General features: G+C 39.7%; 3 protein-coding genes across 3 annotated transcripts in view; all 3 read right to left on the bottom strand.

Annotated features, from left to right (window-relative positions):
* Positions 1–15,086: 15,086 nt before the first annotated feature.
* Positions 15,087–20,052, bottom strand: SLC35D3 (solute carrier family 35 member D3). Its single transcript, XM_015620379.2, has 2 exons — positions 19,617–20,052; positions 15,087–18,393 (listed from the first exon to the last, which is right to left on the bottom strand). The coding sequence occupies exons 1-2, from the start codon at positions 20,050–20,052 to the stop codon at positions 17,564–17,566; spliced, it is 1,266 nt and encodes a 421-aa protein (XP_015475865.1). The 3' UTR covers positions 15,087–17,563.
* Positions 20,053–23,276: 3,224 nt separating this feature from the next.
* On the bottom strand, positions 23,277–66,635 carry PEX7 (peroxisomal biogenesis factor 7). Its single transcript, XM_015623094.1, has 10 exons — positions 66,487–66,635; positions 65,061–65,118; positions 63,310–63,460; positions 58,813–58,890; positions 58,406–58,514; positions 47,317–47,423; positions 46,802–46,915; positions 43,472–43,527; positions 37,156–37,255; positions 23,277–25,978 (listed from the first exon to the last, which is right to left on the bottom strand). Exons 1-10 carry the CDS (start codon positions 66,608–66,610, stop codon positions 25,910–25,912), a joined length of 966 nt encoding a protein of 321 aa, XP_015478580.1. The 5' UTR covers positions 66,611–66,635; the 3' UTR covers positions 23,277–25,909.
* Positions 66,636–70,322: 3,687 nt separating this feature from the next.
* The window catches only part of LOC107201554, a 3,332-nt gene continuing 1,565 nt past the window's right edge, over positions 70,323–72,089 (bottom strand). The window contains exon 2 of the mRNA XM_015620955.3: positions 70,323–71,777. Coding sequence (XP_015476441.1) covers positions 71,652–71,777 — 126 coding nt within the window. The 3' untranslated portion in view covers positions 70,323–71,651. The remainder of the gene's footprint in view (positions 71,778–72,089) is intronic.

Below are 72,089 nucleotides of genomic sequence, written 5' to 3'. Positions count from 1 at the left end.
AGAGCCCAGACTTGGACCTTCATAAATTAGTGAAGGGGACTAAGGACTGGACAGAAACAGCCCTAGATATCCTTAGAAGTTCCAGGTTCATCTTTTTAAACCAGGGAACAGAGAGTCAACAAAATCCCTCAGAGGCTAATCACAATGACCCTTCTGTGGAACCAAAAATACTGTTAGAATGCAAAAAATTTTCAGCCAGATCAAATAATAAGGCAGACAAAGCCAAGTTTTGCTTCCAGTTCTTCAGATTTCACATCACAAATGGGTGAAGTTCCCAGTCTTGGGTGTAGTCTATAATTAATAGATCAATAATCAAGCAAATTCTGGACCATCTCCTTATTTCCTGCATGGTCACGTAGAGGCACAAGTCCTCAAAATGAGTGGGAACATTTTGTTACATCTTACTCAAAAATGGGTGCTGACAGCAATTCTCCATGTCCTGTCCTGCCACTCTTACAACAAGAAGCCCATAGTGCCAGACCATGAGGCTGCAAAGCCAGGGAAGCAGTAAAGTTTCACATGCAGGGATGAGAAGGATGCCTTTTCTGCAATGAGTGCTTCATCCTTCTGCTGCAGCAATGTCACAAAAATACATTTTAAACATAATTTTCCTTGCACTAACACTAGGGCACATAGCCAAAATGTGATTCTCTTACTTTCTGTTCTGGTGCATCAGGAAAAGCAAATTATGATGCTTTAATCTTTTTTTTTTTTTTTTTTTTTTTTTTTTTTTTTTTTTTTCCCTATAGAGCTGTAGAAAATGGAGGCCTTGCTCCTGAAAGGGCAAGTGTTCTGAAAGATAGAGCTGGTACTGCCCAAGCTCCCAGGAACACTTTCAGGTCACTGTAAACAACTTGATCTTATTTTGAAACAATGATTCAAGATAAATAAAATTTCACCAGGTAGGAACACCATAGGTAGAATGACCATGTGAACCTAGCAGCAATCTTGCAGGGATAATAATACCAGAAATTTGTATTTTGCTTTGAGTTTATTTTCTTTTTAAAAAATATTTTAATAAAAGAAAACCCTTTTGCAGGGAAACCAAAATAATCAAGATATCTGTCAAGGCTTCTTGATTTTCTCTTTGAAGATAAATAGGGTGCTTTTATGGTCATATAGAGTGTCTTCTGTGAGGTAACTTCAGCCCATTGGAGACACTGATTATCTCTGAAAACACCCAAAGGGACAGGAGGCCAGCTTTAATCATTTGCAGGTAATACATTGTGAAATGTGGAGAGACTGGGGAGAATAATTCTACATAAGAAGGAAAATGTACTGTATTCCTTACAATTACCCATCTTCAAAGGAAATAAAGGCTTTGGTGGTATAAAAAAAAAAATGAGTGGTGCTGTAGTTTTGCCATATTTGCTGTATCCTGTGTGAATTAATTTCATTCAAGTATGAACTGTGCTTGTGGCTTTCTAATTTACATTGTGCCGCTGAACAATTTTCTATAGCGCCTTTTGAGAAGAACTTGGGGTTTTGGACAAATTGAATATTGTTCTGTCTTTCATGGAGATCATCCAGAGCCAGTCAATAAGGCAGTTTTTTATAGCCCTTTTAAAATTTCATCTTATTTTTAGAATGTAGAACATTTCTTTTTTAGTTGGAGCCTATTCTTTTGTAGAGACACATTGTTTGAGAAATCACAAGTGGCTTCACATAAACACTCAGGAAGGATCAGAGACTGGGAAAGCTGTAGAGACTGTAGGAAAATCTGAGGCTGGAGCATAGCACCGTACTGCGATGCAATAGATTACAGCACATATCAGATTAAGTGGAAGAGCTACTTGCTGTTCAGTATACCACACGCCTTTGCCATGCCCGTGGCTTTGGGAAGGGAAGGAGAGAGCTGGGAGCTGTGTTTGTGGCAGAACACGGCAACAACAGCAGGACACATAGAAACAAATTTACTGTGCTCAGCCGTGGTGGAGCAATACTGCTGCTTCCCTGGGCAGAGGACAACCATCTGCTGCCTCTCACAGAATGCAAGCCCTCCCATGTGGGCTCCAGCTCCAGTCTTTAAATTCCCAAACCCTCTGACACTAAGGACTGGGAAATAGAAGCCTTAAGCCTGACCCCACTGAAGGCTTTTTCCTCTCTCATGGATATCCCCAGACTGAAGACCACACAGAGAGTCTCTGGAGATGGCAAACTTGGATTGCTTGTTGCAGCTTTCTGATGGTCACTATCCCATCACTCTCCATCTACAAGATACAGTTCTCACATCCATTTTCGCTTCTGCTTCTGGAGACGACATTGTTCCCTGATGTAGAAGCAATTGTCTGTGACCAGAATACCAAGTATGCTGTCATAGGTGTCTGGGCAGCTACTTCTGTAGGTCTCATAGCATGCTTTCTGGTATCAGGAATAGTGGATTCATGGTACATTATTTTAATTAATTAATTAATTAATTAAAAATGGAGGCACAGAAATCTGGGGCTTTTGAGGCCAGGCATATGAGCTGGGAAGCTCAGGAGAAGTGCAGCTCTGTTCATATGGTGTTACACCCATGTAAATCAATCCAAGTAATCCAATGGTGTCACACAGATCTGCCTCAGATGTCTCTGCACCTAAGGCAATGTGCCTTTGATAATCTTCCCAAAAACAATAAGGAGCTATTGAGAGTAGCTCGTACACTAATCCCCAAAGCAGACCAGCCCAGAAGTGTCACAACCCAGTTTGTGGAGGAGAAACAAGGACTTCAAAGCTCTGCAGAGGCTTTGGGCAAGGCAGTACTTGCTTTCAAGGCTCCCTGTTGTGACAGCCCGGGCCTGGATTAGACAACTGGGTGCTACCTCAGGATGTCAGGGTGAAGATCCCTTGGGCAGCGAGATAAAGTGAGGAGTGGGCACAATCTAGTGACTCAAAACAAGAGTGCTTTAATAAGGGGAAAATAAACTGTGACAAGGACTGAGAACACAAACAAGGTATGGGGTGCACTAGAAAAGCCAGAGCCAGGGGGTTACAGTAATTTATATAAAGTAAGGTAGGGGTGGAGTCTGAGGGAAGGGTCCAACCAGGAGTGAAGATTAGGAATATGCAAATAACTGCAACAAATGTAAACCAGTAACAACAGAGGAAACAAAGAACTTTCTAGTAACATTAACATAATAACTCCCAGGGGGCAATGTGGGTAATATGTTACTCTTCATAATTACGGGAGTTTCTCTGTGGCTTAAGGCTGAAGCCTTCATCAACCTCAACACCCTGTTGCCTGGTCCTCTGCCCTGAGGAGGGATGCAGGCCTGTAGGTGGTTTGGGAGAGCAATGGGTGCCAAAGTGCAGGAGCTGAAGAGTCAGGCTGCCACTACTCCAGCTCTTTTGTTCATTTGGTGCCCTTGGTAATTTGTCTGAAGTCTGAAGTTTGCCATTTGGTAATTTTTGTAAGAGAATTTTCAGGGTGTGAGCGGTCTGGGACACGGTAAAGACCAGTCTATAGTCAAGTTAGATGTTAGTAGTTTATTTCAGGGCATGGGTGACAGAGCCCTGCTGAGAGCCAACAGATGAAGCTCAAAGCAGGCTCAGAGGTAACAATACAAAAGGGGGTAGAAGATGAATACATGAGTTCAGGACTTAAGATAGCTAAGAGAGTAACAGAACATAAGTGAGAGAGCCAGAAAAAGAGACCAAGCTCTCCTTTACAATTACTTATATAATCTATACATTTGAATATTCTATTCCACCACTAACCAATCTTTATAAGTATACTAATACAGTAACATTTGTGTGCAACCTATAGAAATCGCCGCTTTTGCATATTTTTAGCTATCTCAGGGTCCTTCAGACCTTTCCTTGTAAGGCTGGGGAGAGGGGTCTCAGCTTAGTTTTATTGGGAGGAAGAATGTGTTCTGACATACCAGACCGGTTTCTTTGAATTATTCAAACCGTGCTTTCATTTGTATTTCTTCCTTTGCCGCTCTGGCTAAGGAGTCATATCTATAATTCCTTTCTGATTCTACCTTTCCAACAAATTTTTGCATAGCTAATGAAAACAAACCTAAGTTCTCTGCATCCTGTAGCTCTCTTTTGGTGTTTGACTATTCCAGAAACTCTATCTTCCGAATGTAGTTACTAGAGAACCTCCAGAACACAAGAGATTTACAGTATGTAGGTACAGCATAGACTAATACTTACTAGTGAAATGAGTTAAACATTTTTTATCAGATTATGAAATTCACCAGATTTCTTCAAGTAACCACTCACTGTTGGTCTGCTTTGTCCATAGAGTAATCTATGAAACTCCCATTAACTAAACAAGAAGCACATTTAAAAAAAAAAACCTGTTTACCACTCACACTCCACTTATCTTCTGAAGTAAGTGATGCCCATACATGCTCAAGTCTATCTGATCAGTAACTTCAAAATCAGGAGTCTTTCTCTGAAGCGAGTGTGTTAAAAAAAACCCCACGCTTTATTCTCTCTTACTTGGTTCACAGTCAGAGGCAGGTAATTTTTTTTCCTCTATCAAGGAGTATAAAGAGCTGTCAGAAGTACCAGCACCATTTTCCATCTGCAATATATATGCTCATTTCATTGCTGCAGAACCCCAGACAGTATGAACCTAAGCTATAGCTTGGCTGAGCCTTTTGCTGCAAACAATGCACCACAGGCTGGACAGACTTTTCTGCACAGAGTAAAAGAACATCTGGTAGCTGCTTCACAGGAGGACTCGCTGCACCTTCTTTATCACACTTCCACACCTGTGATCTCTCTTCATTACTTCATCTTCCTCTCTTCAGATACAAGTTATTATGAATTGTTAAGGAATATTGCATAAGGTCTTCTACTAAAAAGAATTTACCCACAGACAGAACCTGGTCTTAGATGAGGCAATGCTATCTATCTGCCCTGACAGGTTTGTGAAGTGTGAGCAATTCTATTATGCACTCAATGCAGTTTTATCTTCTAGTAGCACATACAATTGCAGAGGATCACTCAATATTGTATTTTGATTGCCAAGCCTTTGGCCTGAGACCGTCTCTTGTATAAGCAGAGCCTAATGCACTAGGAACCTCTTTTTGTCTGTGTCCTCCAGATACTTCTGGGATGGAAATTCTAAATATTATCAGTCCACAAGACTGAATTATTCCCGAGCCCATAAAATATAATCCACTTGGTGTTGTGCCAGTTGCTTTACAAAGTTAAATCTTTGTACTTTTGCTACAAAAGCACAAGGGAAAAGTTAAAACTTCATGCCCAAGGAGAAACACACAAACATGGTGCTTACAGAAACATTGAGCTGTGAAAACTCAGCTGCTTCTCATCTCTAAAGTCCACAGTCACTGAATCTTCTGTCATCAGACCACAGTCACCCACCTACAGCACTCCAGCCCTACTACCAGCTTCCATCAGTGCATCCAACCATTGCCAGCAGGGTGCTGGCCAGCTTCCCCCCTCACCTCGCTCTTTGGTGAGCACTGCAGTGGCAGACAAAGAGAGATGAAGGCATGAATCAGTGAGGTACTCAGCTCCAGGAAAGGAACCAGAATGAAGAGTCACAGTAGCTGCTGAAACAACCTATAATCCTGCACCAAAGGAGCACGTGTTGGCATGTTCTCATGTGGGCTCTGGTCTTCTTACTGCAGCAGTTAGAAATTTACCATGATGACTGTCAGCTCTCTTCAAGGCACAGGAGACAAGTGTTGAGCTCTGAGCTGGCCGGCATAGCCAGAGTGGGGAGGATTCAGCTCCTAAGACCAAGCCACGGGTGCAACACATCACTGCCCTCATCCTGCTTTTCACAGCCCTGCTGTCTACACACAGCTCAGGAAAATCTGCACCTCAGCTAGTCAGCATAGATACTCCTTTGGCTCCTGGGAGGGGCTGGTCACCTTAATATAGGGGTGAAGAGCTCTGCAACTGGAGGAATGACTAAAACCAGGTTTTGTACCACTGGGTTTTTTATGCCTTTGGAGAATTCAGCCCTGCCTCTGTTCAGCTCTTAGTGCTTTAAACAGATCTTCCAGCCATGTGAATCAAATTGTCACTGAATCTAGTAATTTCGAATCAGATCAAGTGTGAGTCTTGAAATTAAAATATATACAATCAATAGAAGTATTTTACTATTGTACTCTTGGGATTATTTCAGAGATGTATTACAGATTTCCATTAGATGTGGCTGAACTGATTTACTAAAGAATTTTGCTGTTTAAATCTGTCCTCTGTTGCCACACATAAGATCTAGATATACAATCCACCAGATCCTAATTTTTATCAACCTCAGAGTATTTTTTGTGCCACACCCTGAAACACATCTACGATTTGGCAATGCAAAGAGCTGGTGCTGGCAAAGGATGTGGAAGCAAAAAGCAAATGGTGGATACAACAAAGGGGAAGCATGTAAGAGCATTACCTCCTATAGCTGCAAGCATCTCCTAGTGTTGCACAGCAAGACACCAGCCCAATTCCATTCAAGTTTTGTAGAAATGATGGATGGAAGAAGTAAAATGTAGGTTTTGATGGCTATTTATTGACACAGCTTTGTGTTGTGCTTGTAAACTGGGGATTAACTAGTAGCTCCTTGGGAGGACCAGGTACATCATTCACTTATAGGCAATATTTGCTCGCTCTTAAGAACACGGTGTAAGTGGGCATTGCCTATAATGGTGACAGATATGTGTCCCTTTGTGATTTCTGTGGTGTTTTTATGCAGCAACTCATACACTAGAAAGCAGTCAGTACTGGTAAACTTTTTCAGCAGAACTGGATGGCCGTTGCAAGGACCTTTCTTTACTTCTAACTATGCTGAGTCACTATTTTGGTGCAGCAGAGGGAAAAACCAAGCCAGAAAATGCAACAAAGAAAATAACAGCAGGTAAGCACAGTTTTCAAAATAATGATTGGTGGCAGAGTAGGAAAGAGTAAGTAAATTGCTGAAGGACAGGATTTATCGAACTTTTGAAGATGAAGTGTATCTAGAAACTTTTACAGATATTCCTCCTAGAGAATGCATTAGAGAAAACATACAAATGACCATACTTGGTCAAACCAAAGGTTTATTTTTCCTGGTATCCCATTCTCAGCAGCATGAGCAGGTTCTCAGGATGAGAGCAGGAGGCTGTGCATCCTCTACACTCTCCCAGGTTCAGCATATTTCAATCTCAAAGAACTTCCTGATTTATATGAGGTCTTCTATATTTATTAACCCTCAGGTACCAGATCCTAATTTTTATCAACTTCAGAGTATTTTTTGTGCAGGTACAAGGAGTACTTGGTCTTGGTGTACATGTTTATATGGAGTTCTCTTCCATGTGCCCATGACATAAAGGAAAGGTTCAGCTTCCACTGCATCCTTCGGCAGCAAGTGACACCAGTCTAATGCTTCCTATGTCAAGGACATTTCTATTTGCTTTGAACCCAGAGCTACAGCACAATCCTCCTGTTATATCAGATAATTCTACTTGGGAAATATACATACATACATACATACATACATACATACATACATATATATATATATATATATATATATATATATATATATATAATGAGAATGATAGCTATACATGAGACCCAAAGAAAAATAAAGACAAACTGGAAGAGGCCAGTCTTCCCTAGATGGCACTGAGTAGTAATGATGATTCTGCACCACTTGCAGTGTAAATATGGCTGGAAGGGTCAGCACTGCAAGACCAGCCTGAGATTTGACAGTGTGAGAGATGCAGTAGAACAGTGAAGAATAAAAGAATGTACTTTTAGCTAAACTGAAGATTAATAATTTTAGATGCTGCTACAAGGAAGCTGGTGAAGGAGATGAGGAGCCTATCAATGGGCAGTCAGAAGGGCAGTTATTACCTCAAGTGGATCTGGCACTGACTGAGGAAGTTCTTAGCTCTGAGTTCATCCAATCCCCATTCCCTGCATTGGACATTCCTGCCCCTGAATTTTGCCAAGTAGCAGATTCATGACTTGCAGACTGCATTTGAACTCAAGAGGCAGGTATCTCCCAGCATAGTGTTTGTGGACACAGGGAGTGGGGTGAAAACTAATGACAACAAACCATGTAGCACCAAGAGATAAAACAGTCAGTTAAATCTCTCCATTTTTGATAACTCTAAATGCAGGTAGACAGCAATTCCCACGAGGAACTGTTCCACATGGGAAATTGCAACACACAGGGCAAAAATCCTGAGCTGCACCTCAGCAGCCCCTGTGACAGGCTATAAAATCACACTTCCCTCACAGGAGCATTTTTATGATTCTCTCTGCTGCCACAGCAGAGAACTCTGCAGTTTTATGCCCATCATTTCCTGATCGGGAGAGACGGTTATAGATCATGAGGGACCTATTTGTCCTGAAACAGCTTTTTGCCAATCGATCTCATTGGCATTATGGGACCATGTCAGAGTAGCAGAAGCTAGCCAGCTCTTTGCTTGTTTTGAAGCACATTGATCTCACCAAATATACAGAATTAACCCACAGTCCAAAATCAATGGATGAAACCCCCAAATGCTCATGAGTCCTCTTACAAAACCGAGTGACAGCAAAATTTTGGAGGGAGTGCAAGTCTATTTACAGTTGAAAAGATCCCAGCAATGAAAGACCTGACTATAGTCCAAGTCTACTGGACTTTGTTTAAATACATACACCAGCCCTGGAACACAGCAGCTCCCGTCAAAACTGGTGTAACAAAAATGCCAACTATGGCAGATTGTCTAAGTGAATGGACTGGTTCATCTAAATCTTCACCTTTAAGAAAGCAAGTTAGCAGAAAATAAAAGATTACTAAATTAACCTGGAGGCTGTGGTAAAAAATAAAAAAATAAATTGACACTTCTGGCTTTTTTTTTTTTTTTCTGGCAATACTGTACTGTGAATGCCAGTTGAGGCATCTTCATCACAAAAAAAAAATAAATATGGGTGAGGAGACATTTGTTCCTGAAGAAGAACAGGAAGCAAATTAAATGGTTGTGAAGTTTTAAATTTCATCTGGGTACTCAAAGACAAAACAAGGCAGCAGATCTATTTACTTCCAACCTCACAGATCCCTGCATGTGGTGGATTTCTCTATCCTTGAAGTACTGTGATGCACTGGGATGTCCATGGCTCAGACCCTGGAGTCTTCTGCTTACACCTGCATTTGGGTCAGATAGTGGCACTGGATTTAAAATAATCCAAATTATTTGTGTCCTTCTTGTTATTACTCAAACAATTATTCATTATTCTGATTGAAAAGTGCAGAGTAGCAGCACTGTAAGTCTTTGGAAATGGGTTTGTGGCACTCTAGTTTTTTGCTTCCTTTGGCTTTCCTTCTTCCCAGATAGCTTATAATACTTTTATATTACTATTCAAGCTTAGAATTTTAGTTAAAATGAGAGCAGTTTTTTGCATGAATCTGCAAAACTGATCCTGTGTGTCCCTACTGGCAGCCACTCACAGTCAGACTTTCTGCACCCTAATGCTGGAAATGCACTTACCTAAATTAGATATCCCATTGCAGCAGAGCTCACCGATAGTGGGGCAGATCAGCACTGCCTGCACCCTGGCAATCAGCTGGCTACTCCTTATCTTGTCAGAGATTGAATTTGTGACATTTTTTATTCTAAGGCTCAGCTGTCAAGATGCCAGAATTGTTTGTCAAGTCAGCTTCAAGAATAATGGCAAATCCCTGACATTCTCAAATGGGTTTGAAGGTTCTGTGTTGCAAAGCCACTTTACAGAGCTTGTTCTTTATTACAGTCCTTACCTTTACATCTTTGTTCTCACAGCCACTTCAGAGGCAGTGAAAGTAAGGCAGCCACCAACCTAATCCATTCCATACACTGAACAATTTTGCAAGCTCAGCAGGCGTTGTATTGCCTGCAGGAGCTCTCTTCTGAAATAAATCTTTTCTTTTATAAGAACTGTTCGTGCATCTGCATATTTCCTTTCACAAGCATAGGAGGAACTATGCCTGGGGAAAAAAAGTAATGAAGGGAGAATTTTGCTCCGGTTAATAGCCTATCTGGACCTCACAGGTAAAATTTGTGCTGTTTCTTTCCCTTGCCATGATACCACTTTGCAGTTGAGCTGACCAATTACCCTGCATGGGAAGGGACTGAGTTGTCATCTGCCAGCTCCCTCTAAGGAGCTTTGGAAAAGAGGCAAACCCCTGGCCCCACAGGAGAACACTCACCCACGCAGCTTCAGTGTCCAGAGCGACTCTCCAAGAGCCTCTGCAGTCACAGCTCTGTGTGTTTGAGGGTGCCAGCATGGCCCTGGCAGCTTGTGGCCCTTCCCTGGTGTCATGGTGTGACACAGTGCCATGGAACATGCCAAAGTAACAGAAACTCCTTTCTCTCCAGCAGCTGCTTTTGCCATGGCAGCTGTACTGCCACAGCAATGTCACTAAATAAATTTGGGGCAGAGGTGCTGTTTCTTTGGCTTTGCATTGCTGGAATTCTGAGCATTAGCTTCTCTAGCACAGATGGTGGGATAGAAAATAATCTTAAAACCCACTTCTAACACTCTCCATGGCTTGGGGAAGTGGAACACCGGGCCCTAGTGAGCCCCTAATGTAGCAAAATGTTTCCATTTAGGTTCGTGTCTTCCTGAATTAAGGCTCGGTGAAGGCAGAAAATGTTTTAGTGCAACGCCTGAGAGCATTCCTGATGGCAGCCGGGAAGGGTGGTGGTGACTGCTCTATATTGCCACCTAGGAATCTGTGTTCACATCGCAGCCTGAGTCTTCAAAGTTTGCCAGTTCATGTGCCAACACGTCCGATCTATACAAGACACAAAGAGGAACCCCACTCAAAAATAATCTCTGCTTTCACACCATACTTTAGATGCAGAGATGTAGCAAAGCTTTCTTGGCTGTGAAGGTCTTCCTCACTGTGCTTTTCATTATGAGTATGAATCTGCCTGAATCTGTAATGAAACTCAAGTACAGAACAACTTGTCCTTATTTCTGACCCTGAAAGTGGCATCTGACGTTTTTTGGCTGCTGGCTGCTGGTGTGTGCCAGACACAGGACTCTGGGTGTTGTGCCCTACCTGACCAGCAGCAGGGAGACAGGCAGGGGTGAAGTTTCCAGAAAGAAAAGAATGGTTCCAGATCAATACTACAGCTCTGTCAAGACCAAAATTTTCATATTTTGAGGAAAAGTATTGAAGTAGATAAAGACGGCGAAAGCCTAAAACTTGAGTAACAAATAACCTAAACTCCTTCTGCAAAATCTTCCATTGAAAAGGCAGCTCTAGTGATCATTTTCATCCTCTCCATCAGTTAGCTACTGCTTAGCTTCTTTCCTGAACTGTGGCATTGAATATCAGCTATAAAATATGAGTATACAAGCATACTTAATCACTGTTAAGTAGATTCCCCAGAAAGAAAAATAAAGTGTGCTGCTTGTGTTGGATGACAGAGCTGGATGCAGCACAAATCAAATTGTAATAGTTTCATCAAGCCACTGCAACATCCAGGTGACCAAGAGTTCAGCTCTCAGAAGATACCCCAGGACATAACTAGATATACAGATGATTCTGCTCATTCATAACATCTACTAATTAAAAAAAAACAAAAACCCAAAACAAAAACAACACCACACCCCCCCCCCCCCCCCCAAATATGTTAAGCAATTTTGAAAGTCCAACCCTATCTCAGGAATCCTGGAAATGGGCTGCTGACTTGGCAGTGATCCTTCTTTGAAGAGAAGCTCTTCACAGAGACCTGCATCCCAGATTCTCTAAGTCAAGCAATTTCTTCCAGGGTGCCATGCAAATGCCCCTCCATCTCTTTTCTTTTGGAAAATATTGTAAATCCCAGGGCCAAAACCATGTAGCTGTGCATTCTCTTGTGGTGTGTTTTGTGTACATCAAAATACATGATTCTGATATTCAATGAAGAATCAGACTCATATGCTTGAGGAAACATAACTTTTTTTCCAGTAAAATTGTGATATGGATATATTTAGCTGGTTTTCATATTTTTGTAATAACATGTGTTGTTGGACATTCTATCTGTGCTCCTGAATGTTCATTCACTCACTAAGATGCACTGACAAAGGGAACCTCTCTGTCCTTCAGATCCTGGGTTAACTTGTGCTTTGAGAAACAGAAGGGAAAATCCATATTCTACCTTTTAACCAGGTGTACATGGTTTGGAATTAGACTAACCATAAGGATAAATTTGCAGAGATATTCTGAAGACAAAAAAAATGTACTTAACAGAATTAAGACAATTCAAGTCATGAGGAGTTAATGGTGATATATGCCGCAGCCTTTAGCTGCTTTTATCTACTGATGAAACTGATCATTATTTACAGCAGCTGGTAAACCTGACTGGTTTACTATTATGGCCAGTTCCAACTCATTATTCTCTCTTATTTGACTCCCATGTCAGGCAAGAAATGGTCTGTGACTTTAGAAGTTATTGCTCTTTATCAGAGAAATCCTGAATTCTGTTAAATAATTGTTGGAATCTTCTTGCTTTGTCAGGAACAAAATCAATAGCTCCTAATTAAAAAAAAAAATAAAAAAATCTGTAATTTTGAGAACAGAGCTGGTGTTTCTTTTACTTGATAAAAGACAAATTTATTAAGAAGATTAATGTGCCCAGAGCAAAATTTCTTAAAACTGTCCAGTAAAAAAAAAAGATATCACAGAATCACAAAAAATAGATCCAGCCATTTCTCCTGCAGCCAGCTCGTTCTCTCTGCCTCTCTCCTTCATGTGCACTGCTCTCTTCCAGAGCCCAAATTCAAGTGCATTCACTGCAGATTCACCTCACTCTTTGGCCATTGGTTTCCAATGTTGTCACTTTTATTTTTCATGCAACGTTTTTCTTTTCTGCAAACTATCACATGTTCCCCATGCACCCTAATTTGTAGCTCACATATTTTCCCCATCCATCTTTATCCCATCCCATATACCTCTTTGAGCATTGTTTTCATGCTCTCTACCTGGGTTTTCATCTCAGGCTGCCTCTCTTCTATTCAAACACAATGTCCAGCACTGAAGTGTGACTGGCTTTCTTAAGTCTCAACCTATAAAAAAACTGAACCTGGCTCAACAGCAGGTTTATAGCCTTATTACTGAAAATGTTGTTACAATGAAAAGATCTCCTGGTTCTGTGTGTGTAATAAATCTCCAGAGGGGCAGGCACAGGCGGGTTTCAGTGCTGGCTGTCTGGCAGTGAGGGCCCTCACTCTGGTGCCTGTTCCGTGCTCAGCCCAGCTCCACAGGACACTGGGACACAGCCCAGGCACAGCTCCACGAGAAGCTGGGACACAGCCAGGCCTGAGCTATATAGAGATCTGGGATGCAGGGAGCTGGTGGGCAGAAACATGCACGAAGGTAGAAAGAAGCAATCTGGACATAGAAGATCCTGCTGGTCCATCCCTTCCCTGCTCTTCTGAAAAAAAAAGAAAAAAGCAGAAGCCTCTGTAGCAAGTCGTCAATCATTTGCAGAGATTTTAAGGATGGACACTGGAAAAAAGATTTGGAAGATACAGCAGCAGTAAAGGATGAGAAAAGAGGGCATGTGCATGTTCATCAATTCCTGACAGAAACGGGGTGGAAGTGAAAACCCTCCTGATGACCTCCAACAAGCAACTGAAGCATGAATATGGCAGCTAATTGAGAGCAGAGTTGATTGCCTCCACTGCACTTAGAGACTCCAGTTAGAAAAACACAGAAGAAACCTCAAAGAAATACGTGAAATTACACAGGACACAGGCACAGAGGGTTAGATGTTAACCTTTCACCATGAAAAGCAGCAAAATGCTCAAATGTTAATTTAGAGACCAGAGCTGAAGGGCTTGCACCTTTTTGCCTATTAAAGCCTTTAGAGCAAATAAGCATTTTTGCAGCAAAAAGAATTACAAGAGGCTATTAAACACTGGCAATAATCTATCCCTGGTTGTATGCAGAGGTCTGGATTGTTTTTAGTGAACTGCAAAATTTCGTTCGTTGTCAGATGGTTCTTTGTAGGTTGCTGCATATTTTCCCAGTGGAAGTGATGGCAAATACAAGATTAGTAATGTATGCAAATTTTTAATCTATCCTTAGAAATTTTAACTGTACCTGCCTCAAAATAAATTGTCCTCTCTTTAGTTTCTTAGAGAGAAGAATGCAAAAAGATAGTCTGGCTTTTGTTGTCCTGTTGCATGTGTACTTGTGTGCGTGCATGCGCGCGTACGTGCACGTCTAGGAGTGCTGCAGCAGGTGCTACTCAAGGATGTGCTGACACTGAAATTCCTGTTTATTCTCAAAGCCGTCATTGTGCATCAGGTTCATTTATTATCTGACAACAAGGATGGTTTCCTTCTCTAAATCAACCTGCAGGCACATTTGTGTGGAGCTCTAAGATGAATTCGGCAATAACCACCGACCACAGCCTGGTCTGGCACAACCCAGTTTCAGCCACGGGCGTATTGTGTACCTTTCATACAAAGCAAACAGGTAAAAATTAATGCTTAAGTCATCTCCTAGTGCTGCCATGAGACATAGATGGCAGTACAAATACTTAACATTGTAAAATGAAATTAATATTACGTCCTTTAATAATGCAGCCATTTTATAATAGAACTATTAATAATGAGCATCATCTTATTTTATTAATTCTAGAGTTATAACACTTACACCAGTGACATTAAACCATCTTAAAAATGTAACCAAAAAAATCACCGCTGAGAACCACAGAAATTTTGAGCTGTACCGAGGTCCCAGCACTAGAGAATCCTGTGTTCTTGTCTGTCCTCATGTCCTGTCTCCCTGTCCATGACAGTATTTATAGTGTGTGGTCACATGTTGAGGAAACTTGGATGGTATAAAGGCATAAGAATAACTATAAATGAAGCAAAAATGAGCACCCTGGAGTAGCAACAATAAGAAAACCAGAAGGCTTTTGGAAAGCAGTGCATTTTATTCCCACATCTCATTCTGCAGTCTTCCGCTGATGCTATTAAAATACCTCAGGACGAGGCAGTATTTTTATTTTATTGTGCGACAGTGTCTGTTACTGAAAAACTGGATTGCATTTGCCAAATTCCCATTTTAATTTAGGGAATTTACAGGTAAAAACAGAACACAATATAATCACATTTCGACTATACATGCAAATGTACAACATTGTAACAGCAGCTTTTTTAATAGTCAGAACTGTTTGAATTTCCACAGATTTCTACTAATAATTTAACAACAATAAGTGGCAAAACGTTAAACCGCCCCCAGGAAAACATCCCAAACAAGAGTCCAGTGGGAGAGCTTCCTACAGCACGTGTCAAACACAGTGTTTGGCATCCAGGTGGTAAGAAGATCCACATTTTTTGCGGACAGAAAACACTGAGCACAGTGAGGACAGATCAGAACTGTGGGTTTCTCTCCAGCCATCTGTATGATTACAATGCAGTTCAATATAGCAATGAGTTCAGTAACACAGCAACTATAAGTCATAGGCACAAACTTCTTTAGTCTAGGATACATTTGAAAAACTAACAAAAGCCCTATTATATTAGCCTAGAAACAATAAATAGTACTTTTATTGAAAAGAGCCCATATGGAGCTTGAACAGAAGGTAAACGTATTTTGGCATACAGCCAGTACCTCTTAAACACAAGCTATACATAAGATGTGATGTACAGAGCTCCGTGCCCTGTCCCCCAGCTCAGCAGCTACAGGCTTTCAGCATAAATGCCCTTTTAGCCATCTCTTTCAAAATTCATGGGTGATGCCAGGTCAGCCAACATCTGCAATCGTTCTGAAAACACACTGCCACAGCACCTGATGTTTCTGCCTGCATTAATTGACAAGAACCTAAAGCTCCCCCAGAGAGCAGTTTTGCAAATATTCCCTGCTGGGCAAATTGCTCACTTCAGACTGAATGCGCTGGGAGGCTAATGCTGCCTGCTCAGCTGGAGAGAGCACTGGGCTAGGCACTGGTTAATTAGGGCTCTGGGAATAATTGATTTTCAGTTCAGTGGCTTAATAGATAATAATAAATAATTATTAATAATTATTAATAACAACAATAACAATATTAAAAACAACAGCAACAACAACAACAAACTTGGTTCATTTTTTCAGAAAATGATAACAGATTTCAGTCTGTTGTCAAGGTGGCCCCAATGGCTGCAGCACCCTTTTGGGCTGAGAAATGCTCACAGGCAAATCTTCTCTCTGTCTAGTCTGAGCAAAGGTTCCACCCAAGTACTCCCACCTACCAAATGAAATTTGGTACATCTTCAGGCGAAGAAACAGTCAAACATTTGTTTCCACAGTCCTTTCAGTTTAACAGATGTGGGACAAAATACTAGCAGAGGTCTCGCTGGAGTGCCTGCCTCCCGCTTCCCACACGAGTGTTTGAGTGTCCAAGGGAAAAAGCAGCTCTGCCCCTTGCAGCCCATGGGGACAGGGACAGTCTGGACAGCGCTGGGGAGATGCTTCTACCAAAGCCATGGATATCCTCGTGCCAAACACACTGAGCTCCCCAGGCACACGGGATCTGCTGGAGCACCGGGCAGCTCCTGCTGCCTGCCCTTTGTTCCAGTGGGCAGCACAGGACAAGGACAGCACGGGCAGATACGCACAGAAGAGCCACATACCAGCACGTGGCCAGCACGTAGCAGAACTGTCCTGCTAAAGCATCCCTGGGAACTTCAGAGTTGGCGTCCCCAGCCCTGCTCTCAGCCTCTGCTTATGAGAGAATGTATGGAGAGGACACCTGGGTTTCAATCCAGGCTCTGATTCATCCAACTTTAGGGTACAAGGAGGGATAACACAAGGCACACACTTTCTCCCTAAATTTTTATAGCCCTCCCAAATCAAATCAATACATACCAACATTTCAAAACTCTTCTATTTGAGTCAAGCTAGTATTCCAAATGCTACGTGTAGTTAAAGCTCATAGATAAACATCCTTCTTTTGCCAATCAAAGCTTCTCAGAAGCTGAGATCTGGTTCTGCTTTCATGTACACCACCACAATACTAAAGCATTTCTACTGAAGACACAAAGCACCCAATGTAAACCAGGTCCAAGGCTCAGCCTGGAGGGATTCAATTTGTCAGATAAGAGAGTGATTTTACATCAATATAACTGAAGTGGCACAACCTTTAGCTCTGTTGCAATTGTATTGACACAGAGGAGCACAAAAAAGTACAGTTAATATGAGTTTATATATAGTGGGAATTAGTTATGCAGAGTACCTATAATTGTGTGGTTACAGATACAGAAGCACATTGACAGAGCCCCCAGACGTGTTAAAATCACCAGGCTCCAGTCACAATCTAAGGTATAGGCCACTGCTGTGTCACTGCCAAGTATCTCAATGGCATTGATGTCCCTTATACTCCTGGCTGCTGGGCAAGCACCCCTTGACTTCCCATTACCCAGCTCTCTCTGTGTCTGCAGCAGAGTGTCAGCACCTTAGCTGAGGTGGGTCTAAAGTGACATACTGAAAGCAGCTGAAAGCAAGCCCAAAGCATGAGCAAACTATGACCTTTTGCTTTTTGACAATGAGGTAAAGTCATCCTGAATGATTTGGATTTATAAGCAATGATGTGGAAATGTATGCTCTGCCTTCCCCCTGTACAGAAAACCAGGTGTCTGTCCTCAAGCCATAGGTTTTCAAATCTACTTTTTAAGGGTTTGGTAGCTCTTCATTTTCTATCAAATAATCCTTCTTTGTATAATTAGCACCCCTCACCAACCTCCATACTCCAAGATAGGCTTCTTTCAGAGAGCTTCTGTTCACTTCTTGTGTGATGGTGGATTTTCCCGGAACCGCAAGTGCCTTGGCTGATTTCTCAGTGACATCCTTCTCTTCCTCTCCACTCTTTCTCTGCCCTGTGGATGATCCTTCCGCCGCTGCTTCCTCAGCCCCCTTCCCCTGGGAAATAGTTTCCATGGCAAACAGAGCTTGGTCTCCAGCCTGCCTTTTCCCTTCCTCTTCTCTAGCTTCTTTCTCCAAGTCCTCATAGTTGCTCTGCCGCCTGGTCTCAACGTACTTGGCCACGCAGTAAATGACAGAGCCCAAGGTGTTGACCACAACACCAGCTATAAATAACTTTGTGGGCTCCACATCATTGAATGCCACCATGCCTACCGTGATGGTGGCTATGCTCTTCACCACCCCTACAAAGCTGGTGGTCACAGCCGAGTTAATGTAAGTGCAGTGAAGGGTGGTAAAGTTCATGGCACAGCTAATCAGGACACAAGCAATAAAGATGCATACCATGGCAGGGTCCTTCCACCCCGGGAAGGACCAGACGTTGATGGAATCCATGCTGGCAAAGGAGCAGATGATGAGGAAAGGGGTGGCTGAAACAGCGATGGCGTACTGAGCTGTCAGGGGTCCATATTCACTATCTACACTGGTTTTCTGAATGAGCACCAGGTAGGCAGCGTGTATCAGCACGGCCAGCACGCCTGTCACATAGCCCATAGCATCCCCAGTCAGGTCACCAGCTCCTGTCACAAGAGTCACAGAGAGAAATAAGCATAGGTCTTGTACATGACACAGAAAGAGAGCTCTCTTTTGGACTAGAGGGATATTTAGGAAATAGACATCATTGCACTTTCCATAACACCCAGGATTTGTCATGCCTCCCAGGTCTTGCCTCCCAACAAATCTCTTATCCATTTTTTCAGGTTACAAATATATTGAGTGTTTTTCATACCCCCTCCAATAGCCCCTCCAAATCGCACAGCCAAAACCAGATTGACTTCTCCCTTTTGTGAAGACACTGTGGAAGATTTGCAGCTGAAAACACACACACACACACACACACACACACACACACACACACACACACACACACACACACTCACAGTGACCCTGAGCATCCTGTGCCATCACAGACACATGCCAGCTCTGGCTGGCTGGCTGGGCTACCTGCCCTCCAGCTCACTGGCCACTCTGCCCCCTCTTACAACGGAGCTCTATGGGATCCCTGAAGCAACAGTCCTCCCGAGCCACCTGTCAGCCTCTTTGCAGATTAACTTACACACTGTGCATGTGCTCTGTTGTCTGAGGCAGCCCCCAACCCAGGAGTGCTGTCAGGCCACAAAGTGCTAGCTTTGTTTCCCACCCCTCAAAAGCAACGCGGTTCCTCCTGGCCCCAGAGGCTGTAGCTGACCCCTAAGCTTGCACCTGCCCTTATAAGATCGCACTTGCCCCAGCAGGGCTGTAGTTGTGCCATGGGCTTGCAGCTGCTCCCAGAACATTACACCAACCCCTGTAGATGCACCCACTCGCTGTAAGAATGCACTTCCCTCCATAAGGTTGCACCTTCCCTAGTAGGGTTGCAGTAAGGCTGCACCTACTCCCACAGGTTTACACCGACCCCCATAAAGATGCACCTATATCCAAAAGGTTGTACTGAGCCCTGCAAGGATGTACCGATCAGAGCGGGGCTGCATCCCCACTTGCAAGGCTGCACCTGCCAGCCCGTGAGGCTGCACCTGCCTCCGTGGGGCCGCAGCTGGTCCCCAGGACTGCAGGTCCCCCGTATCCTCGCGTCTTTCTCCCCGGGCTGGAGCTGCCCTCCCCCTCCCGCGCCCAAAGCCCAGATGGAGCGGCTATCGCTGCGACCGCCCGTCCCGTCCCGTCCCGTCCCGTCCCGTCCCGTCCCGTCCCGTCCCGTCCCGTCCCGTCCCGTCCCGTCCCGTCCCGTCGGTGCGGTCGCGCTCACCGGCCAGCGCGGCACCGCAGGTGGTGATGAGGACGGCGACGAGGACGCCGGGCGAGGGCATGCCGTCGCGGAGCACCAGGGCGCCGGTGACAAGGGTGACGAGGGGCAGGCAGCGCTTGAAGACGACGTACATGGGGAGGCTGAGGCCGCGCAGCGACCAGAGGGTGAGGGTGGACTGCAGGGTGGCCAGGGCGGCCACGGCGGCGAAGGGGCGCGCCAGGCGGGGCCCGAAGGGCGGCAGCGCCGCCAGCCCCCGCCGCCGCAGCGCCTCCAGCCCCAGCGCCGCCGCCGCGCTGCTGAGGCACTGCAGCAGCGTCAGGAAGGCGAAGTGGTAGCGGGCCAGCAGGAACTTCAGCAGGATGTTCAGCGAGCCCGAGCACAGCCCGTGCGCCACCGCCACCGCGACGCCCCGCGCCCGGCCCCGCCACCGGAGCATCCTGGCCGCGCACGGCCCCGCCGCCGGGGCCCCCGGCTCTGCCGCCCGCCCGGCCACCCGCCGCGGCGGCGGCGGCGCGGGGGGACGGGGACGAGCGGAGGCAGGGGGCGGGAGGAGGCAGGACGCGCTCCCGGCAGGGCAGCCACCGCCCCCGACGTGTCCCCCCCGCGCCGCCCCCAGCGTGTCTCCCCTCCTACCCGCGTCCCCTCCCCTCCCCCGGTGTGTCCCCACGCCATCCCCAGTGTGTCTGCGTCGCCGCTGTCGGTGTCCCCCATCCCGCCCCCCGCGTTTCCAGGTTCGCCGTGCGGTGTCCCCCGGAGCACGCCCGGCTCAGCGGGGATGGGAAGCCCCCCGCTGTCCTCAAGCCCTCCCGACTCCGTTCGGGTGCAGGAGGACGGGCAGTGGAGCGGGCTCCGAGGCGCTTTCCCCGCGGGGGAAAGCCGCGGGGCGCCCGGAGCTCCGCAGCCGAGTGCCGCCGGCCCGAAAATAACGTGAAAGAGCCGTGGGAAACCCCACGTCTCTTGGAGAAGGGAGATCAGTGCGGGCCCGCGCGTTCCCAAGCAGAGAGTACCGCTTCTATTCCCCAAAAGTATACGGCCTCCCGGGGAAAAGCATCTATCGAGCCTGTCGGCAGCATCCCTCCCACTACCCCCCTGCTCCCTCGGCTTATCCGGGAGAGCGCCTTCTGGGGCTGCGAGCGGCAAAGAGACGGGAACCGCTGCTAAGAAAAACAGGGAGAACCGCGTTCTAGCAGAGGGAATTGCTTTGAGAAGTTACCAAAAATTGGTAGCCACACGGCTTTCAAAAGTGATGTTTTAAAGCCTGGTAAAGCTTAAATAAACTGATCGCTTCTCTCGGCTTTCCAGATGAAAGTTTTAACAGGAGATGGCAATAAACCGTATTGACTCAAAAGAAAAAGCAAAGCAAAAGCAGTTCTCTCGGGCAGTCAGTCCTCTCTATCAGTCTCCTGCAGTGTCAGGCAACACAAAGGAAGGAAAAACTATACTTTTATTCAGAGCTGCCTTATAATCTTGAGCCTTCTTTTAACACCATCCAGCGATTTCTCTCATCAGGACAGGCAGGGTAAAGGAGACAGGGCAAGGTTTATAAAATGAAATGAGGTACGTGTTAAGAATGAGTGTCTGAAGATGAAAACTGGTAATGCAGGAAAATAAACCACAGGCACTGGAGACCAAGTCTGGTTTCAGAATCCACTGGAGAAATGTGCCAACACATTTTCATCAGCCTCTATTTGGACTCACCCCAAGCCCACATACAACACAATTTAAAGGAAAGCGTGGGTCACCTCAACAGTGTTTGCACATGGGAGAAAAACTCCTGCCAAATAAGTGCAGATGGAAAAAAAATCAGACTGTGCTTTCTGGAAATACTGTAGTCATTTGGACTATGCCTGAGTGTATCCTCTGGCAGAAACAATTTTGTCACCTCACCACTGAAATTATCACTAGAGAAGTGAATCTCTGGCATTACAGAGTATCAGGCTGCAAAACTGCTTTGGGTGCTAAATATTTCCTTGACTGAAACAGAAAAACAAATGTATCAGAAACAAAAATTTTAATAGACTATTTCTCTTGCAAGGAATGTAGAATGATCATACTAGTTCAACTGCCTGACCAATGCAGGGCAGACCAGAAATTAAATCATGTTGTTAAGGGTATTTTCCAAATGCCTCTTAAACACTGACAAGCTTGGGACATCGACCACCTCTCTAGGAAGCCTGCTCCAAAGTTTGAATGCCTGCTTAGTAAAGAAATGCTCCCAAATGTCTAGTCTAAACCTCCTCTGGTGCATCTTCTTCGAACCATTCCCATGCATCTTAACACTTAAATTCTATGGGGGAGAGGTCAGCACTTCCCTATCCACTTGCACTCCTTGGGAAGTATCAAAGTGATGACATTTCCTCTCAGCCTCCTTTGCTCTGAACTAGACAAGCCCAAAGCCCTCAGCCTCTCCTCACAGGACATGCCTTCCACCCTTTCACCAGCTTTGTGCTACGCTTCTGGATGCATTCAAGGATCTTCAGATCCTCCTTAAATTGTGGAGCCCAGAACTGAATGCAGAGCTCAGGGAAAGGCAGCACCAATACTATTTGGAAAGTCAATTGTTCAAGTACCAAATCCTATCTTTTGGAACTCACCTGTGCTGAAAGGGCAGCTTCTCTTGCACCATCTCTCATGGTACTCCTAATTTTGTCTATAGCCAGCCAAAGGGAGGTGGAGAGGAAGCTGTTGTCCATTGCCAAGTCACCCCTTTTTCAACATGGATTGAGGCCAGGTCAGTACTCCCACTGCCTCTCCACCACTTCACAGTCACACAAAGTGTTCTGCTCTTCATTGGGGAGGACTTGAATAAAGCAACAGGGAGATATCATCACAGGTGACACTGCAGTGAAGGTACTTCTCCACACCAGCTGTTTCTGTGTCCAGAGGGAACAGTGGCTGCTCAGTTCATACATTGACTCTGTTAAAGAGTTTTGGCCTGGCAGTGGGGCAGATGATAGCAATGAATGGCTCTGTGGTTCCTTACCCTAATAAGAAGATTATGATACCTTAACTCTCATCCTTTAAAGGAAATTATGCTCACTTCTGCATTTCACCTAGCTACAATGACACAGGTGAGAGGAAAACAAAACTGCAGCAAATTGGTGTCTTCCTAAGGGCATAGATTTTTTATAATGGCTTCTTGGATCAAAATGGTAAAGATCTCTATAAAATGTTTAATGGAAAATTTGCTTTAATTGCTTTTATTAGAGTCTAATGCAACCATGAGGTCTATCAGGGAAGAGCTGCGTAGAGCTGTATCCATTCCCCATCCCATGACCCTGAGCACAGCTGAACAGTTCTACTGAAAGACACAGTACACCCTGCTTATGCAGCAAATTGTGAGGCCAGCACTTGACTTGGCTAGAAGAAAGAGATCACTTCATCACTGACACATACTCTGCACAAGCAGACACAAAGAATAATTTAAAATAGCTTTCCTTTATGAAAATGAAGATCTGCTGGGACACACAGCTAGGAAAAGTTGCATAAATATGGTCTCTACCAGTACAGGGGAAAAATGTGACCATCACCCAGTATTCATAAATGAAATAAACCGTGATTACGATACTTTTCTTGGAAGATACCCTCAGTATCTTTCACTGCATTTTCTTTCTGAACATTTCTTAATTGGGGAAGTGAACACAAGAGTATAGCCAAAGATACTGTCTGCAATTATTTTAATAGCATTATAGAACAACAAATCCACACTTTAGAACTTGATTAATCAATATGTTTCTTGACCCAAAGAGAAACCCAGACTTAAATAAAACAAAATCTTTGACAGGAGCAAGTTTGAAAGTAGAACACATTACATCTTTCAGATTGTTATTAGTTGTTTCAGTAAACGAAAAAAAAATATTGGAAGCTAATATTTTGGTCATAAAATAAGAAGTATTTCTTCAAAACAATTACAGCAAATATTCCCTGAGAATTAAGAATCAGCAACAACTATTGCCAAATTGTTATTTCAGTTACAGTGCAGAAATGTTATAGCACATTCTCACCATTCAAAGATCACACAGGAAGATTAAAGGCCACAGTTTTTATTTACTATGTGCATCTTCTGGATGTGCTCATCTTTCAAGAGAATTAAATATGGATACAGCAACCCTCAGCACTGAAGCTAACCAGGACGTGAGGGGAGAGAAGGCAGTTGAGGAAAGATTTAATCCATGTGCTGAGTGTGCATGTTCAGAATTCCTAATTTTTCCCCCTGCACTAGGTTTTCTAAATTTTCTTTTCCAACTGATAGGTTATGGCAACATTCTGGAATAACCCACTCTCTCTGTCCCCCCAGAAACATGCATATAAAATACACACCTGCCACCAAAATGCTCCACTCAGACAAGCAACTTGTAATCAAAGCAGAAAAGGGAGATGAAACAGAAGAGTGGAAGAACTATTGAAGTTGAAATAATCAATTTTAATGCCTAAAATTAGATTTTATGGCCCATGGTACTGCTGAAAGCTGCATGCAGCACAGCTTTATTTTGCATTATTCCTCAGCACACAGAATTAAAGTGCAGTAAACATTTGGGATTTGGTACAGCACACTGTCATGAAAAAAAAAAAAGATAAAATCTATTTTTTGTTATTAATTGACCTCAAAAATATGTCAGTCTGGGGGCAGTTTGCATTTGACCAAGAAAAATACAAGATCCAATTGGGATCCAAATTATCAAGTTGTAAAAGAAACTTTCTTCCTGTCCAGTCCTATATACCACATCAACATATGCATGTCTCCCTCTGGCTACCTGTTAGTTTCCTGGCTCTTTCTCCAAGATAGAACAATCACTCTTTCCTTCTAGCGTGCTGGTCTTAGCTCAGTTGAATTCTTTCCTTCATTACTTCAAAGCATCCTGCAGATCTGGCAGTGTCTGCTATTGGTTGATCTGTGAGTGCTGCAACCCAGGAGAGTAGAGCATTTACTAACAGCACACTATGAAAACCTGACCAGAGATCTGCAAAGACCCAACCTGCAAAGAGTATTTTGATGGTAGTGGTAGTTGAGATGGGCTAACAGCAGAAAGGACACAGTTTGAAAAAGGTAAAAAAATGCCTAGCAGAAGACCAAGAGAGATGGCTAACATATACCAATGAGTGCTGTAGTGCTATCACAGTTTGATCCTAAAACACTATTCAGAGGTGTTTGGAGAAAACAGAACATCTGAAGATCTCTACCTGTCCCAGAAAACTTAGATGGAAGTAGCAGCATGTGGGCTGAGGGGTCAAACTGGGAATGCAAAGTATTCAACATACCTAGAACATGTTGTGTATATTGTAGTGAATACATTGGCCATGTTGGATCTGCTATGCAATTAATATTGCATAGCAATATTAATTGCATAGCAATCATCATGCAATTAATCTGCATGTATATAGGTGACCTGGTCTGGACATCAGTTCTCACTTTGGCCAGGCTGTCAGAGGTCCAGAAACACTGGATACATGGCCACATTCCTCTTCTGTTCATTGGAAAAAACTTTCTAAGTGAAAACAGAAGTCAAGTCTAATAGAAGAAATGGTTGTTCTATCTCTGAATCTTGAGAACTGTGATCCAATTAGTTTAGTATATATTTCATTTTTTTATAACCATTTTCTCTATTATCAGAGTATCTTTCTACATAACTTCATCAACTGTCTTACCCAAAGAGATCTAAAGGAAAAATACATTAAAATAATCTTTACCATCTTTGTGAAGCGGCAATCAAAAAGGTCAAACAAATCAGCTGGCTATAAACTATGACATTTACTGTCAATCAAGAGTAAATGCATCATATTGCAAAAGAAAATAATGCAACGTGACCCACAGGAAAATATAAATGCATACGGGTGATACAAACTTCAGTTGACATTACAGTACTTTACAGTAAAAAGCCTTTATTTTCTTTTCCTATCCTTTCCTTTCTTTTCCTTTCTACAGTGACATCTCGAAATACACTGCCAGTTACTTTTAATCTCTCTAAGGAACAAGAAGATTCAGACCTCTGCTCTCATCATTAGCCAGGAAGATCACAAACTCATGTTGGTTATTCAGCTCTGAAGACACCACTGATATCTGCTATGGCCACTCTTCAGCCACTGAATAGCTTTGGAACATTTTGCTAGTTCAAGTACTACCTGTACAGTAAACCAAGCCTTAAAGTCTCCACATGTTCAAGTGCACAACACTCCATTCAAGCAGTTTTACTTAGAAAGAGACACTGAGATTAGTGACACTGTTGACACTTTAGCACAAGTCTGGTTGTGGGGGAAGAGAGAAAGGTTCCTGGCACGTCAGATCATCTTCTCTTCTAAACAGGAACTGCCAGACACGATGGAGTATAGATCTTGACTAGTTCATCCCAAGCACAGTCCACCACCTACAAAGCAAACAGAATCAATTTAGATCCTTCACAAGTGTCATTTTGACAAAAACCACAGGGAACTTAATTCATATTGTGGATTTAATACCAGTTGGTACTCTGACTTACAGTGCTTCAATATTATACAATAACTAAATTGGTTTTGTTTTTTTTAAACTTTACTGAGAAACATGAAAATTAACAACCTCCTATTTTTTATACTCCCCATGAGGAATTTCAATCTCATTCTTGATAAGCTATGAGCTCACTGTCTATTGTTGAGAAGAAAGATGTGCATTTGCTGAGCATTGGAGGCTATGGTTTTGCTTCAAGCACTACCTAGATCACCACCAGTTTGATAAGAAGTGGTGCCACTTGTAGGAAAGGCATCTTATAAATGCAGTGAATGATCAGAGTATAATTGAAACTTTTCTGAATCCAATGTCCCAAGCTCTATCCTAGATGAAGGCTTGAACTTAAAACCAGAAGATTAACCTAAGTCTATAGTGTTTAAAGATTTTAATAACTAACAAGATCAAAAAGGAAAAGACTACAGAATGCTTTAGGTTTGAAAATTAATTGAAAATGAACTTTAGAGTCTGTAACAAAGTGGAAGGGTTAACCAGACTGACAATTACTCAAAAAGATGACTTACCATATATATTCACAACATATTGTGGGAGACAAGAACTAAGGCAAACAGAAGAAAGAGGAGAGCTAAAGAGAAAAAGCTGATGAGGTCCACAAATAAATGTCAGCAAGCCTAGCTGAACCCATATTGCATTATCTTTACAATGTCATTTCCAGTTGGGATCACAAAAGATACAGTATTGGATCCTCTGCACAACAAGCTTCCTTCTGCTGCAAACTGCAATTCCTGTTCTCTTCTAGAGCCAGAATGAACAGCTGCACAGTAAAAATTTGGAAATCCAACTACAGTATTTGATTTCAGACTATAATTAGCCCATTTTGTGTTTACTATACTGCACTATTATTCATTTTTATTGCTTCCTTAGCTGGTTCTACTTAGTTATTTGAAGTGCTTTCCATATACGTCTAAATGGGTCAAAAAAACTCTTGACAATATGTCTGTCTATTCATACGACATAATAGAGCTTTCTGTAGCATAATGTTCTGCTGCATTGCAGTCTCTCAAATCATACCAAAAAGAAAATTTGAGTTTTCCACTAAATGCTGTGTAGAAGCTGGCAATCACATAAACTGCAGGTTTTTTACTATTCTCCACAGCTACGGATCAATGCTCTATAGGCAATACCTTCTATTCTTGTAAAGAAACAAGAAACAAAAATAACATTTGGAAAAAATCCCATGGGAATTCCCACGTGTTATCAATGTAATTAGCATCCCTGAAATCACCTCTGAACAAATATAGTTACAGCACCATTTAATCTAGCAACACTAAAAATAAACAGGGGATATTAAAAGAGTTTGAAAAGGATCACTTGAGATAAGTTGCCCAACTTATTGACTTAATGATATCACACGAAAGGAGAAAACAGCCAGCCGACAAGAGGAAAACAAAAGCTACAGTAAGTAACAGTGAATCAAGTTCTCCTGTGCAGCAGCAAGTCTATAATGGAATACTGATACCAGAAACCTTGATGAAAATACACATGTGAAGTACAGCAAACAAGTATCTATGGGAAACTGGGACACTGCAGCATGGCAGAACATTAAAAAATGAAATAGCATCTCCATTTCTCCATACTTTCTCCAAAATACAGCCAAGACCGTCAGAGAAAGGGGCCAACTGTAAGCCAAGAGTGCAGCAGCCAGCATTCATTGATGGAGGGTGCCACGTGTTCCTTTGCAGTAGCTCAGAGATTGTCACTGCCTCAAATACAAACAACTAAGATGACTCCTAAGATAAAGAGAAGGACTTGTTCATGCAGCAACTGCATCAGTTTACAAAATGTCTCTTCTTGCATTTTGCCTTTTATCTTGTGACCTGTCTTATACAGTGGTCATACAACAGTTGTGTGCCTTTTCCCAAAGAGGAGAACTTGGGATACTGAATGTAAGTGCTTTAAAAGTATTTAGAAATCTCAGTTCTCATGTGACATATGACCATTTTTAATACATACTTCAAAGCATTTTAGCCTTTTTTAAAAAATAAACTAAATGCTACTTAAATATTAAAATAGAGGTAGAAATTTCATTGGGATGAAGGCTCATCCAGCACACCACAGTAAATAAATATAGCATACAAAAAGGGTCAAGTTCCTAGAATTTATATTTTGATCAAAGAGATAATGTTACTGACAGGTGAAGAAAATCCTCCTGTGGTGGGATGAAGACAAAGGAAAACTGAAAATGGACTCACACTTTATTTGCACACCTAATAAAAGTCCCTGCCATTAGGAGCATGAAGGGATGGAAGTCTGTCCTCCTGTAAAACATGTCTGCTGTCTCAGGGACAAATTTTACTCAGAGATTCAAACAAATCTCACTGATTTCTGTTTTTAGAGGATGCATGGGTTTTTTTGTTTGTTTTTTTTTCAAAGTGACATGCCAGCAGAGCAGAGGACAGTTTATTTCAGTTGCAAAGAACTGTATAAATTGCAATATCCTTATAATATTGATTATTTTGCATGGCATGTTTTGTATGTCATGCAACTTTCATTATCATTTATGAATACTCTTGTAACTGTAGAATGCAGTTTTACTATAGCAACTTTAAGCTATTGAACTGCAGGGAAAAGAAGAATAATTAGAGCTTAATGGTAAAATATGAATATTTTTCGTTGCACTGACTGGTAAGCTACATCAAGAAATAACGCAAATAGAAGAAGCATTCTAAGCCTGGTAATTTTCATTGTAACTAAAGCTATATGGAACAAAGGCAGTCTAACAAAATGACATTTATTAATTGTCTTTAAGGCTTTTATTTCAGTAGCAAAGTTGCAGTAGCAGCACATACATTAAAGGTACTATACTATTATTACTGCAGAATAAATATCATGCCAATTTATCTGCCAGCAAAGTCACAAAAACAAATACAAAAAATGGGGATCACTGTATTTCTCTTCATGAAAAGCCAAAAAGCAAGCAAGCAATCAAAAAACTGCAATCATCAAAACAGAAAGCTAATTGCTTGACTAGAAAATCATGGTTCCACTCAGCTAAAACAGCTATGCTGTATTTTATTGAAATGTTTATCCTTGTCCCAGAGTATAACAATGTTTTCCACCAACTGATTTAATACTGACATCCATTCATTTATCAGAGCCATTTCCATTGACTCACTAACTGATTTACTCCTTTGACAGGCACTCTGTTTCCTATTCATCACAATCATCTTGCCTTGCAATAGACTTAGACCTTTTCCAGCACCCGAGGGCAATCCATTCAGTCTAGTGCAATTACCTGCATGACATTCTGCCTCTTTACTGTTCGGAAGAAGCAAGAGAACAAGAGAAAACTCCCAAGTTAGCCACCAACTTTTTTTTATTCAGTACTTGAAGGCACAATAAATCTGCAAGCCCTAATCAAGATTAAATATATTCAAAAGAACAACTAAAAACTTAAGAGTTCAATTACCCTTTATGAAAGGGTTTAATCAGAACAAAGTACAGCCTTCTCTAGATTAATATCTCCAGAACTATCTTGGTGCCACTGAGTTTCCAGAGTGCTCATAATGAATCACATGATAATACATAAATGTGCCTGAGAGAGACCCATTTCTCGGCTTCTCCCCATCCCATTTTCAAATGAAACCAGTCTTTTTTTTTTTTTTCTGTAGAAGAGTCAGAAGAAAAAAAAAAATCAGTTCTTGACTCCCATTAGTTGTGTTTCCCTTCCTCTTTTAGTTTCTTATCTTCTGTGTCTTCTCAAACAGAATTTAATGGTCTATCTATATCATTATTACGTATTTTTGAAGGATCCCGAACATCCTCTAAGCTTGTGGGATTGAGATTAATTGAAGATAAAGCAAGCTATTAGATTTGCTACTCATCAAATTATTTTCACAGGTGAACACTGAAGCTAATTGGTCAAGTGCATAATGGATCATGCATGAGTTTAAATTCATTCAGTACTTACTTTCTTCTAGAAAATCTGGACCATTACTGTGGCCTGTTTGGTTAGCAGTTGCCAGAGTGAACTGCATAATGCCAACCTTTACATGCAAGTGAAAGTGATGGGAGTTTGCAAATAAAAGTTTTTATTTTCAATGCAGTTCACTGCAATGGTGCAGTAACACCAATTTTTTTTAATTTACTTTTGAAAAAACACACCTTCATTTAATTATTATTTCCAGTAAAGACAAAATGAAACAAACCCCGGAGCAGAACTTCTTATAAAGATGTAGATTAAAACTAGAGTTATCTTTCTCAAGGGAATAAAGAGATAAAAGACTTGAGGGGCATTATTTTTCACATTGCAAAGATATGTCACAAAGAACTGATCTAAGGAGCCAAGAGCTGCTCATCATTTTTTCTGTCGCTCTGACATGGGCAATGGGAAGATGACTTGGAAGTCATGCCACACATTCCTAAATGCAAGTCTTCTAAATGTGCTTTCATCAGTAAGTTGTAAAGGAAATGAAGATGTGAGTTGCAGGTTAGAAAAAAATCCTTGAAATCTCCAGAGATTTGGTAGCAATTCCTCTGTACTTTTAAAAATTAGAAAAAAGACATCACCTCAGTCTTCCAAGAACTGGCTTAATTGGTAATTTTAAGTTCTGTAGAAGATACGTTGGAAATGCAAAATGCCTTTCTGTGCTGATATTGACCCTGGTGACCCCAAATCCAGTCAATTTACATCAGTGAAACTGTTTTCTAATGACCCTATCTGACCTTCAAATTTATCCTTTAGCTCAGAGTTAAGTTCAGTTCCTTCTTTTTGGGATCTAATCACAAATAATCAGAAGACAAACAGTATTTTCAGTAACAGCTGCAAAATCCTGCTGTCTTCAACAGAGCACAGTTCAATGCAATTCAATGTCTTCTACTAGTAAAATTCACTGGGACTTCTTGAACATTTACTGGTCATACAGGAGAGTAACAGAATCCACTACACTGAGTAAAAGATGGGGCTCACAGAAGCAGCAAGTATTTGTAAGCCACTGTACCAAATAAAAGGCACAAGCAACACATTTACTAAATAAGAAAGTACTGTCTCCCATTCTTCCAAGTACTTCAGTATCAAAATTGATTTTCCTCTCCAAACACTTGCAGCTTTTACAAAATTGTGATGCTTGACAGAAACCTTTCCAAACCAAGAGACTTTTGCTGATAATGGCAAATAGTGGCCATTACTCATGAGTGCCTAGCTTTGACTTACACAGTGAAAGTTTAAATTTCACAGTTTGGGAAAGACATACAGTAAGTACCAGTAAGGAACATCTCTTTTTAGCCCCTCCAACTCAGTAAGGTGTTCAGATTGGATTAACACTTGCAGCTGGTGAAATATGATATTTTGTGGAAAAAATCCACTCTGAAATTAGGTTAGTAGATTCTTTTTATCTCAAAGAATCAAAGAAACTGCATAACTTTAGTAGCATCCTAGAGAAGGACCATAAGGAGAGACTAAAATGAAATACAGATAGTGTTATAATTACAGCAGTGGGATAGCCACAACAGCTGGGTGGAAGCTATCAGGTCCTTAGTAATTAAGTGTAAAGGATAAGAGCAAGTGATCAAAATAATAAAACTGAAAATGTCTGTTTTTCTGTACATTTCCACAAGACGTAACTCCACTTTTATATGGAACAATCAACATTTCTGGGCCTCTTGAGCATCCACAATTAATTTAAATGAACAGCAAAATACTTAGCCAAACAGCCTTACTAAAGGCATCATCTGCATTTATATTTGACTATACTGGTTAAGCCAACTTCTGCAGCCCCTCCTGTCCCTTCTGCTTCCTGTGTTGGCACAGCTAATGCAGCACACTGCAAAAGCTGCACAAAAAAAACAAGGAGCAGAATAAACCTGCACACCAAAACTTGACAATGACCAAATATTTCCCCATAAAGCTGGACGAATTTAGAACTAGATTTCAAGTTACTTTCAGGGCATGCAGGTCAAGTGTGTATAGTTTGGTCATGGCCTCCCTCCAGCTAGTAAGAAATTAAATTGAAATTTTAGTGATGCAGGACACCATCATGGGATCATGGGTTTCATGGGATCAACAGACCAATGCAGGCACCTCTTCTCAACTCTGCCACTGGCCAGGTGCAAGGAAGGAGCAGACTGTGGCTTGGCAGAACATGCTGGTGACACCCTGCAGCTTTAAGAAGAAGAGAGTGGAAATTCAGGAAGGCCAAATCACAAGACCAGTGTGACACTGAGCACAAGAGCTATGGGTATCACACTGCTACCATCACTGTCTCCATAATATGGGGTGTTGTGTGTGTTATGGTTTAATCCTCATCAGCAACTGAGTACCGTGATACTGCTCACTCACCCCAACCCCATGTGGGATCGGGAGGAGAATTGGGAAAACAAGGAGGTGCAGCCAGAATGTTAGAGAAAACAAATATCCTCTCAAACTTGTTGACAGAAACAGCTATTTACACAGACAGCTGCCCTTTTGTAGAGCAATTATGATCCAAACACACACAGTAACAGTAGAAGCAAATCCTCAGTGATCACAGTTGTACTGTGTTGTACACAAATTATTCTAAAACCTATACTTCAGCATGCATTCAGATAAAAAACGAATTTGAACTAGAGAACTGATACTTGGTTCATTCTCATTTGAAGCTGAACATTTTTAATTTCCAAAGGAAGCACCTCAGCACTGTACATTGTGGAGTCCTATTCTGATCCTGGCATGTCACAGATGTCTAATGTGCTTTTCTCATACCAAGTGCTCTAAGCCACTACACCACTTGCCATCACTCCCACTGAAAATTACGTATCCTTGCAGTTTAGGAATGTCATTGTTCGTAGCACAGAAGTGTAGAGAAATGGAAAGATTCCTCTCCTGTTCCCATGAGACACTTAACACACAGCACAACAGAAAGCCTGACTCAATGGAAATCATTAATTTATACCTTCCACTGTCTGTGTTACAGAGTTCAGAACAGATATGAGGTATAGCCAAAAAAGATTTTCAGACAAAATTCAGAGTGACAGGTTTTTTTACATTTGTGTTAGGCAAAATTGTTTTATAACTGCAACAGAAAGGGCTGGGTATCTTTTTGTCCATGATTTAAAGACATTCATGATACATGTGTATTTTCTATTCTTTATATACTTATAAATTTCAGAATCAAGATAAGAATAAATATTTCAGAATAAAGATATATAATTTCAGAATCAAGATAAGAAGGAAAAGTTTATAGGATCCGTACTTTTATCTGTGTCATTAATGAATTGCCTGAAGATATTTAAAATTAATTCATGATTCCCATATGGCATTTAACCTACAACAGAAGAAAAAGGCTGTTTTTATATAAAGCTGCATAAATAACACCAAATTTATGAATTTACCTACAGCATGTAAACATGAATGTAAACACAGCAAAATCCCAGGAAGAGATGGCTTAAAGGCGTATGATTTTTTCATTCATCAGAACATTTACAGATCACATACAGGGGAAGTAAATATCAGGAGAGAAGTAAGAAATCCAGTGAGCTGCAGAGCACAACTCCACTACATGGTCTAGCATTACCAGCTCCTAGCAAGGAAGAGTTTATAGCCGATTGCCATTTTTTAATCTCTACATACATCTTATATCTATCTAGTGTGTATACAAGGAAGCAAACTTTATCCAGTTTTCTTATCACTAAACTTTGGAAAGAACTATCTGGTCTGAAAAACTGCATCCTCTTAATGTTGCTGACAGGGTAGAGATTTGCTCATTTCTTAATAGTATACACTATCACAAATGTAAAAGATTTTTGGTGCTTAGGGTTTTGTCACTGTTCTCATGTGTGCCAAGGTTACTTTGGCTGAAAGCTGGCATTGGGAATATTTTCTCTTGGAAAACATGCCTGGCAAACTCTCACATCAGCACTATGCAGTTTAAACCCTGAATATAATGAGGATCATTTCTGTTAATGCTTTGCACTGCTAAATGCACATTTTTCTATGCACCTAAAAGTTTGTTATCTCAAATTTCTATGAATCTGACACTAACATTATGGTGGGAAAAAAACTCTCAAACCAAACAACATCTGATTTTTAAAATTTGAAGCTTTCAAAAAACACCTATTTATTCTATCTATATTAGAGATAAATATCTATTAGAGATAAAACTCTATTTCAAAAAATAGAGGCAGACAATCCAAAATAGATACTACAATATTTAACTAAGCACAAAGGAGTTCAACTGCTTCATCTAGCTAATACTAGTAGGTCTCTTCACATTCCTTATGACCAGATTTTTTTTCTACATGTTGCCTCCTTTAGCACAAGAACTAGATTGCCTGCATGTACCAACTCTCTGCCTGTGGGTTCTGTTCAAAGCTCAATCAGTTCTATAGGAATATCTTGTAATTCCTAGATCACTAGCTACTTAATCACAATTCTATTCTGAACACTTTCAATAGTGCAGATAATTTTTTCCTTGACATGTAAAAAGCAGTTCAAAAATGCTGAAGTTCATTGTGCAAAGCCAAAGAAAACATAATCTGTCTAGACAACAAAAGATATCTTTAAGAATGAAAGCAAAGGTTAATGACCAGAATGGTACTTAATTTGAGTATAAATGAATAGCTTGTCCATTATAAATAAAATACCCTACATTCTCCCTGGATCCTTCTCTTTCTCCCCGGAGGAGAGAAGCAGTTCAAATCTGAAATCGTAACTCCTTGTAAAGCACACTGTGAAAATCACAAATCATGCAAATAAATAAATGAAGAAAACAAATAATGGAGCTCATCATCAGATTGATAAAGGACAGACATAAAGACAACTTACATATTGGGAACAGCAGCATAAAATTTAAGCAAATAATCTTTGTTGGATGGATGCAGAAGACAGGGAAAGCCTCCAAGGGCTCATACATTGCTCATGAAGCAACTATTCAGCAGGTGTTCACAGAATCATAGAATGGTTTGGGCTGGAAGGGAACTTAAAGATCATCTAGTTCAAACCCTCCCTGACATGCACAAGGACACCATTCACTAGACCAGGTTATCTGGCCTTGAACACTTCCATCCACAACTCTGTTCCAGTGTCTCATCATCCTCACAGTAAAGAATTTCTTCCTTATACCTATCAATGATCTTTCAGTTTGAAGCCATTACCCCTTGTCCTATCAATACATGTCCTTGTGAAAAGTTCCTCTCCGGCTCTCTCAAAGGATCTGTTTAAGTATGGGGAGACAGCTACAAGGTCTCCCTGGAGCCTTGTCTTTTCCAGGCTAAACAATCCCAACTCTCTCAGCCTGTCTTTGTAAGAGATTTGCTTTAGCCCTCTGATCATCTTCATGGCCTTTCTCTGGACTCATTCCAACAGGTCCATGTCCTACTCAGAGCTGAACAAAATACACTCAAGGTGGTATCTCATGGTATTCCTTTAAAAATGGGGGTTACATTTCCTTTGTGTTCACTCTTTAACTTAGTGAGAGTTAAATTTTACCACATATTTTTAAACTTCTTTAAAAAAAACACAATTCACAATTTGCATTGCTGTGATATCCAACCCTCAGAATACATTAAATCAACTCAATGGGAAAAAAACAGAGGAATATCAAAGCTGTTGCAAATGCCAAACTTCTGTCTGGAACGCACATTGGCACTCAGTAAATATGGATATGTACCCCAGATTTATAGATTTTGTGCACTAAGTCCAAAATCAGACTTGTAGAATTTCTGTGGGGAAAAAAAGATACCTGATTGCACAAATATCCTAGTGTTGATGGGTATGCACACCATTATTTTCCCCTTTTCAACATAAAAGTGCACGTGCACTTTTTTTCCAATTCATTATCTACCATGAAGCAATGGGCTTATAGTCTAAGTAATCACATCCTCAATACAAAATGAAAGAAAAAATCTTCTCTTTTCATTCAGATCACATGCAAACCCACACCAGCTTCATGGAAAACTGAACTGGCCTCAGCACATGCACTGCTGTGGGACTGTGAAGCCCTAAATGCACTGTGCTATGCCTGCTGCTCCCTCTGGACCCAGTGCAACCAAATCACATCCATGCAGTCACTCAGTTTCAATACCCCAGTAACTGGCCTTTAAGTACTCTTACCTTGCACTGATGAAAAATAACCTGAACCTTGAGAGATTTTTTCAGCCTTACAAATTTCCCTGTGTGGTTCACAGCACAACCTTGTGTACAGTTACTGCAGCACCACTGAAGCAAGAGAATTTAAGAAACGACCGACCAGGCAGAAAAACCATCAAGGTATCATTTAGCTAGAATGGTTCCATGTGCAGTAAGCTAAGTATTTTGCCAAACTTACACCTTTCTCTTGTGTATTTTTACCAGCAGAAATTTTAATGTTTTAATTTGCTTTGTCAAAACAGAATGTGAATGCAGCTGTTGCAATTTTTATCTGGGGTAAAAAAAAATTTTACTGTGAATTTGAGAAGAATCTAGATGCAAATTATATCTCTGGCATGTTAAATAGTGCATTAGGAACAGTTAATATGCTTACAGTAATTTTTGTGTGAAAACTAAAGGCTTTCTCAGTTTAAAGTAAAAATTAACTTCAGTTTTTCAGAGCTTCTAGTCTAAAAAAACATTTCATACTACAAAAAAGAATCCTCTGTTTACAAAATAGAAACAACTGCAAAACTATTGATAAAATAGTTTCTAATTATTCACATTAACAGCTGAGGGTTTTTGAATTTCAGCCGCAGATTAAGCCTCTCCTAGTCCTCTAAACAGTATCATGTGCAACACTACCAACATTTAACTTAGCAATTTAAGTAGATGGAAGAAAGCTCTGTATCTCAGCTTAGCATTCTAGACTCTTCTCTACTATTCTTCCTTCTGAAACAAAATACTTCATTTTCCTAGAGCTCACCATGGCTTTCAGTTATCTGATTTTTCAATTTAGTCTGTCCTGCCCTCCTCTCCAAGCCAATGCAAGGAACTGCTTCACAAATAAAAATGGACCTGAAATAAGGTTTATTTGATAAGCATTCAGCCAGACTCACTTCCAGAAGCTTACTGCAATCTGGTGACTTATTCAGGATCTGAGTCCTGCAGCCCAGCGCCTGTAACAGGCAAGTGAAAAGTAAATGCATCCCAGCTCTTACCTGACCACGGTTGTGAAGACTTAAATCGAGACCACATGTAAATTCAGTATGATGCTCAACTGTTTCCAGCAAAGGACTAGGCTTGGAAAAGTCCCAGAATCTATAGAGAGAATAAAGGAGGGAGAGAGAGAGGAAAAAAAATCAAACAAACCACAATTAAAGTAATTGAAAGGCCATTTCAAAAACATAATGCAAGATATTGACAAATCTGTTGCTGCCATGGTATTTAAAAAAGCAAACTCATCCACTTAGGAAACATAACAAATCATACTCCTGCAAAGCCATCTGCTGATTTGCATAAATTAAACCCCACTGGGCAAAGCCATCTTTGTGTCCTGTTGAAGAAACTGAGATCAAAGTTGGCACCAAGAAGCAGTCAATGGGACATTATTAAAAGAGAAGAAAAAAATATAGGCTAGAATACTCTTGTTATATTTCTTGATGGCTAGGGAATCTTATCCCTGAAAAATATTAGCACAATTTGTGATTTTTCTCAGTTTTCAGCATCATTAACTATGGGGCCTTTATTTAAATAAAAATTACACACTCATTTAGAGATCTCAGTCATGCACATTCTCAATTTTGAGACTGTGTTCCTGTAAAACAGAAATTCAATATTATAATTTAGTAACGAATTTGTACAACACAGATCTGCATTACACAGTCAATTCCACTAGTTCATACTTTTAAAATATTTTTAAAAGAAATTTTTCCTTTGAGCCTTGGGTGATAAAAAATTCTTAGAAAATAATAATTCTGAGATCCTCTACTTCTTTCAGTTACTGTCCTGGTAGATGCAGTGTCCATCAATGCCATTAACAGCAAGTATGAGAGATCTAAGAGTAGATGGAATTAAAAATATAGGTAAAAGACACCTCAGTCATGAAAAAAAAGATTAAGCCCCAGAACCTTCAGCTAACAACACAATGACAAAATGATGGCACCAAGCAAAGATTTGTTTCTCTTTCTTGTGTTGTACATACTGCTGAGAAAGTCCACAGACTGCACAGCACAGCACAGCATATTTTGTGGGCTGTCAGCTGTAATCTTATTTTCTACAGCCCAGATTTTCACACAGGGGTCAATTATATGCTTTACTACTTCTGTAACAATCATAGAGGTCTCTTTGCCTTGCCTTTATTGGGAAAAGTGACAAAACTTAACAAGAACAGCTCATTATCAGACCAACTACAGTGGAAGTACTGTAAGTTCAAACCAATTCAGGTGAAATAGCAAACACTGGAGGCAGCAGGGTCAGTTTGTTTAATAAGTAGATGTTATTTCCTTCATAAACAAGGAGAGTGGTATCAGCACAATGGCTATGCCATAGCAACAACCCTCTTAATTTTTTCCTAGAACCTGAGATCTAAAATAAACAACTTATTTTGCAGGAGAGAGGAGCAAAAGACCATCTCAGCATTTTCATCCTCCCACATTTGTTCATAAGAAGGTAAGGAAACAAATCTTATTGTTTCTACGTAATAGTGTTAGCCTTCCTTACCACATTAGCCCTCTATTAATTCTTGAAAGACAGATGCTCATAACTGAAAACTATGATTAAAGAAGGAAATTTTAGATTTACATGAATAAAAAATACCTTTTGATCAATTTTTAAAATAGTAGGACAGTAATGTTTGTTATATGAAGTCATGTTGTAAAAAGTCAGCAGCAGCTTAGAATTTAAGACTACTGCAAATTAGTTCAAGTTCAACAGACTGACTGGAAGCTTTGATACCTTTTTTAATATATAAATAATTACTAGTGAAAGCTCAAAAAATTGTTCTCAGTCTCAGGACTGAGAACCATTGATGACAAATTAATGATGGTTTTCATAACAACTTTGCAATCCAAAGCAAGAAACACTGTCTACAGCACAGCTTCCAAAACCACTGTGGTGACAACAATATTTTCCTCAGAGTCAATGTTCATCACATTCTGCAGGCTGAGAGGGAAATGCAATTTTTCTAAGACACTGTTTTACCACAGCAGGACCTACACAAGTAGGTATGCTTGCATTACTTCAGTTGTATCTACAGAGTTAGTGGCATGAACTTAAAAAATGGGCCAGACAACCACATAGGCTTTTAGGGTCCCTTACAGTTTTATACAGCCTGTACAACCACAAGTGTGTCATTCAGAACTGCTATTTTTACCCACATTATGTATGAAGTCACAACTTCAATCACATCTGCATTGATCACAAAACCCCAAAACCTGAATATGAGTGTATCTTCTTAAACTTTTTAATGCTGGAATTGTTAGAAGTATAACTTCTCCCTCTTTTCTCTAAAGTTTATTTGTTTTACATGTACCTGGCATACAATTCATAAGCTGCACATGTATTGCAAGTGGACTGCTTATTCTGAACAAAACATTGTAAGAAAAGAAAAACCTCTCATACTATGGATTTTGTACTTTGCAACACCCATAGCTGTGTCACAAAGACCTGTGCTCCCTGACCAAATCACTTTTACCAACCCAAATACAGTCTATCCTGCATATCTTCTACCTTGTCCTCACCCCCACTCTCCCCTTACCAAGTGCCCCTGCACCTTCACCACTGGCTGGGAAAACAGAGGTAGCAAGTATCATTCCAGGTCCCAGTGCCTGTTGCTGCATGATGAGGAGCTAGCATATCAGAAAGATTACTCCCTTGTGGTGGAATTCATGCTTCCCTTACCTTCCTTCAGGCAGTACTTGAGGTTTCCCCCTCTTGCATATTCGTAAGTTTCCATTAAATTTGTAAAGGCTTAGTAAATTTAGACTACAAGTTTCCTGTCAAATCTAGTTAAGTTTTCAACAGGTTCACAAGTTACCCAGGAAATGATTCAATGAAAATGCACAGATGGAAGCACAATAAACAACTCATCAAGTCTACATCCTTCTGAGTAAGAAAAAAATATTTATGATAAATATTTATTCATGAAAGCTTTACTAATGCTCTTAGGTTATGTCTTCATACATCATATTTTTAGGTGGGTGTGAATCAGCTGTTCAGAGGCTGCTTTCCATAAAAGCCCACTCAATGACTAATGCTAGCTTTCACACACAATCACACCAGGCACAAGTCACAGTAGAATGTGGATTTATAAAGCCAAGAACCTTTCAAGAGCAACACAGAACTCAGTGCTAGTTTACTACATGTGTATCACACAATTCATCCCCCTGCTCCTATTCCCTAATTCTTGTGCTGACTTGTAAAAGTTCTTCCTGCAAACTAGAAAAACTTTTGTCAGAGGAGAGCTTAGTGTCAAACTACTTTCGGATACAGGCCAATCAGAGCAACGACGTTACTTCAGGCATTAACTGGGAACATCTAACTGTTTCCATACCAATGTTCTGAAGAAATTATTTCATTACAGTTCCAGTGAAGTATCAACATTCTGAAGCAATTTGAGTATAAAAGGACAATTTCCATTTAAGGAAAATTAAAAAAAAAAAGAGAGAGAGAGAACAAATAAGCCAACAACCACCTTTTCACCTTGAAGGAAAAAACCCAGAAAAAAAACCACAAGGATAATAAGGATACCTAACTGAAGTGAAACACAGTTTATTTTAGGATCAGCCTTATTCTGTAAGACTTCTTTGTGATCCAAGTTACTGAACTTGTACATAGTGATGAGAGATAGTGGCTTAACTTACAGTGTGTTGCAGAGATGATGTCCAACATAGTAAAACTTTTAACAAAAATTGCCTTTCTGCCTTAGGGACAGATATTAGGGACATATTCTGTGAATATGATTCAAGATCTGGCCTGATACCAGCTTAATGAAGCTCTATAATTTATCAGATCCTCTGTTTAGATTTTGGTGAGCACTGTCTGTGACTAATGCACCACGATTTCTTTTTTATACTAAAGAGTCCAAAAATACCCAATGGTGATTCCAGTAAAAGACGACAGTGATGTTCTTCCAAACTGAATTTTGACAGAGATAATGTTTAAGAATATGCAGGCAGACCTAAAGTAGTTCTGGAAATGTTACAGTACTTTGTGTATTTCCTGACATTTTAATGATTCATTTGTGTTCACTGTGCTCTTTAATTAGCCTACATTTTTTCTGAGCTCTTCTGAAGAGTAAGGAAATGTTATAGAAAAAATTCGTCTGAATTAAGCATTTACTGGACAGGGATTATAAATCATTACATCAAGGTATGTAAAAACTCAAGTTCAAACCAACATCCTCTTTTTCTCAGCTCCTAGGTTCCTTTTCAGTAGCTTGGCTACAGCACTCACATTCAATCGTTACACTCTTTGCAAAGGAGGAAGCTAAGCATTATTAACTTTGTTTTCAACCCACTACTTTTTCTTTTAGATATACAGTTGTGATTATGTGCCAAACTAGCTGTACAACCTGAAACAAACAAAACCCTGCCTCTTACATGACAGTTTGACAATCTGAACTAAGATTTGCAGCTGTTCAGTTAAACCATAAAGCTTCAGTAACCTCTAAGATTACAGAGCTCTGACAGTAAAGGATTGCTCCAGTACTATGCTCTGTTTTGTTGTCTATTATAAACTAATGCTTGCAGATAATTCTGAGCTTCAAACAGACCCACCGAAGAGTATAAATTAATAGCATCATAACTAAACTGCTATTAAAATAACACAGCAATGAATCTGTTTTTAAGGGACTGCCATACCATGCTGTTCTACGAATTAAAATTCAGCCCCCTGCCACCAAATGGGGCTAAAAAGTCACAAGACTTGAGTAGACTCAACAAGATCCATAACTAATGCCATGTATTAGAATCCCTTCTCTTCTTCCACCTTTTATATAAAAATCAAGGATTTTTACTCCTAAATTGAAATGTATGTGTGTGTCCACACATGTGCATATATGACAGGATGTGTGCATGTATGTAATTGTGGAGTGTATGATGCATCCAGTAAAATGACAGTATGTGGTAGAGGTGCAATATAGTTAGTCTTTACATATCCAAATTCTTAGGGAAACAATTTTCCTCCGTTATACAGAATATTTTGCTTGTGACACCTCTTCCAAAGACTTTTACCTGGCCTTCTTTGTTGTTTGTTCACTCATACCAGATCAAACAGTTTTAGAAAACTGTTAAAAAATCTTTATTTCATCTCTTTGATTCATCTGTCTCTCCCTAGTCATGACAAGTAAATATTTGAACAGAAAAATAATGCCTAGAGTGAATTTGTGAGGAGGTCCCCAAGCTCTGCATTAATAGACACAATGCTTTGTGAGCTAGTAGCTCTCTCCTTCTTTTCTGACTATTTCCACATACAAGAATGTCAGAGCTCAAATTGCACTAGATTTCAATATTGCATGAAGCAGAGTAGTGCCAAACCTGAAGGATATATAGTTGGTGTCAAAAAGGGGAAGAGCATGACAACACAATCAAGTTGTGTCAGTGCTTAATGTGTTAACTTCATGATGCAACTTTATGGATGCAACAATGTTATGGCAGAAGACTGGATAGATTTATAGTTTAGCAACATATACAGGCACTGAGAATTAGCAACAGAACCCTTTGGCAACAGAACCTCTCTAGGTCTGGTGGCAGACCAATTAGGACACAACCACACAACCAGCAGTGACATTACTTGAGATGATATGGACAAGTGGGATAACTTTGCAGTCCTTTATAGAGGCAAGAGGGCTTCTCCCATTTCTTAATCTACTGCCTACTACACTCAGTTCATGTTAGAAAATTAAAATGTAGATCAAAGAATGGGACTGAGGTATTCAGGAATACTTTATGGTGTACTGACTTAGGACACTGTGTACCTTAGAGAAATCCCAATATCAAATCAAACTTCTTTAGGACTTTAAATTAGCTTAAAAACATCTGTACTATGAGATCTTCAGCAGTATCAGATATAATGAGCAACCAGGGGAACTTGAAGAAGGGCTAAAGAGCTTCAGCATTCACACTGTGGAACACTACTAAAGTTTCCTCAGATACCAGTAGGACAAAAGCTGTGTTCATAAAAAGTGTAAATAAAAATGCATAATTTTTAACATTTGAACAATTTTTAACAAATTAACTAAAGTAAGAGGGTATTATCTTCTTATCAGACATTATCACAAGTGGATGCAATATTCTACATTGAGTAGAGTGATGTGAAAAGGATTGCAGAAAACATCTGATAGAGCAGATATTTCTTGGCATAGTGACTGAGCTGGCCTTTAATGACAAACCCATGCATTTGCAACATAGGTTATGAAGCATCTGACAGCAATATTAACTACACTTCTGTATATCCACCCTGGAACTGTTTTCTATTGCAAGCCATATTAAAATAGATCATCTTTCTATTTTTATTCAGTTAAAGAAAATACTGTACCTTACAGTAAAATCATAGGAGCAAGAGGCCAATATGGTTGCATGGAATGGTGAAAACTGCAAGAAAACAAAACAACTTTTACATTGTGGACATATGCAGACTTATGTTAAGTAGTAAGTTATCAAAAACTTAGTTCATTTACTAAAAATAGTTCTAAATATCTAAATTTGTCTTGGTACCACATCACACTGCTACAAAACAGACTACATCAGTGTATTTCTCCCCCATGCTTCTAATTAAAAGGAATCATAGAATTAATAATCACAAGGAATGCCCTATGGGATCCCAGTTTGCTTAGATTTCATTACAGCAGTACCAAATAACTCTGCTGTAAAGTTAAGAAGTTCTGGAATAGTCACAAGCAGCCATTAAATTCTGCTTTTGGCTAATAAGCTGTTTCATCTCTTTATATAAATCAAGTTTCAAACCAGCTATGTGACCAGTTAATTATTTTCAGAGAGACAAAATCTGTGCCATACTACAGAGAATATAAGATATATTACTGTCATCAATTCGATATGCTATGATTTTGAAATTATTTATACAAATGGGAAAAATGGAGAGAAGTGGAAAAACTGAAGGCAATATAACATCACTTCATGATGCTCCCCTCTCCTACAGGGCATTTTACATGACAGGCTCTTCCATGATACATGGATACACTCTTCCACAGACTCTTTCAGACTGGTCTAAGAACTGCAGCAAAAGAAGGATGCAGTTATGCAAAAATTATTTATCTCAGTTCTAGTTTTTTTGCAACCTTCAGTTTCCAATTATTTTAAAATCTGTATTTCTCAGCAGGAAATACAACAGGCCACTGACATAATTTGAGTTTGAAATGCAGGTCCCCCACACTATGGTTCACAGGTAAGTCTTCCTGCAAGACTTCTAATATTATTCACAGAAACTACACAGCCTAAAGTTAAGTCTGGGCTATTGCCACAACTGCTCAGGTTGCCAAGAGAGCAGTGTATGTTGATGGCTACTGAACTCTGCTGACAGAGTGTCTTTGCTATAGCAGAATTGCGGGATGTGCATGCTGGAACTTGAACCTCTGCAGACTTGCTGCAATTTTTTTTTTGAGGGGGGGGAAAGAAAAACCCAAAAACCACCAGGTTCTGCACCTCAGGAAAATGAATACTAGAGGGGAAGAAGTCAGATGGGCAATAAAAATTAATGGTACACTTTCCATAAGCCCCCTTTGCATGTCCACATAGTTTAAGATAAAGCAAAACCATCCTGTTAAAACTTTGTCATTAACCTAAAGTATTCTAGAAACTTCCTTAAGCAAACTCTGTCAAAATACTTAGCAGAGTGTTACACATCTAAGTTGAGAAAATTTGCATAATGTTTTTCTGCTACAAGAGAAAATTTTGTTCCATTTAACTGTAAGATACTACAATTTTATCATCTGAACAGCTGTTTACAGTCAGAAGATACCACCACATCATCCATCCTGATTCCAACATACCCAGATATCTTTTTAGGTAGACTCAAAAACTGTAACTATGTTGTCTAAGATATTGAAGCCAGCTAAGAATGTGAGGATCAAATGCACCAATATCAAAATCTCCCAAAAAGATGACCTCAGTGTGCTGATGATGCCCTGTAGTGCAGTGAAAGACCGTAAGAAATCTGCAGGAATCCTGATATTATTGTTTTGGGTAGAATTCCTTGCCAGCCTCAGATCTGACAGTCAACACAACCCCTGAACAAGTGAACAGAATACAAAAGACAGGCAAGCAAAGAAAGTGATTTCATGGTTGGTTTAAGCTAATTTCAGAGTGTACTGCTGCCAAGACTTGTGGTTTCCACTTTCTTTTCCACTTCAAACTGTGTGTTCCTATCCCCTTCCTTTGTGTCAAGGCTTGCAACTGTGTGGTTGAGCAACAAATCAAAAAAGCGTAATGATCCAGACAGAAACGAGTCACTTTCAGGGACAGGGTTTCAAGTCAGAGCCATCAGCTGCAGCTTTACAATCGCTCGTGTTGGCACAACGCAGGGGAAGGGATATCAGTAGGGGCAGCTGCCTCTATGGAGGCAGCATCCAGGTCTCTTCTCACAATACAGTGTGACTGGTGAGTTACACCACACAAGTGTAGATATGCTGCACCACCTCGAAGTGCTGGCCCACACTGTCATATCTTATGTCCTCAGGGACCGGACCATGTGTGTCTTGAAATGGAAGCAAAGAAAGCCTGGTAAGATGGAATAAAAGTCATGTACTCTCAGTTTGTCTTCTTTGCACATGAATGCATCTTCTCCTATGAAAAATATTTCACACAGCCAGATTAGTGATTAGTTGTGCAAGCATTAAATTAGAAAAAAAAGACTTGGCATCAATCACCAGTTGGGAGAGCAGTCAGGGGTAGCTGGGATAAGGAGAGCAGGAGCTTCTCATATTGTCTGACCATTAAAAGGATTTGTGATACAGAATGACTACCTGACTCACACCCTTTTCTGATAAATTACAAACTAAGCACAGTAACTTCTAAATATGTTAGAAACACACCAAGGCCATATGAAGCAAAATACCAACCCGAGATAACTTTTTTTTCTGCCAGTTCAGACTTCCTAGAAAATATTAATAAACAACCCTGATCCTGGGAGGCTTTAAAAGGATTAGGCATTACCTCCTTTTTCAGGAGACTTTGATATTAATGCATTTGACTCTCACATTTTTTGCTGGTTTCAATATTTTACACTGAAAAATAGTTACAGTTTTTGAGTTAACCAAAAAGATATTTGAATGCATATTTTCATATAAGATGAAAAAAATGTCATTGTGCATCTAGAGAAAATTCTTATTTGTGTGTGTTCTAGCTGTATAAAGATCTGAATCTGAAGCCTTTCATGCATAAAGTTTCAAAATCTCTTGGAATGCATTAAGATTTTCTTTGTATACACAGAAGTATATATTCACAATTTGTTCTATGTCTTGTCTTCCATGAATATTGTCCCTTTGTGTGGAAAGACAAAGGAACAGCATCATTTAAAAATGAGTAAGGGGAAGTGTTTTCCCCATCTCGAATTTCCCATATAATTTAGCTGAAGTAAACCTTCTAACCCTCTCTCGAGGCCCTCTAACACTCAGTGCACATATACTGACTTTGAAAATGCCATTTACTGTAAAATCCCATCAATCTACAAAACATCAAAATGTTTGACAGTGCTAAACTGAAAGTTTTGAAGAACAGCCACTGTAACATCTAAAATCCTGTTGGGTTGGTTTTTTTTCCTAGTTATTAGATAATATAAAATATTACTGTCTTCCAGTAAAAATTGTGTAACAATTCAGTGATGGTCAATGGGAAATAAAATTCAACTTACTTTCACTCTTCTGATAGCATAGGTATGACCAAGCAAGACGAACACTGGTTGCCGGATGTTCCTCAAATCCCAGCCTTTCAAGCTACAGTCAACTGCACCGGTTACCAGCAAGTTCTGATGATGTAATAAAAAACAGATATATCACAACAATTTTATTACTAAATTGTAGCAATGCATATGTTGGATACAAATTTAGGAAAATCTAAAAATATAAATTAATAAATCATAAATGAAATAACATCCCCAGTATGGAAATTAAAGAGCTCAAAGAAACACAAACTTGTTTTCCACTTTTGACTACTCTGCCCATTACACAAAGAGTAAGAAAAATCTCTTATCTTCCTGGGTTGACCATCTGTTAGAACAAAGCTCTTCAGGAGATGTAATAGTGAATGAGAGTAACAAAGCAACTAGGCATATTTTCATAAAGAGAAGACACAATAATGCAGTAAAACCCCCTGCTATTTAATGAGAGTGGTTCAATTAGCAAAACAGTGGGATGAATGGTTTTATACCTCATCATATTTACACCAGTCACAGCTCAAGACCTCAGCCTGGTGGGCTGGTATCACAAGTTTGACTCCTGGGGTTTTCACATCCCAAATTCTTAACGTCTGATCACCTGAAACAAAGAGAAATTGATTCAATGTTGTTGCATCAGTTACAGAATCACTTAATCCCTTAGTTAATCCATTAGCACTTAGAGGACAAGTGTTTCTTAGCAGTATTACAAATGATTGCATGAGGACATTCATGCCAAATAAAGCAAGCAACATTATAGACACATCATAGAAGTCATATTGATGCAAGAAAAGGTATCTGAACTTACTATTGCTCTTTCATTAGAGAAAAAACTCCACAAATTCATTTTACTACTAACCCTTCCACTGTTATTTAAACTCAGATTTGACTAAAAGGAGATAGGGTAACAGACTTAAATAACATTCAATTAAACTAGGAGCCATTTAAAAGGTTCATTAAAAAATGAACTTAGAGTATTAGAATCAAGAAAGAGCTTCCTCTTGAAGCCATCTGAGAAGTACCACCTAGTCACATGCTTTTGGCACAAGGAAAAATAAACAGTATTTGATATACCACTTATTTCAAAATTCCTTCAAAGAAAGAAAAATTTATGATGTATCTATCACCTGTATTCATCATGTACAAAGCCTCCAGTCACTCTTGTTTATTGAAATATTGGAAGATAAAGTCATGCTACTGTAACTGTTACAGATAGGAAAGACAACATGTGCTTTAACTGTGGAGCATGCATGCACATGCACACTCACAGAAGAGCAAAGGAGTCCAGCTTAAGAGCTGTTAATCACCTGTGCCTCTCTCTTCATCTCCAGACATAAATTTACTTCTACCCCTAAAGATCTTCAGGATTTGTATATACCCTTCTTAAAAATTCAGCTCCTAATGGTTTCTAAAGACATCAAAAGCTGCATCAGCTGACAGGACAACTGTGCTTATCAATTTTTAAAATTGGGATTTTCTCATTAGCCCTGCATTAGCTTTGTATTAGCTTTGTGTCAGCAAAAATGGATTCTCTATCTCTGTAACTTAGGGGGAGAAAATTAATTAGAATTTATTATGATTATGTTCATTCAAGAGACAAATTTAATCACTAAAAAGTGATTAAAACACTCATGATTTCTATATGAGGCATGTATCAATACTACCTAAATTAAAAAAACACTCTTTTATGCTGCTGCTGAAGAAATTATTGGTATTTCCTTATACTTATTATTTTCATGCCATTTATATACAAGCACTTTGATGGTTTTAGTGCCCTGTTGGTCACTGGCTGTAAAATATACAGCTGGGCAAAAAAAAAAATAAAAAAATCATAGCTCTTTTCAAGAAACTGGCTACAGATCAAATAAAACCATCCCTAGAGCCACAGCAATATTCCTAACTGCATGAACTACCAGACCCTGCAGACTTCACAAAAAACCCCATAAAACAAGTGGAAACTTTAAATAAATAAGGCAGAGAGAGCTTGGTTCACTACACGTCGTGAGTCCATCCTTCTGACCGCGGAGACCATGGGGAGCTTGCTCTGGTGTTGGCTGGTTCATCCTCAGCCCTCACAACTGTGAGAGACGTTTCACTCCTGGTGGATAAACTCCCCATCTGTAAGGTGGGAACAACACCCAATTCCTCCCTGCTTTCACTCCCCTCCTGCACTGTCAAGAGGAAGAGTGCTGCTCAGTACATGGATAGCACTCCTGACAAGGGCACCCTGCAGCCAGTGAAGCCTCAAACATCGCTACAGTGCTTATAAAAACAGGGCAACATATGGAGAGGAAGAAACACAAGCAGCAGGGTTTTGGCAAAGAAACAGGTAGTACGCCCATCCACTCTCTATTAGCCTTGCTAATCTCCTTGCCCACAGAGGACAATTCAGTTTGAATTTTAAGTCTTTCTGAGATATTCTAATGGACTTTTTAAAAAGCTTTTATTTTAATTTCATCAGATAACATAGATTTGAAGGAGAAATACATATTTCACTACAGACAGGATCATTTTCCCCAAGCAAATAAATATATAAATCCAGGTGAACTAAAATGAACTGATACAGAGATGCTACAGTAGCATTATGAGGGCCAAAAGCATTTGGAAAAGTTATTCAGCCAATATCAATTTTGACACTAAATATACAATTGCCCCAATTATTTCTTTTTAACAGAAAATGCTGATGCATAAGAAAAAGAAAAAAATGGTTATTTTCCTTTTTATTTTTTAAATTTCTCTGAAAATGCTAGACTTAGCAGTTATTAATTCTGGCTGGCACTATCAGTGAAATGTTTTTAATGGAGTAACACAACACACAAGTAAACCTTTCTGTGAATAGAAAAGACTGATTTAAAGCCAAAGGCAAATCCAATTCTTTCATTTAAAAATCAGATTAATTATTAAAAAAAACCCTGATAAACAGTGCAATCCTGACTCAGTGCACATTTTAACAAACTTTTTTCAGCCTCAAATTAATTTCCATTAAATACATATATTTACATTTAATTTCAATAAAAGCTTCAGTTAAAAATTTTGCAATTTCCACATTTCCATGAGTATTGCAAATACTGAGCATGCACTTCTTCCACAAGATAAAGTAGGATCATAATAACAGAAAGTACAAGGAAAGCACACCTAGAACAATCATATTCACTAACAGACACTTCCAGCTGACAGCCCAAAGTAAGCAACCACAAAAGCACCCAACATTTCCCCATAAAATATTGCTATTTTTGTATGAAGAAATTTCTCTATGGCAACAGCTTTTTACTGGTCCATTAGATAATGATGATTTCAGAATTGTTTATACATTGTACTTGCTTGCTTTCTTTCTAATGAATATTTGTGAAATCTTGGACGAATCAATAAAACTACACAATACACACTCATCTATTCAAAACTTTTCAATTGATGCTAATCTACAAGTACATCATCCTTATACACAGGATAAAGACTGCTAATGTGAATGACACTGTCTGATAGTGAAAAGATAAAGTTTATTTAAGACTTAAATTTCACGTAGATTTTATACTACCTTTTTTACTCACAGATATATTTTACCCAAATTTATAAATCATCATCTCCAAAGTCCTGTGAGAACAACCAGCTAAGCAATCATTGCCAAACAGTGCAGAGGTGTAACAGTAACTACAAAAACAAGCTAGGTATTTGGGAGGTTAATGAAACTCCACGAAACCTTAAACATTATGTGAAGGGGAAAAGGACTCTAACTAGGACAGGTATAATGTTTTTTCAGGAACCAAATTCCACTCAGCCAGGCTGCTGAGAGCCCCATCCAACCTGGTCTTCCTTGAAGGGGCATCTGCAGCTTCTCCGGGCAACCTGTTCTGGTTGTTCTGGTGCCTCATCACCCTCACAGTATAGAATTTCTTCATAAAATCTAATCTAAACCCACCCTCTTTTAGTTTAAAGCATTACCCCTTGTTCTATCACTACATGCACCTGTAAAAATCCAAAACCATTGCAATTAAACTATCTCTGCAATGCCACAAATTAATGATCACAAGTTAACATTACTTGCTTACTTACATGTATTTTTAAATACTAAACCAGATTAAATTATTTAGGCTGAATCAAACAGAAAATCTGTGGGAGAATTACAAGTAGAACCCAACTCTCATGACACAAAATCAATCTTTTTATGCATATTAAAATGATGGTGCTGATTGTTTCTATCAGTGATAATTGTTCTGATTTTGGCTGAAATGGAGATTTTTTTTTTCTGAGTATCTGGTACAGTGCTGTGCTTTGGATTTAAGACGAGAATAACATTGATAACAGTGATACTTTGGTTGTCTCTGAAGAGTGCTTACACTAAGTCAAGGAATTTCCAGCTCCTCATGGTGCCCTGCCAGTGGCAGGGCTGGGACTGCACAAGAAGTTGGAACGGGATGCAAAAAGAACAGCTGACCAGAGGGATACCCCATAACACATGGCATCATGCTTAACCTACAAAGCTGGGAGAAGAAATAAGGAAGAAAGAGATGTTTGGAAAGATGGATTTGCCTTCCCAAGTAACCATTATGCATGATGGAACCGTGCTTTCCAAGAAAAGCCTGAACAGTCGCCTGCCCATGGAAAGTGGTGAATGAATTCCTTGTTTTGTTCTTGCATTCACAATTTTTGCTTTATCTATTAAACTGTCTTTACCACAACCCATGAGTTTTCCAGCTTTGGCCCTTCTGATTCACTCTTCATCCCACCATGGGGGAGTGACTGAGTGGCCGTGTGGGGCTGAGCTGTCAACAGGGGTTAAACCACCACAACAGGACAAGAAAACTTACAACACGAATAATAAAGCTCACGGGATTCCACACAAAGAGACAGAAACAGACACAAATAACAGCTTTAGTTAAATTATCCAAGAGTACCATCAAATACACGAAATCTATCTCCCTGTAGCACAACTGACTTAGTGAGTACACAAAGTTACAATATTGGAAATATACTTTCTAACAGGTCAACTTTAGGCTGATACAAAATGGCATCAAGTTAAAAATGAGAAGAGTTTCAAGTTATTTTAGAGAAGAGGCCAAACAATTATTTTTCTGAAAATAAAATAAAATAATAAAATGAAATGAAATGAAATGAAATGAAATGAAATGAAATGAAATAAAATAAAATAAAATAAAATCTTTATTTCAGTGTTTCCCAAGAGGATTATACATAAATCTTGGGACAAATTTTCTTTTCAAAATTGACCAAAGTCAACACACATCCATAATGCCTTATGATTGATTAAGCCATTCTTCAGCAAATGACAATATTGGCTAGATACCTACCTGTAACCCACATGACAAAACCCAAATTAATTTACTGTAAAAAACTGTTACTGTTTATTTCTTCTGAACACTAAACCACTTTATAACGCGTGATTTTATTACAAAATGAACACCTGAAAGTGGTTTATGTTATAGCATGTGCTATATACAGTACTTTACTATAGTTAGCACATAGTATAAATTGAGGAATAAACTCATTTCCTGAGAAACACTTCAGATTGTTCATTAGAGAATGATTTAGTAAAGCTTATTTGATGTGCCGGTTTTGGCTTGGGTAGGTTTGCTTTTCTTCACAGTAGCTGCTATTGGGCAATATTTTGGATTTGTGCTGAGCCCAGGGTTGACAATATCAAGATGTTTGTTATTGGTAAGCAGGGCTTAGACAGAGCCAAGGCCTTTCCTGCTTTTCATACCGCCCTCCTGGTGAGGGGGCTGGGGATGCTTGGGACATTGGGAGGAGACACAGCTGGGACAGGTGACCCCAATTGACCAAAGGCATATTCCAGACCTGTGACATCATTCTCAGTATACAAAGTAGGAGAAAGAAGGAGGAAGTGGAAGGACATTTGGATAGATGGTGTCTGTCTTCAAAAGTCACCGTCACACATGATGGAGCCCTGCTCTTCTGGGGATGGCTGAACACCTGCCTGCCCATGGGAAGCAGTGAATTAGTTCCTTGTTTTTCTTTGCTTGTGTGCACAGCTTTTGCTTTCCCTATTAAACTGCCTTTATCTCAGCCCACGAGTTTTCTCACTTTTACCCTACATATATGTCTCTCCCAGGTCCTACTGACGTGGGAGTGACCATGTGGCTGTGTGGCGCTTGGTGACCGGCTGAGTTTAAACCACAACACTGGAGCACAAGACTTGGATGAATTCAAAACTGTGCTGGTTAGTCTTAAAGTAACAGATCGCAAATGGAAACACTCACATCACTACTATATTTGACATAAACTAAGCAAGTCAATTGTATTTCAAAAGCTTCTAGTATAAACAGCAGTTTGGCTGAACTGCAACAAGCCACAGTAACTCCACGAACAGCTTGCTCTCTAGATACTTGGTTTGTACAACAATATACCACGCAGTAAATTGAAGCATCTTATAGTTTTATCCCTTGAGGGTTTCAATTTCAAAAATGACCAATTTTTTGCAAAGCTTTGAACCTTGTTGACTATGGCATTTCTTCTAATACATTAAACAAGAAGGAAACAAAGCAAAAAGTGGACCCACACTGCACACAAATGGATGGAGTATAAACCTCTAGAAAAAAGTTCTTTGGAATTCATGAGAAACCACTGTCATAGCCAAACAGCAGATTATTTCTTCCATTTTTAAGGAACCTGAATGAGCATAAACATCTTTGGAATAACCTGTCTCCATGTCCTACTCTCCAACGTCTCCTTTTTTTGCTCAGTGCTACTTCTGAGGCAGGAATGTGAGCTGAAACTTTAGAAAAATGGTGTCAAAGACAACAACCCCAAGTTTTGGTGCAGAAAAACAAAAAAAACACCTCTACTGAGAAGCTGCACTCGAGGTTATTCTTCTCAACTAATTCCGTAAATGTTCTCTTAGTAGATGTACACCTTCCTCAGTTCATTATTTCATGCAAAATAATTTGTTCAATCATAGTTGTTTTTTTTTACAATTTGAGTATCAAACACAGAAAGGTGCATCAAGACTACATGCCCACCTGATTTATGAAACTGCACCTTGAAAATCCATTTATTACACACATTTATCACCAAGAGACCAGTAAGGAAGAAGGTGAATTTTTAAAAGGCAACTCACTAACTCAGGGCTGCCAGAAAAACGGAGTATGAGATAAACAATGGTTTTTAGTTCCAACATTAAAGTCTAGCACTCAATGCAAGGGCTTACAAGAGTGGGATCTGGATTTACAAGTTCATTTGCAAAGCAGCAAAACTACAGTCATCCAACACTTTTGTCAACATAATAAAAATTTATCAGAAATTATCATACCTTATTGTGGTATAAGAAAATTTTTTTGCCCTGGGCTTTCAGGCTTAAAAACAAGTCTTTGAGGAAGGAATACAATTAATCAATCTAAATACTGATAAATACAGACATTGCCAGGCAGATTTGAGAAAAATTTCTTATCCTTATTCATGAGTTAAGATGTTGTTAAGATGTACCTGCCCTGATCAGTGAACTTAAAGAATGATTTAAAAAAGAATGCAGCATTAAAACTAAGGTCCCAGTATTAAAGAAAATAGCTATCAGTCATTCTAAATCTGGGCTTTGTCTAATCCAAAATACTCATATTTTCATTTGTCAGAGTTGTATCTGTATGGAAGAATACTACAGTTATGCAGATAAAGGTTAAATGGTATTCATTAAGTACTTTCTACTGTTAAAGGACAATAAATCCAGTTGATACTGAAAAGGATGCTTTCTTTATAAACCACAGGACTGAGCAAGGCCTATTGCTCTGCAGTCATTGAGAATCAGCTAGTAGAACTGATTAACATTTGACTAAATATTACTGTTGCATACATTTCTAATGTTCTCTATGAGATTCTCACCAATTTACTCTCTGGGTTAAAAAAGAAAAAAAAATATTCAAGGCAAATGACATAATGAGTCATTAAACCCCCTTAGCCATGAGGCTGCTGTTAAGCATTCATGTCACTTCTTTAATGACATTTTCCACATCAGTGTGTTTTCAGCATAAGGCAGACATTTACCAGGGCTCTGGTTTGGTGCCACACGTAGACCTGAACATCCTGCTTATCTTATCTGCTCAGAAATTGCTACTGATATCACAGCAGAACTTATTTACATATTCAGAATTAACAGTTTGCAGTGTTACTATTAAATCCCAATTTCAAAAACAAACAAAAAACCCAGATATGCCATTTACTTTCTTTTTCAATGTATGAATGATTGTACATGAAGATAACAGCATGGTAAAGTACCTCACACATCCCTGTAAATGTTAAATGGAAGTTTATTAGATGCTGAATAAAACCTAATTTAACTGAAGCATCAGACATATATATCCTTCACAATTCAATTGCATTTTACTGTCCACTGCAGACAAGCTCAGTTTTCTTGTATGTATTCAGAATGGAGACTTAATGAAGCAAAAAAAGGCTATACTTCGTATCAAGTTCTTTTTCAATTGCTTTATATTGCCATCTTATATTTCTCATTTTCTTCACTTGTATTCTTTTTCTAGTCTCATAATAGCTTGATAAAAAGCCATATTTCAAAATCAAATATTAGCTTCAGGCCTAAGTTGATCCTTTTGAGCAGCTATTTTACTGTAGTTTGTGATTCTGTCTGTTTTTCTGTTTTCAGTGTTCACAAACTAATTAGTTACATGGAAATTAAACTTCTGCAGGATTCTGCAGGGATTCAAATAAAGGCAGAAAAATGGCAGTGGTGTGGCATGCAAAATGTTTTTAAACCTTCTTTCCTCTTGCTTACTTCCCTTAAAGGAAAAAAAAAAAAGAGTGCATTGTTTTACTTACATTTAGTTTAATCAGATGTATTTAAAGACCAACATTTTTTCCAATCTGTGGTTTACATACCTAACTTATTTTACTCGTACATGCAGAACTGAAGATGCTGCAACATGAAACAGTTCATTTCTCAAGCATTACAACTATACTATTAAGACAGCAGTAAGTATATGGTTTGAGTAGGTATGTGTTAGGTGGGATGAGAGAAAGGGGACAGGGGGGGCAAAAAGAGAGAAAAAAAGACACAAAGACAACTGACAATCCCAAAGCAGTACAGACTCCTTCAAGAAAGGAATATTTCAATAATCTTCAATAACAACATCCAAAAAAGCTATTGTTTTCAAAAGTGAAAAAACCCAAATGAGATGAAAAGAAGTGCAAAAAGTTTTTGTCCAGACTCATTTCAGATACTAATTTTCAAGACAACAAAAGGTTGCAAAATAACATAGCACAAAACTGCAGGTCAACCTTCCCAACATCCCAAAGAAGGGAACAGCTCTAAATTTGACACAGTACTATCACATTGAGATTCAAGTTTCTCTCCAGCTCCAACTTTAGCTCAATAGAAGATGAATCATCAGTGAAATTTAGCTTTCTGTCCCATGATTTTCTGTCATCCTCATAGAGTATGCAGATCATAGCAAGTTTTAAATGAGGACAACCAGCCTCCTTGAACAGTTCCACTTTACTTTCATCATCTACCTTCACTGACAGAGTAGAATGTCATTAAGCACTAAACAATAAGCTCTCTGTGCAATATACCTTTTTTACAAGGAAATGGAATTTATACACAAAGCTAGAGGGTCCTTCTACTATCCACAGTCCTGCGGACCAAAGAAATGACTGCCAATATGTATCTTCTGTAGTGAAGCAATCCAATCAAACCACAGGAAAATTTCAGTGTAAACAATACAAACACAGAAACCTTTCCACATCAGCATGTCATGATTTCTATGTTATTTTATCTAGAAGCATACCAGACATTTTATTTTGGAAACTGTAAGGAAGTTCACCATCATTTTGAAGACTTCTTCTTCTAAAATGTCATTATTTTATAACCAGAATTACACTATCATGTACTGATAGCAGATTTTTATTTCACACCCAAGAAGTACTTAGAGAAGAAAAATACCATGTCTTTTGTGGATGTTGTTTTTCCATCAATGAGTGAAAACTGTCTGCAATTAGCTTTAGGCTCCAGTAGCATATTAGTCCCTTTCAAGCATCAAAGTAAAAATTCACAGAATAGGAGCTCTGCAGTATTTTAGTCAAAACTTCCAACAGCTGCACCCACTGAGTCATTCAAAGAACAGATCAATTGTTGTAACCAATTTAGGTACCACAACATACAGCATCTAACAATCAATGTTTCCCCGAATTATTCAAGTACCAATGTATTAGAAAAAAAGCTTGGCTTCATATCCAAGAGGTTCAAATTTGAAATAATCAGTTGTATCAGCAAAGCCCTTTTGTTCATCTAGAATGCCATAAATTCTGTATGGGTAAGACTACAATTGTCAGAAGAGCTCTAAGCAGGACTTTAAAATTGCTTAGAACTTGCAAAAAAAAGCACTTAACTTTGACCAAATGGTCCACAGCTAGTATTTTTCTAGTATATATAGTTGCATTTCAGTAGAACTGTTCATATAGTGTACAGGGCTCAATCCTGTAAGTTTCTCCACATCCTGTTAGATGGGTATCCACCACATAAGGTCGAAAAACCTGTGCTCCAACATTTGGCTTTCAAGCACTATGTTTGTTAGAACAAATAAATGTTACTCTTTCATCATTCTCGCTAAACTCTGCAGGCAGAATGAATTTCAGATGGAAACAGCCAGACTGGAATTTTATGAAAGGCACATGTGCTATTTCATCTGACTTCCCACAGAATAGAGAAGACCAGTATCTGTGTGTACACACTGTCTCTCTAACATCAGTAACAGGAAAACATAGTTATACCATTTACCCTCCTGATAAAAGAGCCAAACAATTTCTATTTAAATCAGTACAGAAGTACAACAGATATGAAATCTGAGAAATTTAGGCCATTGGAATTTATCTATCAATATTTGTATTAAGACAGTACCTTATAGCCCTTTTGTTTCCCAGGCAAGCTCTGTGGCTCACAGCACCTCTCTCACAGTTAATCATCAGCTGGGCTCCAAGTATCACACCAGAGCTCTCCTTGTGCCTCTGAAGAAGGAGCAGTGTTTGGAAAACGCCACCACCTCACCTCTATTTGCCTCTGTGTACACTCAACTCAACTGTGATTGTATTTACCAGCAAGACCCATAGCACTGGCCAAAGCAGAAAACTAAAATTGATTATTACCTTTCCCAGAGAACAAGACACAGAGATCTACAGAAGTACTTGAAAAAGCTCAGTGGGAACTGACTACATTTCTCACAGAGTTAATAGTCTACCGACACTTGAGATAATTTGAAAAAAACATAGGTCAAAATGCAAAATAAAGTATATAATACAATTCAGTGGTCAATAAATAACAAGAGTGAGATGAATGGAAGACAGCTATATAAAATAACAGAAAAAATTGTCACAAGGTCACTGCTATAAAACTGCTGATCCTCGTTTCAATGGCCAAGAGGATGATGTACTGACTCTAACAGAACCTACAAATCCAGCTGCAGCAATACATTCACCTTTCCTTGTTCCATTTTTACAGAACAAGTGTATATGACACACACTACCACCTGCTGGACAAAGTGCTGAACTGATCCACTAACACAGGCAGCTTCTGGGTTTCTGTTGTGAGAGCCTCTTTACCATCACGCTTACCTGAGGCAGACGCAAAACAACCCGGGATGTGTGGAGACCATATAGTGCTGTAGATGACCCCTTCATGGCCTTTAAAAGTGCATAATGACTTCCCCACAGCTGGATCCCACTGAATAAAGGAAAAAACAAAACTGTCAAAATATACATTCAGTAAGAAATGAAAGGGTTTCATACATTGAAAAAAAAAATCTTTATACATACAGAAAGGACTAAATGAATTATTATTTTTAAAAAAAAATGCTTAAACTGGTATCAACTGAGAGTTTAAGCAACCTGTCAATTAAAGCAGAATTTCAGACACAAGATAAAAATAAAGAGTAAAAGAGAATCCATGTTGCTTCTCAATACAAAGAGCTATGAGATCCAAAAGAAATCACACTTTTCAGCTCCACAGAAAACCAACATACCAGCTTGGCTGTTTGATCCCATGAGCCAGACACCACTAGCTGCTCTCCTCGAGTTTGGCTCCAGTCAACACTGTATGCCTGTAAGAGACATAAGAGCATAGTTTAGAAGAAGCATTAGAATACAAGTTTCAGGCTGTACTTAGCCATAGTTTCACAAAATAAACTTGGATTTCCAGATTGTATCCTAGTCAGTTAAAAAACCATACCACTAAAGCACAACAAAACTGCCAGCAATGCCATTTATCTGAACAAAAGATAAATCTAGCATCTCAGTCAGACATTAAAGGTATATACAGGCTAAGGAAAGTATCCAGAAAAGCAAAGATGGGCCAAAATGAAGGAAGAAGAAAAGTTGTAACAAAATCCACATACATCTGCCATCACTAGGAGTCTACCACTTTAAAAGCCAGCATTCAGACTTGATTTCTTATTACTGATACAATTTCATTCAAGTATTTACAGTTTCCAATTGCTAGCCATCTCTCACTGTAAATGCCACCTCTCTTCAAAGGTGACTTTGAGGTTTTAGCTGACTAACAAAAATTGCTTTTTAATTATACCTAATTCTCCTAAGAAATATATGTCATAAAATTCTCCTGATTTTTATCTTTTCCAAGTTCTATGGACTCTTTTTACCATCCAAATACTCAAACAAGTAAAATAAAATAAATTAAAAACTCACTGTCCCTCATAACTACCCATTTCAGCTAATAAGAAATTACTTTCCTCTGTGTAGATGAAATAAGTTCCCTCTTCCTGACAGCGTATTCTAATGCTGGTCCTTGCTTTCACAGAGGATACCTTAACTCCACCCTTCACTCCCCATTTTTCTGCTGCCTCACAAAAACAAACGCACTAAGGTAGTTCTTCAAATTATTTTAAATCCTCAAATCTCAAATACATGTACAACTTCCACCTTCAAATACATATTACTTGATGGAAGTTGCATTCTGTTTTGTCTGGTTCTACCTCACAATGAAGTGATTCAATAGGCTGCAGTGGGACATGAACTATTTCAGTGTAAAGTGTATAAATATTAGATAAAACAGCTCATCCACTTCACCTCCTGACCCAATCCAAGCTCCCAGGACACTTCTCAGAAATGTTACTACCAAGGAGTAGTAGGTGGCACTGCTCTCAATAGCTGGGCCACTAACCACTAAGGATTTGTACTCCACCTGGGATAATCTAGTTCCAGCACAGCACTGGATATGGTCTGAAAGTCAGCATACTAGATGTTGGGTTTGTCTTGGATAGATGGAATTGTGCATTTAATAACAGCAACCCTGTTTTGAAGGTGGAAGTGCTTGGACCTGTGTCACCAGACTAAAAAAAGAAGAGAAGCTGAAAGAGAAAGAAATCCAGCAATTGTCAAAGTCTTCTATGGAAAGTGTCCTGTGTGAGAATGAAAATCTCACACAGGACATTACAATAGCTAAATATTACACAGGTAATATTTAGCTATTTCTGAGCATTTTTCTTCCTAAGAAATAATTCAGTCTATGCTAGATCCAGCTTAAATGAGCTGGTTTTCATCCATTTGCTTATCTTCCATAAATGAAAGGCAGACACTGCCCAGAGAACAAGAAGCTGCTTTATCTGCAACTCTGTCCTATTATTTGACAAAGTTCTGCTTCCCATATACTGAAAACCATACTGCCCTAGAAGCATTTTGTACTAACTCCCTTCCTGGAGGAGCTTACAGTCCAAATGTATAAGACAATGGGACAGTACTTGACAAAAGCCATATAACTGAGAGGTAATTATTTTGGGTTTTTTTGCCAAACCATACTCTTGACTTTTCTAGCTTTGTTAGCTAACTAATTGTACTACAGCTCATCAAAACATGTTCCTTTCCACTATAACTCTTCCTACTAAAATAGTAACAAAGGAAACACACCAGAACCTCTCCTTAGATTCTAAGAATGGAAGACATGATAGTTCTCCAAAGTGGCTCCCAAGCTCTCTGTCAAAGAGAAATATTTCTCTCTTTGCCTTTGAATCTGCATGATGTCCTGAGCTCAACTCCTGAACTGCTGATGTTTTGAAATGTCCCTAACTGTGTCACTGCACAATATGCCTCTTTCACACAACAGCCCAGTAAGTATTTGGCTCTCATATTCATATTCAAGGTCTTCCAGGAAGAAACAGATCTTTGGGAAGCATGCACCTGTGTCACACAATTCACGTAGCTGCTATTCAATACATTGTACTTGGGATGTATCAGATAAACTACAAGGATAAGCCAAAGCACACACAGTGCTCCCAGCTCACTCCCAAGCTATCGGCAGGTAGATCTGCTGAGCACGTGTTGTGACACAGCCCCGGGCACATGTGGCACATAGGACTGGCATTGCTCAGCGCTCTGCAGCTGCAGCAGAGGCAGCAGGACCTGGGTGAACTCTCCTTCGGGCAACAATTACAAACAGAACAGAAAACAGGCTCGGGAAAAACAAGAGATACTGTCCATTTGGCATGTGACAGGTCTGTGCAATAGGAAGAGGATGAAAAGAAGACAATGTGAAGAACACAGTAAGGCTCACTTGTATTCTTCTTTCCTCCTCATGCTATCCACCAACATAAATTTAGACACATTTCAATGGAAGCTGTGCTGAGTAACTGGGAAAGACTATTAACACAGCATAAACCTTAGCTGTTAATCTTTTAGTGCTTTATCTTCAATCATAAAATAAATGAACCCTAGCTTGTGCCCAAACAGCTGCAAGAAATGCCTCAGGCAAGATTAAAAGATGAGGGAAAAAAAGATGTAAAAACATAAAAAAACAGCTTAAAATAAATGTTCATGCTCACTTTACAAGACAATTTTAATTGAAACATTCTATTATCTCACAGTCCAGTGAGATTTCGTCAAAACCAAAGTAAATTAGACTAATTTATTCATGAGATTCAGCAGTTGGCTAGTGCTGAAATAAAACTCATTGTCCTTTGATAATGCAAATTCACTTTTAAGTTAAAAATGCACATTCTTTTTGAGAAGGGACAATGATGTAATTTAGAAAAAAAAGAAACAGATCCCTGTCAATCATCCATTAGAAAGAATATAAATGCAGTGACAAAACTGTCATTAAAAATGTCAGACAGAGATTAAGTATTAGGAAGGTAGTGAGAACACTGTCTGCCAGTGTTTACCACAAATTACTAGGTAAATTCCTTCTGAGATCTATCCTCTTAATACAGGTTTATAAAGAATCAATACAAACCCTTCATATCTCACAATAAACTCTCACTCAGCCCATGTTTCCTATACAGCCTTTCTAAGCACAGATGAATATGTCCACCTCCCATGCTACCAGCTCAGCTAAGACATAGACACAGAAATGTTTATTTCACAAACAACAGATGGTGTAGCAGAACCAAAATAAACTCACTGATACAATTTCAATGAGAAAATGACAGAAACTAACAAAAAAAAAGTACTATGCTTCACCTACGTCTTTCTGAAACTACTATCAGCTTTTGAACATTATCACAAAATCCTGATCACAACTAGAAAATCCTCTCCCAAAATTCTCAGTTGACAGAGTAGGTGTATTACACCAAAGTAGAAAAACTACAAAGAAATAATCTACAGAAGATGGGCTCTTGCATAACTCCAGTCATTCAGCTTTTAGCTTTATGCATCATATCTGAAAATATCTTGAGGATTTTGGGAACAAAACTGCATTTCCTCCATCAGTTTTTTGACTGTGTATCTACTAAATTATTTTATTGAAATTTATGTGATTTAGATAAAGTATCAATAAAGTCAGTAAAATCCAGGCTGAAACTCATTGCATCTTAAGTTCGACGACTTAACAGGAGTGGAGGGTTAGAAGGAAAGCTTAAAAAAAAGGGAAGAAAAATCACTTCAGGGAAGATTTACAGTATAAATATCATTAAATCTATGCAAATATACTTATGAACCTGAATATAACATTCTTCTCTACCCATATAGCATTGCATAAAGAAACCGAGATTTTAAGACAATCAAATGCAACAGTATCAAACCAAGGCTGAAAAAACATACATACAGTCCCAACATTTGAGTACTGTTATTTGAGTAGGATTGCACAGATGCTAGGAGGGAAAAGGAAAAGCAGATTCAAGTGCAACCCAAGTGTTAAGTATCTGCATACAACCTCAAGAATAAGACTGATATAACAGCTGTCTGATTTAGACCTATCTAATAAGGCTCTCTAAAAATCACAGCGTGACTACAATAATTTCATAGATCACAATGATTACTTAGCCTGTAAGGAACCACAAATGCTATTTCTGAATATATTAGATTTGTGTAATCAAGCAATACCTACTACAGAGTATGAACATGCACAAGAATATGTACATCCACTTTATATACAAGTTATTAATTCAAACCACGGACTAAAAAAAAGTTAGAAAAGAAAAAGCCACTTTTGATTATAAGGCTACAAATAAATATTTTAATTATTCAAACATTAGAGTATCTATTAAATTTTTTAAATTTGCCTGATTTACCTCCAGAGTGTGCTCTTTATAGACTTGCAGTGGACCTTTGGTTTTAGCCATATCCCAGATTTGCAGAGATCCATCTCCACTACAAGTGATCAACACATTTTCATTATTCTCACTCCAGGTCACATCAAACAGGCCATCATTCCAGTCAAAACTAAATTGGAAAAATTAAGATATTCATCTGTGAGAAAGCATGACATAAAAGTGTGGACTAGTTCCATGCAAATAAAATATTAAATCACCTTTTTTACCATTCTAAGTAACATTTTTATATATTTGAGTTTTAAGTGAATCTCCTCACAATTAATTTACTTGTTTGAATGTCAATTTCTACAACCATATGCCAGAATAGATGGATTAAGTTATAGCATAAATTTCAAGCCTCAAGTGAATCTCCTCACAATTAATTTACTTGTTTGAATGTCAATTTCTACAACCATATGCTAGGATAGATAGATTAAGTTATAGCATAAATGAGCCAAGGACCTTGCACACACAAAGAAGGAACTCTGATTTTAGTCTAAAACTTACCACACAAACAGAGGTACAGCATACTCAGTCTGATTTATGTTTTCTCCAGAATTTAAGAGCATTTTGTTTCTAACAACTGTCGTAAAGAAAGGAATAAAACTGTGCTGGGAGAGCCCTATCCAATTCACAATACCACTACGAATCTGAGTCACAATGAAAACCCTACAGAAACACAGTGAAGATTTTACTGAAGAACTCTACACTCCCTTGAAAATGCACACCAACACACCAACAATTTACCATACAGGATCTGATGCCATATATTAGTTACTCTGCAACAGCTATCAATTACTGCAATATTATCTGATGGAAAATACAAATTTATTTCCCCCTTTTCACTGAAGGTTTAGCTAAGCTTAGGTCAAATTTGATGTCACCCTGCAGTAGTAATAAGGTAAAGGTATGCACACAGAACACCTTGATAAACAACACGGTCTTTGGGTCAGGAACTTAAGAGGATTTTCTACCACAAAATAAGTGAAGTCAGTAGAAACAGAAATGGACTGTACTAAACCAGAGTACTTACCAGAAGTAACAGAGTCTTGAACATCTTCAAAGAGTCTCATTTTATAATTATGAATGAAAAAAAATTCTTCTGAATATGATTATTCATATTTAAGCATTTCTATGTCAGCCATCTTAATCTAAACAATCACTGTTTCAAGGCTTTCCTTAAAACATTTTAGGTTAATAACAGTCAAGTATTAAACCCCCTCCTTTCTAACCTTTCTCCTCCTTCCATCCACAACAAAATTAACCTCCCTAAAACCCTTAGAAAACTTTATCTCCTAGGAAGGACCTCCATGACTTGACGTAGCTTTCTGCTATATTTTCAGTATAAATCAATCATAAGGGCATAAATCTAGGTGTCAAGGCACAGTTCCTAAAACACTAGAACTTATAATTTCAATCTGGGGCAGAGAACCTGCTCTTAAATCACGTTGTCAGTTTTCTATAAAATGGTCTACACTATAGAAATGGTGCAAGCCAGATGATTTCCCATAACAAAATCAATGCAATGCAAATATATCTTTTGTATTGTACATAAATATAAATACATTAATTTCTACGTAAATACAAAGACCTGTATTCAGTAGCTACTTCAGAATAGAAAAAATACTTTATATCACTAAAAATAACCAAAAACATTTCAGTTGTGCCTGGCACTCACAAGTACACAGTAAGTTTTTCTCCAACAAAAATAAAAGATAACTCTGTATTACCTCCTGAGCAGAACAATCTCAGCTTCATTTTGTTCCAGCACTGCCAGAGTTCCACAACCTAAACCAGCAAAATGAAACAAAACATCACAACTGGTTCCCCAATGCCAAAGGAAACTGGGGTGGGTCTGAGGTAGCTTTGGCATGCAAACACAAAAGACACATGAACTTTAAGAGGCTGAACAATTACTTGCATAATTAAATATCTTGTGGTCTCATGTTCTCTAAAACAATAATTCATTTACATCAGATTGTCCTGGTTTGATTTTGGGGGTTTTTTCGTGTTTTTTTTTTTGTTTGTTTGTTTTCTTTGTTGTTTTTTAGGGTTTGTTTTCTTTTTACTACAGTATATCTGTAGGTGAGGTTGAAAAAGACTTGCTTATGAAGTATAAAAGTGCATTTTCCCCATAGGCCTCACATGACAAACACACCAACACGGGGTTCCCTTTTGTCTTTTTGACAACACAGCAGACCAAACACTTTTTTCACCCCTTCCTGAATATAGTAATACTAACACAGGTCACCAGAAACTAAACAAATAACTCAGTTCTGATAAAATATACATCAGTTGTGCTTCCTCATCTGATGGGGATACTGTTAAAGTGATTTTACTCTTGGAATTATTTTTTTAAATTAATGTTTTGAGGAGCAATACTCCCACGGGAAATGAAAAAGGTGTCAGTATTGAGGAACACTCAGCTTGGCTCTTTCAAGAGACCACAGGGTCACCAGGGCCTGCCTGGACACTCAGGGGCTGAAACAAGACCAGCTGAAGGCACAGAGTCACAGAACAAGCCGAGCTGGAAAGGACCCATCAGGATGGAGTCCAGCTCCCGGCCCTGCACAGCACCATCCATCCCTGAGAGTCACGGCCCAGAGCATCATCGGGCACTTCTTGAGCTCCTGTCAGCCTTGGTGCTGTGACCTCTTCCCTGAGGAGCCTGTTCCCGTGCCCACACACCCCCTGGGTGAAGAACCTTTCCCCGATATCCAGCCTAACCCTCCCCTGACACAACTTCAGGCCATTCCCTCGGGTCCTGTCAGCGGAAAAAGTTATTTTCAGTCATTTTATTCACACTGTGTACGTCTTTACTACCATATTTGTTCTCGACCCCATCAAACGAGCGCTCCTCCACCAGGCCGTAGTGAGAAGCGCCAGGGCAGCAGCGGGCTGGTACTTGGGAAGGGACAGGCAGATCCCGGCGGGCTCTGGAGGGCAAGGGGCAGCTCCCGCCACACCCCCGGCCCGGCCGCGGAGCACAGGCGCTGTCTCACAGCAAAACAAACGCCGCCGAAAGGGAAACCGTCCCCGGATGCTTTGGCGTTTGTCAGACACCGTCTGTCCTTCCGTACACCCACGTTTCCAGCCTCCTCCTCCTCCCGTGAGGAGCCGCGTTCCCGGTCACCCCCGCCGCGCCGCCCCCCGCACCTGCCATGCCGTAGTACTGCGCGGCGGCGCAGGCCACGCGCCCCGGGCAGTATGGCGAGAACTCCACCGCGTACCCGTGCAGCCCGGGCAGCCGCAGGGCGCCCGCGCCCGCCACCGTGCCCATGGCCCCCGCCCGGGCCTCCGCCGAGCCGCGGAGGAGCCGCGGAGGAGCCGCCGCGCCCCCGGCCCCGGCGGAAGCGCCCGCCCGCCGGGCGGTGCCGGAGCCGCGGCGCCGCCACCGCCATCTTTGGCCATGGCAGGGGGCGGCCCAGGGCGCTGGCAGTGCGGCGCGTCAGGAACAGCGATCCTCAACATCGGCGTCCTGCGCGGCAGGAACCGCTTCCAAATGTCAGAAACAACCCGCTCTTCCGCACAGCACGATAGTCACGGCGTGTGTGCACCACCATAGATCAGCTCGGTGTGCGTGCAGCAGCTTGGAATGCATGAGGTGTTTCAGCCATAAGTATGTGCGTTACCCTTCATTTTTCCTTTTAAAAAAACCTTCTAAGCTTTTCATTCTCCTAATTTATTAGATCTGCATATTTTGTCATTCTTCTCGGTATGCAATTGTGCTTTATGGAAGACCTTTTATGAATAAACTTCTTAACACCTGTGAGAACTTGTGTTTTAAGTCAGTGGGAATTTTGCCTTTGAAAGGAAGAGGTGGACAGGGGGTGTTCAGGCTTAGAAAAGGAATTAATTCTTAGAAAATAGAAAAGCTGCAGCTTTTGCTATATTACATCCTATATATATATCCATATCTATGTGCCTTAAAATACAGACACAGACCACCCTAGTCAGTCACTATGACCCATCTGTGTTTAAGATACAAATGCAAAAGTATAATTTTACACTTTCAGAAGTTACAGCAAAAGCAAATTATATCATTTAATCACGGTTACCTCATGGAACTTGGACCATAGTTATGTGCTCCTGCTACCTGGCCTTATATTTAAAACTAAAACTTGACTACAAAATCCATTGTAAAGTCACAAAAATATCCATTTGCTTAAACTGTCTCACAGATGCAAAATTAGGCAGTTCTACTCATTCTTCAGTCTTGTAATAAAAATGAAAAACGTGTTTAACAAGCAGCCTCCAGGACTTTAGAATAAAATCAGTTCAAATTCACTGCAAGTGAAGCTAAATTAAATGTATCCTTTGCATTACCACAGCAGTTCTCAAAGCCTCATAACTGGCAATTTATAGGCCTAATTTATTGACATCATGTGAGATCAGATTTTTTTAACCCTGGGGCAAAGGAATACCTTACAGAATTGGCTGGTCCAGGCCAAATTTAACCAATTTTAGCTTCTTTGGAATCTTTTTGCATCAATTTATCTTTTCAAAATGCAAGTTACAAGACAGTTTTCTGAGCAAGTGTTTTTAAAGTAATTGCCCTTTGTGACGGGGATGTCAATGGTGACACTTAAAAAGACACAAGGCCACCACGGGGGTACAGTAAGTAAATTTTCACACTGCCATTTGCAAGGTGTCAGGGAGTCAGATGCTTAATGGTGTAAAGTCCAGTTGTTCTGTGGACAATTTATCACTGAATTGGAAAAGTTTCATCAAGTGCATTTTTTCGAGCTGGTTGATCTTTCATAATGAATGAAATTCTGCAAAGAGGTTATGCAAACAGGAACCAGTTCTTATCAGTGGCCCAGCTTTGTTTTAAAGACGCGATTAAAAGAATTTTCATAGACATAAAGATCAAGAAGTGGATAAAAAGTCACAAGGAATTCCTGAGAGAAGGACTAATTCTCAAACATATTTTTCACAGACAAACTTACAAATTCAGGTTTTGAAGATCCACAGAAGTAGAAAGCAAAAATAATAGACAGTGAAAGTATTCGAATGGGATGGTTTCAAGGCAGAATAACAAAAGAAACAAAAGCCATTTTACAGGCAAATAGAGAAGGTCCTAACAAACGAAGTTGCTAAACATGACTATTTCCTTCTCAGCCTCTGGGCAGCTGAGTATATTCAAGAAACATGAAGGACCACCAATCATAGCACCATTTCATATGCAGCTACTGATTTGGTTAAATGATCTACCAGCCAGCTCCTTTTAGCTAACACCAAATCACAGAAGCACAGAAACAATTAGGTTGGAAAAGATCACTGAGATCACCGAGTCCAACCCATGACTGAACACCACCGTGTCAACTAGAGCACAGCGCTGAGCCTTACATATCTGCAGGGACAGTGATGCCACCACCTCCACCGGCAGCCCATCCCAATGTCTGATCACACTTCCTGCATAGAAATTCCTCCTAACTCCCCTTGCTCAGCTTGAGGCTATTTCCTCTCATCCTGTCAAAAAGTTGCCGGGCAGGAGAGGCTGACCCCCACCTGCCTACACCCTCCTTTCAAGGCGTTGTAGAGATGGGTAAGGTCACCCCTGAGTTGCCTCATCTCCAGGCTGAGCACCCTCATCTCCTTCAGCGCTCCTTATCAGACTTGTGTTTCAGAGCCTTCACCACCTTTGTTATCCTTCTCCAGACTTGCTCCAACACCTCAAGATCTGTCCTGAACTGAGGGGCCCAGAGCTGGACACAGGAGCTGAGGTGTGGCCTTACCTGTACAGAGGAAGAATTCAGTCTTCCAAACAGATCCTGTGTGCAGCAGTAGATGGCAGCCATGTTCCACACAATAAACCAGAGCCCTCAGTTGAAGGAAAAAGAAAACCCAACTACACTGAAATTGCTGTTTTCCTAGCACAACATAATTTTAATTTAAATAAAAGTGAAAGTTGCTTACTATGCAGTTTTAGGCTATCTTTATGCAGCTGTCACTTTTATACGCTCAGCTCACAGCCGTACCCCTTGTTAGCATTAAAATAGATGGTTGAGATTCTTAATGCAGTATTTCCACCCTTTCAGTCCCAAGAGCTCTGCTCTGTTACAAACACATGTCCCTCATTTCCTCAGCTTGCTAGCTGACAGCTGCTTAGGCATGAGTTGAGCTGGTAAACATCACTGCTGTGTGCACAAATCGTTCCAAAACCTGTGCTGGTCAGCAGGAGCAATAATCAGAAATGCTCTAGTCCAAGTATTTGAACAACTTATAAAAAGATATTTTCTACCAGAGAAAGTAGAATGTGAGCTATTTCCTCATCTGCAAGGGCAGGTAGCTTAAAACACTGAAAATATTCAAGGACTGTAGTTAATTTTTTTCTGTCTTTTAACTATTGAACCATTCCCTAGGCTCCATGCCATCAAGATTTTCTTCTACAAGTGAACCCTTGTTGACTAATAGAAGCACAGAGATGTTTCCATCTGAAATCCCCATATCATCATAAAGCCAAATGTGTTGCAGCTTCAGAAAAAGCATTTAGAATCCCAAGGTTCATTTAAGATTGAAAAATTGGCAACATTAAGAATAAATAAAAACCAAGGAGGTTGCAGTAATGAATGCAAAGGGAAAAGGCTCCTCTCATATGGCATTTGGAAGGAAGAAGCAGTTAGCATGGAGGGCTTTCTGGAAGTTTAAAAGAATAAAAGAAGCAAGAGGAGGGAAAGACATTGGTGCAAATGAAGATTTAGACATGGAGATTTAGAAAGAAATGTGAGAATTATGGGGAAAGAGAATATGAAGCAAGAACAGCACACAATCTTCACCATGCTCACAAGAAAAGAGCTACAAGGACAATCCAGACTGGTGAAATATCCATCCCTGATGATGTATCCACATTGTTTGGTCAGGTTTCGCTGGCTGCCACCCATGTGCACCAAGTTGCAATTTGGTAAGCAGATTCCCCATGTTATTACTGTTCCATGATCAGCTGCATCCTCACACAATGGCCACCAGTCTCTATTTGCCTCCCACCCCCCTCTCCTACTTAAATATTGTTTTAAATGTTCAGTGTGACCGTAAGTGCATCTTCTCTTAAAGACTGGCAGCCGGATGCCTCAAAATACCACCTTCAGCCTATTTAACCTAAAAGGTTACTTCTCATTGTCAATAGTGATATACTTAGTCTAACTTTTTAGACAGATTTTAGAAACATTTTTTTAACCGTTTCTAGTGCTTGTGAGAGTTCCGGCCTAAAGGTTTCAAAAATTGCATTAACTTAAATACTTTTAATATCTCATTCAAATTTTTGTATCTCCACATTTCTTGAAATTCTTTTGGGTACTTTTTAGAAACTCATAATTAAAGTATTCTGGACTCCTGAAAACTTTTTCCTGTTTCTCAGTGAAGAATTTACAATGAGTCTCCAATCTCTCACTCCTTTACGTTATCCTGTAGTTAAATAAGAAGGCCTTAAAGGATTAATGAAATTTTACATCCATTTTAAACCCAGTATTTGTGGAGATAGAGTTCAGATTAATCTATGAATTCCATCCACATTACCGTAAACAAATTCAAAATGCAGATTAATCTAAAATAATTTTTCTCCTACTGGACATGAATGGCCACAATACATGAAGAATATAAATTGGACACAGTTTTGTTTAGATTTAATCTCTATGAATCAGGGTACATTTGAATTGTCTTTTTTGGTCTTGGACTGTGTTTACACTAGTTGGGTCAGCTAAGTCAAGCCTGTGGTATTTGTCGTGTGCTGTTTGTAACTAATCAAAAATTGCATTTATGTTTGCAACTACTAAAGTTGGCAAACTCTTGGATGTTAAAATTATAATTATGGTTAATACCAGAGGTAAATGACTTATAGCTGTAGAAATATATAACAAAGAGAAGCTTGTTATTTCAACAAGTCTACAGCCAGCTGCTTGTTCCAAGTTTTTGTCTGTTTTGTCTCTGAAAAAAAAGAGCTGGAACAGGATGGTACTGAATCATGATTATATACAAACCATCTGGTGTTAAAGATGTTAATTTCACAGCCTTTGATAAACAAGTGAACAAGGTAAGAGTACTTCTGATAACAAATGGGATGTTACTCCAGTTTATAAAAAGTCCTTAGAATTATCTCCTAATCAAACATGAAAGCACAAGAGCTCCTATTGCCTGATTGTTTGCTTCAAAGAACAGATTAAAAGATGTATTTTCACTTCATAAAGGCATCAGTAATTTGTGTTTGTTATTCAACAGCATTTCGATTTTTTCCCCAGTTTAGCAGTCAGCCTCACACACAGCCAAATCAGTAGAAAAACTACCTTGTATTTGGAATAGACATGGTGCTAATAACGAAGCAAACTTCACAAGTCAGTAATGCTAAGTGGAATAGCATGCTTCTTCCGTCTCCTTTCAGTCCATGACTTCCTTTTGCACTTGACAAACACGGGCTGTTCTCGAGAACAACAGAGACATATTGTTCTTGCTTCCTGTAAGGTGATGTAAGTGCAACGTTGAATGGATTAACACCAATTCTGCATTTTGTGGAAAACACCAAAATTTAGAAAAACACTCGTGCCATTCAGACTGTAGCAAGAAACAATAACCTACTGTATCTGGCAGATGAGCAAATATTAACTTTTCCCTGTAAATTAGTCTTTAGTTTGCTTGTCATCTTCCCACCCCATTTACCGATTTCTTATCAGCAGAAGCAAATGCCAAGCATATCTTGTTGGAAAAGGGGACTGCTCGACACAAAAGCAAACAGAGCTACTGAAGCTACTGCAGTGAGTAATTTTTCT

This window comes from Parus major, chromosome 3 (assembly GCF_001522545.3).
Source record: "Parus major isolate Abel chromosome 3, Parus_major1.1, whole genome shotgun sequence".
NCBI lineage: Eukaryota > Metazoa > Chordata > Aves > Passeriformes > Paridae > Parus > Parus major.
The sequence above is the reverse complement of the archived record's forward strand: the minus strand, read 5'-3'. Positions and strand labels throughout refer to the sequence as shown.

Bases quoted from the DNA above. Each gene is read 5' to 3' on its own strand.
- SLC35D3 (XM_015620379.2), bottom strand. From the start codon at position 20,052: ATGCTCCGGTGGCGGGGCCGGGCGCGGGGCGTCGCGGTGGCGGTGGCG. The intron at 18,394-19,616 runs GTGAGCGCGACC...CTCTTGTGACAG, and splicing joins CTGCGGTGCCGCGCTGGCCG to GAGCTGGTGACCTGACTGGG.
- PEX7 (XM_015623094.1), bottom strand. From the start codon at position 66,610: ATGGGCACGGTGGCGGGCGCGGGCGCCCTGCGGCTGCCCGGGCTGCAC. The intron at 37,256-43,471 runs GTACAGTATTTT...TTCTCTCTATAG, and splicing joins TCCTATGATTTTACTGTAAG to ATTCTGGGACTTTTCCAAGC. The intron at 25,979-37,155 runs GTAAGAGCTGGG...TTTGCTTTGTAG, and splicing joins GTCTTCACAACCGTGGTCAG to GTGGTGGACTGTGCTTGGGA.